Source organism: Conger conger, chromosome 11 (genome assembly GCF_963514075.1).
Source record: "Conger conger chromosome 11, fConCon1.1, whole genome shotgun sequence".
Lineage (NCBI taxonomy): Eukaryota > Metazoa > Chordata > Actinopteri > Anguilliformes > Congridae > Conger > Conger conger.
In genome coordinates, this window is record NC_083770.1 from 47496626 (window position 1) to 47568714 (window position 72089).

The window sequence follows — 72089 nt, forward strand, 5'->3', positions numbered from 1 at the left end:
TCACAATTATTTGTGTCCCAGAACTGAAGGCTTTCCCTCCTCCCTAACCCATTTGCTCGACAGCCCAAGTGGGTACTTCACAATGTTACAAAACCATCAGGCAAAGTGTATAATCGGTGATGGGATTGGTAGGGGCGAGTGGTTTGGAATTCTCCCGCGGACTATCGCGGTGAAGTGTAGCATTTACGGAACCCACCCACCTGGGTGATGCATGGCAGCCATTTTGTGTCAGTGCTCATCAGACATCAGGCGAGGCTGAGTGAGTGAGGAGGGATTATTAGCCAAATAAACTGGGGGATTATTGGACAGCCGTGCTGAGAAAGACAGGTTGTCTTTGCATGTGCCACCAGGTTCTTCAGTCTTAAAGAACCTTGATTTAATAAGCCATCGGAAAGATGGAGATTCCTACTTCACAATGTCCTCATCACTTCAAAAGTGTTTTTTTTTTGTAGTCTGGCTCACCAAGACTACTTCCAGCACCAACAACAGCCTGTAGCCTAGTGGCTAAGGTACATGACTGGGGCAGCCTGTAGACTAGTGGCTAAGGTACATGACTGGGGCAGCCTGTAGCCTAGTGTCTAAGGTACATGACTGGGGCAGCCTGTAGCCTAGTGGCTAAGGTACATGACTGGGGCAGCCTGTAGCCTAGTGGCTAAGGTACATGACTGGGACCTGTAGCCTAGTGGCTAAGGTACATGACTGGGGCAGCCTGTAGCCTAGTGGCTAAGGTACATGACTGGGGCAGCCTGTAGTCTAGTGGCTAAGGTACATGACTGGGGCAGACTGTAGCCTAGTGGCTAAGGTACATGACTGGGGCAGCCTGTAGCCTAGTGGCTAAGGTACATGACTGGGGCAGCCTGTAGCCTAGTGGCTAAGGTACATGACTGGGGCAGCCTGTAGCCTAGTGGCTAAGGTACATGACTGGGGCAGCCTGTAGCCTAGTGGTTAAGGTACATGACTGGGACCCAGGAGGTTGGCACATCCTTGAGCAAGGCCCCTAACCCCACGTTACTCCAGGGGGGATTGTCTAATCAGTCTAATCCACTGTAAATCGCTTCGGATAAAAATGTCAGCTAAATTATATTAGCTAGCTAGTATTATTACTAACTAAGCCCAACCATGTTTAACTCCAGGCATCTTGCAGTAGAAGCTCATAGTGTGGCATGGCTACTGCCGTATCACTGACCACTGCCCTGGCGGTAACCCCTAGCAACAAAAGGGCATTTTCCAATGGCCCATTTCATCAGCATCTGGAGAATGATGCTTCCAACGGGGCATCTTAGCGGACGTCTAATTTCCTGTTACTGTCCGTCTTCCCTCAGAGAGTGGATTAGACGGGATCAGGGGGAGAAGCGGGACTCGGCCCATAAAATGCACAAGGAAGGAAATCTTCTCGGGTGACAAATCCCGCAAGGGCACACGAAAAAAAAAAAGAAAGAAAAAAAGTGAGAGTCACCGGAGACTCCCGAGGAATGTGGCGTGGAGATTTTCGGAAAAACACTCGTCGTGTGATTAGTCTTCGGTTGTGTTCTCCTCCACGTCCACCGCTGATTTCTAAGTGCGGAGGCGACACGGTGAGCAAGGATATCCGAGTCCCGGAGGAGGCGCCGAGATTCCACCGCTATTTCCGTCGAGAGTCTCTTCACCTTAATTCAGTAAGCGAGTGGGCAGCATGCAATCAGCCCACAGCTCAAGTGTTGGGACACTATTTTTTCTTAGACTTGTGATTAGCAATCTTTTTTTTGTTTTTTTTTGTTTTGTCTGCCATGGTGTGCGCCGGAGAGACAATACCAGCGTTGTAAATACAGTAACGCCCACGACGCCCGCGTTCCCTCCGATTCAGCCCACTCTCAGATTACAGATCCAATGCTCAGCACGCCATTAATATGTCAGTATAACAGAAATATTGTCAGTAGCAGAGCGCTTTCTCTGCCCGAGGTGTGTTTACTCAGTATTACCAAGTTCCCTTGGTTACGTATACAAAACACGACACCAGAAATACATCTGAACAAGCAGTACTGTCTGGGAACATATTGCTTTTCATAAAACCCAGGGCTGGGCAGATAATATTGTCATTTTTTTGCTTTAAGCAGCTACATAGTGCCACAGTCCGTGTCGGCGTTAGGAGGGAATACCCTGCCATCCTGAGCAGACACGCTGGAACAATGACGGGGTTATCGGAATGGGGAGATCTCGTTCTGGTCTCCATTTCGAGCTCCGCGCTCGATGCTGGTCGTGACAGAGGGCCTTTTAGCGAAGCCAGTGTGCGCGTGCGATTCTGTGAAGCCCGGCTGGAAATCTAATCAGAAACCAGATGACAGACGCTATCCAAATGTATCACATCTCCATAGCCTGCAACCGAAATGAGTGACCTTTCAAAGAGTCATTACTGACTAACAGTAGCACCTTATCAATCCTCCACGATCATAATAACAGATAATAATAATAATAATAATAATAATAATGTTTTTTTTGTTTTCAGTGCAGGCCGTTGACCCCCCTGCTGGTCACCGTTACATTTTCAATCGGACCTGTGAAGCAGATGAATCACTTTGCCAGGGCGGAGATTGTACACTACTACACTTCAACCAGAGCCTCTGAATAGACAATAGAAATAACAATTGAAAATATAATCTAAAATTTTTTAAAATAAATCTAAAATGTTTAACTTGGGCATAGCTAGCTCTGCTAGTGGAAAGTCAAGCTTGCCTATTAGACTAGCCATCTTGCTCGTCTAATAGGCAAGCTTGAATATAGTTCCTAAATACAGTTCACCCTATTATTGTTCAGTACTCAGCAACAACAGTCAACATAATTCATTTGCACTCCCATGCACCTCCATATGAAACTTCGTGAATGTAGTGCATTTTATAACTGTGATCATAGCATAAATAATCCATAACTATCTTAGTGAAAAAGGGCTGTGCCTGTAATAATCCATAATACCAGTTTATCATTAAAATATTTAGTTTTGGCAGACCCAGATCAGTCTGAATGTATAATTACATTTTCTCATTTGAAGTTAATGGAGAGAGCCCAAAGCACTTTCCATGAATTCCATAATGCAACATAATCAGAGCAGGAAGTCTGCTGTTCAGATAAACATGTTCTTCCATTGTATGATTGCAAGCTCCGTAACGTCAGAAAAACAGAAAATTTAGATTTTATACATTTAAAACATAAGATAATCAAATTTTTCCATATTCTACTCTATATTACATTAACAGCCCTTGGAAATATTGGCTTACTTGGCTATACAAACAAACTGTAGAACTCCAACTCATTGCTAAAGTAAACAGTGGTTAACATGCAAGTTGTCATGCAAGTTGCCCATAAATTGTCATGGTCATAAAAAAATCATTAAAAAGTGACCTTTTTTATAACTTAAAATGCATTGATTTCAGCTATGCATGCCTGCAATGTATGTATAACACATGCAAAATAATTGTGGGCAAAAGACAGGCCCATTCAGAACATGGCTATGTTCTTGCTAGCTTCAGATATCTGAATTATCTCGAATGCAAATCTGGCCAAAGTGAAAGGGCACATTCTGTAGAGGTACATTTTCGTTCTTTATGAGTCAAATTTTCTAAATGCCCTGACAGTACAATAATGTACTATTTTGGCACTAACACGTACCGTTTACAAGGAATGAAGGTACAAATTATGTGTTGCTGGCTAGGGGTACATTCATGTACCAATAGACCACGCAAGTGACAAGTGTTTTAGGCACCTTTTCTTGTATCTTTTTTTAATGTAAGAGCATACAAACCCACCGTCCCCTGTCCTATGTACCGCCATCCTGCTCCGCGATTGAACGTCTGAGAGGTCCCAGCCCTGACATTTCTGCCCGCTTTGATTGTCGGTGTTCGGGCTCCGTCTCAAAGAGACAACCCAGGCCCTTAGAGCAAGTCCCGTCAACTGGCCTATCAGCGGGCCAGCCGGCTAACTGGCGTTCAGTCTCTGATATTTGTGACTGCCCGTGTGTGTAATTGCCTTCCCACCATCGTGACTGTGGTAGAGCAGCACCGCAACACCTCAGCAGCCGAAATAGCTAATATTTATCCTGTTGATTTGTTGAACTATGTTTTTGCGAGGCGCGGATTGGGCAAGAATACATTCTCCATCGACACAATGTCCTGACAATGAACTGCCACCTAATCTTCCGCCGATTCAATTGGCGAAAAACATTGTTCTTTCCCTCTCCGTCTCACCTTGGGTGCGTGGCGAGCGTTCTGGCACAAAATGGCCGCCGTTGCATCACCCGGGTGGGTGGCACACATTGGTGGTGGTTGAGGTGAGTTTACCCCCTCATCACTGTAAGCGCTTTGAGCGTCGAGAAAAGCGCTGTATAAATTTAATGATCTATATATCTATCTGCAGTGCACAAGAACGGTTCAACGGCTGATCCAGCCACCTTATGCCCATGTTCCAGCTATAATTAGCACCCGGATGACTCACGAGTGGGTAAACTCGCTGCAAGGCATGAAGTGGGAAACTTATACCCGGCTACACTGAACTCAACACCTAGTTACCTCCCACGCCGCAGCTGAGATCCGACGCCTTTCCGGAAAACTCGCGCAGGACGGAACTTTCACTCACAGCCGCCGTGACTCACTGCGACCGGCCGCGTACACGCCGCCAGTCTCCTAACGGTGACGACGCACGTAGGCCAGCGTTACTTAGCAGCGATATATATTTACCTGCCATCTCCCTACCCCGCGAGTGAGAGAGCATCACACACTCCCCCCCAGTCTGGCCACACGGAGAGCTGCACTGATGCCTGCAATTGAGGCCTTCACAAATCATATGGAGCGCCACCATTTTCACCTCTTCCACGGGAACACGGAAAATACAATTTCCCGGTCGAGTCTAAGTGTGAACTCACCTCCCTGCCCAAGCTTTCAGCATCCTGCCATTGAGGAGGGGGGTGTGTGGGGGGCCAGACAGGTATCTGAAGGCATGCAATTTCAGCGGGTCAATTTGATAACCTTTTCCAAAGGGGAACTGGGAACTGGGAACTGCCGTGGGAAATTGCCCATAAAATGTGCCTTCAGACTTAATCAAGCACAGCCAATACACGACCTTGATTGAAATTACTACCTTATTAAATACAGCGGGGGGGGGGGGGGGGGGGAGGGAGATAAGGGAGGTGGGGGTGGCGGGTGATCATTTCTAAAAGTCTATATTGCTGACAGGAGAGATGCCGAACCCTGTCTGGGCGGACATTTTAAGAAAGGTTGCTGGGAGGGATTCTATACCACAGTGGCTGCTTCTGTCAGATGAAGGGCTAGCAACCCAAGTAAGGTACAGACCGCCCGATTATTGCTTTGTTATAAAATGCCAGACCACGGGCTGGTCATCCGTCCATCTTTTATCTGCAGTGCAGCAAAGCCAAGGCCCTCGAAACAATGCAAAAAGATATCGGGAATTAATAATTCATTTTTCATCACTTCATCCGTTCCGTCATTTTCTGCAGTGTGAAATAAAATGGCAACAATTGACTAAGGTGAACTTGTACCTTGGGCAAATGGCAGCGCTGATGTGACAGATATGAGGCTGGGTTTCTTCTGAAATACTTAAAAGGTCAGGCACATTTCCTTTTTCACATTCTTCATTTAGCTAAAGAACTACCCCGCTGTAAAATCCAGCTGTGACCAGCTTGAAGTTTCCAGTTACGAGCGAGTTTCAAAACCTAGCTTTTTTTTTCCAGCAGGATATACATTTTAAAAATCTCCTTTTGATGTAAAGTATGTTGATAATGTCGCAACACAGGCACAACATGTCGATTCAGTATGGATAACCACCTACATTCCTGATTGGCAGCTCGCTAAACGTTTGCTCCACTGATTGGTTAAAATCTAAACACCATGTTCCAATAAACATGGTCACCAAAACTGGAAATGCAATCCACAGATGGTTCTGTCATAAATATATACAGTGCTTAATATGTGAGATGTAGACAGTGTTCAAAGGTGGTAGGCACTGGTGTCAGAGATGCCTATAAAAAGTGGTTCCCAAAGTAATTAACAAAAGCAACTGTGCAAATCGCACCTTGGCTCGTGAAACTAAAGGCAATTTGATATAAATGATGGGTTGATTTCTCCACATTTGCAGTGGGTGAATGCGGGTGCATAATTTCAGAGGCATTTAACAGACAATTTTACACAGAGCAACGTACAGAACTTCCATACCTGTCTGTGGGAACACAATGGTGTTGGGAATGTGTGTGTGTGTGTGTGTGTGTGTGTGGGGGGGGTGGGTGGGTGGGGGGGGGTAGAGAATTCAGGGGAGGCGTGGAAGAAGTGCTGTTTCTAATAAATACAGATAAATAAAAAGGTATTTCAAGCTACTGTAAGTACCTTGCCCAAGGATTGCCCAACAGTGACAGTGTCCTACCGGGGAATAAAACCCGCAACCCTTTAGCCCGGTTCCCCCACCGCGACACTACACCACACTGCCATTGTGGCATCTAAAAGGATTTCAGTCAAAACATCTCATTGCGTCTGCCGGCGGTGTGGAGGCAGGGCGAGCGCGCGGCGACAGACCTTGACCTCGGCGTATTTGCTGATGAAACAGATAAGCGCGATGGTGAGGCATGACTCACGTAATGGCGGAGAGGGGCAATCACAGACAGCCCCTGGACCCTGATCACGGACAGCCCCTCGACCCTGATCACGGACAGCCCCTGGACTCTGATACACACCGCTCTCTGGACCCCGTCCGGTCCGCGGGAAACACAACCCGCCGGGCGCGTTTATAACAATAATAATACATTTTATTTAAAGCGCCTTTCACGTCACCCAAGGACACTGTACAGTAGTGGCAAGTGGCGGTCATAAAGCAACATATAGGGACAGACACTGTACACTTAGTAAAAGACACTATACAAAAATGTAGACAATAAAATAGAGTATATAAACCAACAAACAACAATAGGATGGGACATGGCGACAGTGAGATGGAGGGGTCAGTTAGGAGCAGGGAGGAAAAGCAAGAGTGAAAAGGTGAGTTTTGAGCTTGGATTTGAAGGTGGACAGTGAGGTGATATTCCGTAGTGCAAGTGGGAGGGAGTTCCAGAGTTTGGGGACCAGCTACACCAAACGCCCTGTCACCCACAGAACGGAGATGTGCAGTGGGGGTGAGCAGGAGGTGGGTGTTTATGAATATCGCCTCTCGGCTGCGAGCACCTGCACTATGTCACGCCGCTCATTACCAAAGACCGACGCGCACGATCAGCCGCACCGTGGAAGTGGAAATCGGAGAGCGCGATGTTTTCGGGATTCGTGTGGAGCTGCAGCAGCAGCACGCCCGGGAGGCAGTTCAATTTCCGTCACAATTTCCTGTCGCCTAACAATTCAGGTAATTCATTATGAGTTCATGGTTTTTTTGGGTTTTTTTTCTCCCCGCCGTATTATCGCAAACGTGTGAACGGTGCCTGTTGGCAGCCGAGCCGCAGTTCAATCTTTTAAAGGGAACCACAGGCGGTTCACAGAAAGGAAAATTTCCAAGAAAAATCTAATTTGATACAATTCAAACGCAAGAGAGAGAAAGGATATTTGTTGAATGTATTCTGTAAGGAACCTCAGTTATCAGTACAGATTGATAAGCGACTCATGGCTTAAGTGTTCTTCCCCAAACCAACCAAATGTACATGTTCGCTGTTTCAGACTTTCAACTTATGACCTTAGAACTTCTATACACGCAGCCAGACCTGGGTCAAATACATAAGTGTTATGGCTTCAAATACTTTCCTACGCCTTAGTGAGCTTGTCTAGTGTAATTTGTCCTCATTCTTCTAGATCTCTCTGCTGCCTTCGACACTGTGGATCACTCCATCCTCCTGTCTGCCCTGTCAGCAACGGGCATCTGTGGCACAGCCCTGGACTGGATTGAGTCCTACCTCTCTGGTCGCTCCTTCCAGGTTGCCTGGGCTGGTTCGGTATCGACACCTCGGCCCCTCGCCACAGGAGTTCCCCAGGGCTCAGTCCTTGGCCCTCTTCTTTTTTCTCTTTACACTCGCTCCCTTGGCCCTGTGATCACTGCACATGGGCTATCCTACCACTGCTACGCGGACGATACCCAACTCTTCGTCTCGTTCCCGCCGTCTGATATGCAGGTTTCAGCCCGTATCTCTGCTTGCCTGAGGGACATCCAGAGCTGGATGGACAACCACCATCTAAAGCTCAACCCAGGTAAAACTGAAATGATATTCATCCCTGCTAATACCTCTCCCCATCTGGATCTCTCCATTTCCCTCGGGGATACCACACTCACGCCGTCACCCAGTGCAAGGAACCTCGGCGTGGTGATGGACAGCAGACTGTCCCTTTCCGAGAACATTGCGGCGGTGACCCGGTCTTGCAGGTTCTTCCTATACAACATACGGAGAATCCGCCCCTTTCTCACCCCCTACTCGACCCAGCTCCTGGTCCAAGCGATGGTTCTGTCCCGCCTGGACTACTGCAATTCCCTCTTGGCTGGCCTCCCAGCATCCGCCATCAGACCCCTCCAACTCATCCAGAATGCAGCAGCTCGTCTGGTCTTCAACCTTCCCAAATACTCACACGTCACCCCCCTGCTTACTTCCCTCCACTGGCTGCCTGTCATGGCTCGCATCAAATTCAAAACATTGGTGCTAGCCTTCCAAGCAGTTAAAGGGTCTTCCCCAGCTTATCTGCAAAAAATCATCAGACCCTACACCCCTGCCAGACCTCTTCGTTCAGCCTCCACAGGCCGCTTGGCACCTCCCCCTCTCAGAACCTCCACCTCACGCTCACGACTACTGTCTGTTCTGGCTCCACGGTGGTGGAACGAACTCCCCGTTGAGGTCAGAACTATAGAATCTCTCCCCACCTTCAAGCGCAAGCTGAAGACACACCTCTTCAAGCAGCACCTCTCCCCATCCCTCCCTACCTCCCTGTGAACCTTAATTGTTGTCTCTGTGACTTGCTTTGGTATTTTTAGTTGGCTAGGTAAGCAGTGTTTGGATAGTTTTGCTCTGTTTGTTTGTTTGTTCAAAAAAACTAAAAATAAATTTAAATAAAATAAATAAATAAATGGCCCTTGTCCTTATCTTTGTTGTACAGGTAGCAGTTGAAATTGTACTTCCCTCTAGGGTCTTTCAGCGAACTTATCCCTGGTTATGGGTATGCACTTTGTTGTACGTCGCTCTGGATAAGAGCGTCTGCCAAATGCCAATAATGTAATGTAATGTAATGTAATTTGGAACCCATGAAACACTCTCAAAAACCTTCTGGTCCTCTTGGTTGGCTCAATAGTACCAGGCAAGATCAATAGAGCACAGAAAAGCATTTGAATCCAGAACAATTACGTTTTTGATCCAGGTCTACACCCAGCAGATACTCAGTGCTGTATGTTTACACTGTGTATCTGTCTCATATGGTGAATGGTTGGCATTTATATAGCGCCTTTATCCGAAGCGCTGGACAATTGACGCTTCTCATTCACCCATTCATACACACACTCACACACCAACAGCGATTGGCTGCCATGCAAGGCACCAACCAGCTCGTCAGGGGCATTTGGGGGTTAGGCGTCTTGCTCAGGGACACTTCAACACACCCAGGGCGGGATCGAACCGGCAACCGTCCGCCTGAGCCAATGAGACGACTGCTCTTACCTCCTGAGCCAATGAGACGACTGCTCTTACCGCCTGAGCCAATGAGACGACTGCTCTTACCGCCTGAGCCAATGAGACGACTGCTCTCACCGCCTGAGCCAATGAGACGACCGCTCTCACCACCTGAGCCAATGAGACGACTGCTCTTACCACCTGAGCCAATGAGACGACTGCTCTTACCGGCGGAGCCAATGAGACGACCGCTCTTACCACCTGAGCCAATGAGACGACTGCTCTTACCACCTGAGCCAATGAGACGACTGCTCTTACCGCCTGAGCCAATGAGACGACTGCTCTCACCTCCTGAGCCAATGAGACGACTGCTCTTACCGCCTGAGCCAATGAGACGACTGCTCTTACCGCCTGAGCCAATGAGACGACTGCTCTCACCGCCTGAGCCAATGAGACGACCGCTCTTACCGCCTGAGCCAATGAGACGACCGCTCTTACCGCCTGAGCCAATGAGACGACTGCTCTCACCGCCTGAGCCAATGCCGGCGGCATGCACGGGCTTCCTACAATGGCAGCTGAAACGATCCCGAGGCATCTCAGGAATACTCCTGAAAGGTGTACGGACAGGGATGGCACCGTCTGGACGGCGTTCTGTGTGTTCTGCTGTGATATGGCGCCGGATGCCCACTGCCAACCTGGAGCCTCCCGTCGTCACGAAGCAGACAGGACAGCAGAGGCCCAGGAGCTTGCCGTCTGGGTTACACGACACCGTCTGTGATTTCACAAAATGCGTGGTGAAAACGTAGGAGGCTAAAATGTATTCCAAAACAGCTCAGAAATGACTATCTCGGTCTGCAGGCATTACTGCGGCCTCTCTTGTTAATCTCCGCAGCGACGGTGCGGGACAGTAGGTAGTGTTCATTTTACATTACATCACAAGGCAATTAGCAGATGCTCTTGTCCGTCGTACAATGAAGTGCAGATTGAACACAGGAACAAGTGTGAAGAGGACCCGAGAGGACAGTACGGTTCCGAGTCCTAGCGTGACCATACAGATACAATCGGAAACCCTTGAAGAGTACATCAACTTACAAACTAGCATACCACGGTTGGCAGCTAGAATACCCCGAGTACAACAATACAATAGCTAATACAAAACACAACAATATCTCTATATAACTACAAGTGCCATTATAGTCTATGGCATATACAAGGCCAATCATGGCGGTGAGGTGGGGAGGGGAAAGGTGCAGCCTGAAGAGATGAGGCGTTTGAAAGTTCATGCTCCGAACACGGCCAGCGACAGAAGCAACAGCAGAGGGAGACCTCCACGGGAAGCTGAGGAGCTCATTTCATTGGCGGAGAAAGGGTTTCCGGGGCCCCTCCCATTATGAGTCACAGCTTGTGGCGACGGCCTCTGAGGCCCCCCCCCCGTGCAGTGACCCCCCCTCCGGCTGTGACCCCTGACCTCCCTCAGCGGGGTCACTGACGCACGGCCCGAGAGGAGGCTTCCCGGGGGGGGCGACGCCGCGCGTTTCCCCCTCCGGCCAGCCCCGCCCCTCCCGAGTCGCTGGCGCATCCGAGCGGCCGTGTTGTCACAGGGACTCTGAGCCCCGTCACGCAACGCGGCTCCCACGCTCACACAGCGGGGCTCGACCGCCGCTTCACTCCGCATTCCCGGGGAGGCGCAGCGGTCCGTGACACCACCGCAGAGCCGCTCGACCGGAAGGAGAGCTCGCCACGCGAAGGGGTCTAACGCAGCGGTTCTGAACCTTATTGGAGGTACTGAACCCTGCAAGCTTCATCGGCGCATTCACCGAACCCTTCGTGATTGGAAAAATTAAATATGATTTCTTCAAAACGTAGGTATATATTTTGTGACCCCTGCCGAACCCCTGAGACTGTCTCAACGAACCCCTGGGGTTCGAGCTACCCAGGTTAAGAACCACTGGTCTAACGGGAGCTGAAGCTGGGGTAGACCCGTTTTTTTTTTTTTTTTGTGGTAATATTTGGTGAAATTCTCTTCACAACACAACATCTAGCAATAAACCAACTGCCCTTGGAAAAAGATTTGATATCTGTGAGTGTCCCAGGACAGATTTTCAGGGACTTCCGTTTTTCATCGCTCCGGGGAGCTAACAGCCAATGAGGGCAATTCTCAGCCAGGAGGCTGCCTTACCCGCCTATGAAGACTGCGGCACGCGAGAGGCTGACTGGAGAGGAGGAGGTAGGGCTTTTATACATTCCAAATCGTTCTTCTTTCTTCCGCCCAGATTCTGCTCACGCCCAAAGATCACCTACCCTAGCTTTAAGTCTCATGGGATTTATCTAAGATGACATATTAAACACAGGGATGATTCCTGGTAACGGATGTAATGAAATATTGGCAAATGTCTTTGCCATTAAATTGACATGAGATTGGGGCAGCCACCTAAAACGTAGACCATGTCCAGGGTACGTGTAGACTTTCATCCCCCCCAAAAATACTTTCATTTTAATACCTACGCAGACAAATGTACCATAGAAATGAAAGCTACAGATCACTTTCTGGTGAAAGATCTCTTGTTGCCCCGATAAGCTTTACAATATAGCCACACTATTGCTTTATATAGAAGGCCATCAATAATAGATAGCACACTGTTTTGTACCACACGGAAAAAAGCCCACTTCCAGTGCTCTGGTGAAACCTGGGCATAGCTGTCTTGTTTGTGTTGAAAAGGCCAAAGCATCAGTACTGCAATGGCACTGTGAGATGAATCTCAACAACGAAAGTGACACTACATCCCACAATAGGTTTGGTTACGTAAGGGTGCTTTCACTTTCCTCTCTGATCTGTAATTCACTTTTCCCGTGACTCCCCCCCCCACCCCCCCTCCCCAGGCAAGGGACTTAAACCTACACACCTTGACTGATGGCTTCACCTGCACTGCCTACACACAGCACAAACACTAAAAACTACTGCAGCCATATCGGAATACAAACAAGGATTGTAACATGGAGGGGACAATGGTTTTCCAGCATAAGCTATATTTTCCATAATAAGTATTTGCAAGCAGTTAAAATGTTGTACATGTACATACCAGAAACTGTGTCTGGCAAATGATATGGCTAGTCTGGAGGGAACCGCAGTGTTCAGCAGGCATAGTCCACGTTTAAAGAAATACACCACCTTTCAAACAGGTCATTAGTTAGCTAGCTATGTGTGAAATTGAATAGCGTAAGAGACATTAGAGTAATAAATTAGTGCACTAACATCAACAGAGTACAAATTGTGCCTCACGCTTCCTCATATTAGCTATCACTTGATCACTACTACACTGACGCTTTTATCAAAACTGATGTACAGTTGATTAGACTAAGCAGGGGACAATCCCCCCTGGAGCAATGTGCGGTTAGGGGTCTTGCTCAAGGGCCCAACGGCTGTGCTGATCTGCTACGGCACACCATTGAACCGCCAACCTTCCGGGTCCCAGTCATGTACCTTAGCCACTACGCTAAAGGTCACCCTGTCAGGTTGCGATCAGTATAGCATTGTGAGTGTGATCGGGAACTCAGAAATTAAAGCTGCATTAGGAAAATAACCAAACGTATTGGTTTTTGGTGATTCCAATAAATTCTCACCTCCTTACTGGATTGGTTAACTAGCCCACTTTTAGCTGAGAGAATGGGTATTTGACCTTTGACCTTTGAACACACGGAAACACAGACACCGCAGCGCTAAAGAGCTTCATTATTTCGCCCTTTAGTCGCCAAGGGAGGCCTAACACCAGGAGTCGAGCCTGGCTCATCACCTCAATACTCCTCTCTAGTTCCGGGGAGTTCAGGGTCAGTGGATAAGGAGCTCATGAATCAAATTAATGCCAAGTACTGGACCGGCTCCCACTCCCCCGGCAAACCTGCTAAATCTTGTGAGTTTTCAATACACTGTCTTGAGTTTTATGTCTGTATTTCTAAAGTGATAAGGAGAAGATCAATGAAAGCAAAAGGCATCATAACAGCAACAACATCAACAACAGTGATAAACGGCTGATGTCAAGTTATATCATAATTAATGACAGATGCCCCTCCAAAATTCCAAGGAGTGTTTTCACTGCAAGCTGTAAGTACTGTATAACATTTCATAAGCACCTGGGGCATGTATCGTGAAGCTGGATGACTGCAGTAAAACCCAGAAAATAGATGTTTTCTCAGGCCATGGGTTTTGATTTGGGAGGCTTCCGGGTTTTACTCAGCGCAGTGATCCAGCCAACTCCTGGGGGGTGTTCGCCAAAGCAGGGTTACTCAGAACCCCCCCCCCAACTAGAGAACACGGACTGAAGTCAAAACAGCTGCTCCGGGTTTTACTCAGCGCAGTTATCCAGCTAACTCGGTAATCCTGCTTCATGAAACAGGGCCCTGGTTTGTGATACAGGCCCGTGCTGTGGGAAGCTGAAAAAGTGCCATTTTGACTGTTCACACCACTAAAAAAACGACTGAAGGGCGAAGCCGACCTCCCAGGAGATCCGGAACTGGAGTGGGGCGCCGAATCACAAATCACAGGCGAATCTGTGTGTTTCTCCTTCGACTAAGCAGCTCGGGGGGGTTGTATCACAAAGCAGGATTACCGAGTTAGCCAGATAAATTCACAGAGTAAAACCCAGAACAGCTGTTTGTACATCAGCCTTGTGTTCCAGTCTGCGGAGGGTTCCGGGTTTACTCAGCGCAGTTATCCAGCCAACCTGCTTCCTGATTACATCACATTACATTAATGGCATTTGGCAGACACACTTATCCAGAGCAACATACAGTTGATTAGACTAAGCAGGAGACAATCCTCCCCTGGAGCAATGCAGGGTTAAGGGCCTTGCTCAAGGGCCTCAACGGCTGTGTGGATCTTATTGTGGTGACACTGGGGATTGAACCACCGACCTTGTGTGTCCCAGTCGTGCACCTTAACCACTACGCTACAGGCCGCCCTGATACCCCTCCCTCGGCTGAGGAACGCTGCTATGTATTCCGAAGACCACGCCATTAGACATTAATATTATTACACAGACGTCATGATTAATGCAAAAGTCACAGGAGGCCCCATTGCTACAGCAGCATGAGTCAGTTATGAGATGGAGGAGGAAAGACTAGGCTATTCGTGGATTTCCTGGGTCTCTGCGTAATGGCGTCTAATTATCCTTGAAGTGCGTTCAGTTTCTTAACCACTCTTGATATGTATTCATGATCGCTGGAGCTTGAAATGAGATTCACGCAGTTCCCCCTTTCCATCACTAACGACTTCTCCCGCTCTAATGTAGCTTCACACAATGATTCACAAATCAATAGCAAGGTTACAAATGGATGCTAAAACATCACTCGACGATACTAATGAGTATTCTTTCAAACAATCCTGAATGACAAAAATCTTCTGCACGCTGGCATTCAGCGCAGGTCTTATTAATGTAGCTAAGTCTTCGGTCAGCTGGCTGAATTATGACATGTACTCTGTTTAAAAGCTCTAGGTTCACGCCTTCCAAGAGCGGACAGGCTGACATAGTACACACATATTCACACGTGCACACACACAAGTCAGGGGTTGGAAATTTGCCTTTGCCGGTAAACCTCAAACCTTATTAAACCTAAACCCTAGAGGCAGTACGCCTGTTCCTGTTTTTTTTTTAATTAAAAAATTAAACTGTACTGCTCTAAATAGACAAATAAATAAAAATTAAATGCATACATAATTTCATAAGTTCCCCAGTTCATGTTCCCCAGTCAAATATAGACACATTTCCTTTGAACTGTTCAGAAGAATTTGGGCAACTCAATTTATTCTACTTCAAAAGTGACAGACCAAAAAACTTTATCTTTGAATTAATTTTTAAAAAAATCTTACCAGACAATATTTACGAGATCAGAATTGATCAGAAACCAGCCACTTCAGTGACAGATGAAAAAACAGTGCGGTCAAATGATTCATTAGGAGCTACTTGTTGCCTGAAACCTTATCCAGAACAAGCAGGCAGGCAAAAAAAAAAAAAAAAAAAACATTGATTGATAGAGCAAAGTAAATGAAAAGCAAGCTGTGGGCCTGCACGCTCCTATCAGCTCCCTATGCCTTTATGAGTGTGTCCGTCTGCCTGTGCAAATACAGGTGTGAGCACTGCTCAACCAAGCAGGAGTCATGGCAAACCAAAGAGTATTAAAGGATAACCGTGGGCTATTTTTAACTCAGGCCCATTTTAAAAACTGTTTCCACCATGCCGGTCAACAATGATAATCATTTTGCTAAGTTTTTTTTTAGTTTTTTTATGGAGCTTGGGTCACCTCAAACTCCACTCCACTGTGTTTGCAACACAGTCTAATGGGCCTACACGACATGATGTGAAATGCCCATACAATGACCGCCCGCAAATTAATAATAACTGCGTTGCCTGAAGGGGACATTAGGCCTAAGTTATGTCATTTTCCAACAGTCCGTTAAAAGGTATTTGCCGTTTCAGTTGAGGCTACTAGTGAGCAACTCTACCAACAGACCCCCCCCGTTCACATGAACAGTCTGCCACAGTGCAAGTAAGGTCGTGTTTATGCTGTGCAAAACAGTACAGAAATTGACATTACTATTAAACTTTGGAGCAATAACTGCTCACAGTTATCTATTAAACACATTTCTATATTCTAATTGGGCTTTTATTTAGTGGAAAGCCAGATTTAGAAGGCACGCGAAGGGTTGCATGGCCCCATTAGTCTGCACAGGAGCTGTGGAGTGCAGTGGGTCTCAGCTTGACCAGAGCTCCATGAATAAAGGGAAAAACATTTTATCATTACCGATCGGTGTGGTGGGATTAGTGTGTGGAAAAATAGGTCTAAGTAAAAAAAAAACAAAGTCAGCCTTGAAGACCCAAGGGCAGGGGGGGGGATATATAGGTTCCCCATCCATCTCACCCCCTTGACATAGGCTGTACTAGCACAGTAGCAATGTATTTGTTCAGGAATATTCACAGGCGGTTGCACTGCACTGCATTTGCATACACACCTCGGACCCTAAAGAGAACCGCACAGTCTTTTAATCAAGTGACGTGCCACAGTTGGGCACAGGGAACAAATTCACCGCTTGTTCAAGGCGAGTTTTCAACAAGCGTCCGACCAGCATGCAGAGGAGGCAGGCAAGCCAGTGACGGAGTGGCCATATCGGGCACTGAAGCCAAGCTAGACTGAGACATATACGTTTGTGACGCCTGAGAATATATTGGTTCCCTAATTATGAAGGCTGCTGGAAGGCGGGAAGGTTATTTAATCCTCTGAATTATAACAATAATTATTATCCAGAGAAAACGAGGAGGAATTCATTATATTCAAATGAGTGTGATTGCGTAGCTGGAGAAATGGCACGAGGGTGAGCCGTGCACTTTAGCCGAGCCAATTAAAAATCTTTCAATTAGATGTACCTTATGCATTACAGATGGTACATCGTGTCACCATAAGACATCATACCGCAAACACATTTCTAAATGTGGTCTTTGAAAAAAAACCCATTTAGTACCCTGACTCACTGGAGAAAAACTAGAGTAACCACAGTTTATCAGACTGAATCAGGTACAATTTGAGCTTACCAAATATCACACTCACACCCCCACACACACACACACACACACACACACACACCACCCGTATTTGCCTAATGTATATCTGTGGTTACCACAGATACATCTACGCCGTTTCCAAATGGTAAAAGTGTCTTTTGAATATTAGCTAAACGAGCCTGTTAGCCCTCAGCAGAGCCAGGAGGTCTTAAAAGTGTCTGTGGTCTCGGTCAGCGGTTGGTACACGATGTTCCGGGCACTACTGAGAGGGTTCGCGGTTAAAGGGGCACAATGGCGTCTTGTGGAAAAAGGCTCTTCGGCGATGGGCCTTCCTGATGACAATCACCACATTAACGTGACAAGATCTCAAGGGCCGTGTTGACAACAGGGGATCCCGATCACGCCTCAGCACAGCACGGACGCAAAAAAAAAAAAACCCAAAAAGGAGGATTGGCGATCTGCGGAGACGGTAGCCTTGAGCGAGGGCTCACGGTGGAAGTGGAAACAAGCGCCAGAAAGAGCGAGGACTACGTCCAGCTGCTTGGCAGCTGTGCACTGGCTTCTTCTTAATGACCTCGCCGGTTTCTGGTTCTTGGTTCTACGAGAGCATCTTCTGCCAAAAAAACAATTTGTGGTTTGTTAGGTGAACGTTGCCCTTATTGATTATAAACGGGCCTTTCTCGGCCTCCTGGGTGACATCGTACGTTTGTATTCCTGAGGCAAATGCTGATGTTTTCCGTCTGCGGAGTGATTTTAATGTGATGCAGCCTTGCTTAACCGCGGGCCCCCGTGATACCAGGAGCACGGCTGCCTTCAACAGACCTGCACAAATACATCCAGGAGCCCGTTTCTGGTCAATTATGGGCTCAAACATTTTATTGAACACTGCATGGAAAACAGACAATGGCATTGGGTTCATTATATCTTTTTTTTATCCTGTTCTTTTTGATTAAATAAGCCTTAGTGGTTCTCCATCCATCCTCACAATGCCATCACAAAATTGTATGGTCGAATCACACGATAACACGGCTTAAAAAGAAAAGAGCAACTCTTGGGGGGTTCTTCTTATATATTTTTTTATATATTGACTTCTGTTCCAGCCAGTGGCCTAAATTAGCAGTTACCCTAGTGGAAATGCTGGAGAGCAACTGAAGCGCATCATAGTATTGTTAAATGCAAACCTGCAGTGACTGTGGCACCTTTTACCAGTCCAACACCTCATTAAGAGATTGAGAAATGTGAGCTGTGCGGTAGGAATCTTGGAATATGGAGCTTGCAACCCATTTTCTAAGAGCCCCAACCCCCCCCCCAGAACTGAGGCACGGCTCAGCTGCCATCCCATCCCCGTCGTAGGAGATGTAATAGTACAATGATTGGTTAAATAAACACAAAAAAACAGCAGGAAATAGAAGGATGTGATTAACGTCATTAGCAACAATAAAATACGAGCCAGAAAGGACCACGTTACAGCATGATCTTGTATGTACAGCCTGCGAGCAGGTGCATTGACTTTTCAGCAGTTGGGGGCAGAAAACAAAAGCCTTTCACGGATTCTACATGCCCAAGGGGGAATTCGTCAAACACAACAGCTGTGGCTCAAGTGACGATAAAATATCGTCCGAGGCAATAGATATTTCTGCAACTAATCACAAGCGGGACTATATTTCAGAATTGTCGCCACAACTGTCAAAATAAAACGACACATTACCGACATCTTTCAGAAAACAAATGCAGATGGTTACACGAAGTGTTATCCATCTGGCAATCAAACAGACTACAGGAGGCTTCTACACAACATCTCAGAGTGTGGTAGTCCAACGTTTGCCTGGATTTGTTAACCATATTCGTCAGTGCCCAACCCCTTTTGCCACTAATCACAGCTATGCCATTTTTTAATCAGACATTTTTAATTAATTCTCCCGTACGTTAACAACTACAACTGGGAGGTGCAACAGAATCGCGTGCGCCACCATGGTCGCCCAAACTGAAAATAAAGCATCAATTCCTCCTGTTCATTGAATCCACGTAAATATTAAATTAGATAAATGCAAACAAGCCTTTTTATTTTTTTAAATGGCATACACTGGATACATCGCATTTTATGAAGGCTATAATCTAGGCTACGATTTTTTCATCCTCTTTCATCCTATATCAGACGCAGGTTATTCGCCAGAAATCGGTATGCTATTGCATTCGCAAAGGACATCTTCATCAAAAATATTGTTTTGATGAGCGCCTTGTTTCTTGTTGCCCAAACAGCAACGTCAAAGAACACACGTAGGCACAGAATCTCTCACTAATAAAGACGAGCTATGACTGTCCCCTGCATGAGGACAGACGACAACTCATCATTTATGCATCTAGTATACATAGCTAATAACCAGATACTGACTGCATAAAGAAATATGAAGGCCAAATCAATCAAACGAAACGTGACACGCCTTCTCCAGCATGTCGGAGGTAGGCTATCGTGTATCGTAGATTAGCTAGGTTTATAAGCCAACCAGCTAATGTTAGTTCCATAGGCTATTTGTTTTCGGACATTATTGTTCAGGCGGAAAAGCACCCACCTCCTTCTTGACGGTGCGCAGCAGTTTCTGACGTATCTCTGTTTCTAAAACATAACAAAAACAACAACATATCGCTGTGTTATTAGATAACGTTTTTACCGAATTTCCACTTTCACACGTATGCATTTTCTAAAGACTATTTTGTAAAAAAAAGGGGGGGATATTATTTTCCTCTCACCTGCCATTGCGGTTGCCATGGATTCTGGATCCGAGTACAGCTCCTCACGGCTACCACAGGCTGAAGATACTGTAGTCGCTACTGTTCTGCTGATACCGTGGCGCACGGTGCTCACCGCTCATTCCCCATTCAATACGCCCTTTAAAGCGCCACCGTGTTCTCCCTGTGCTGCAAATTAAACATATGAAGAACTCGTTTAACGTGTATACCTTGCAGTTTTTCCTACGGATCATAAGAAACAACACATGCATGTACACATATACATATCTTTTCTCTTTTTTTCCCTTTTACATTCAATAACTATGACCCGTCTTCAATTGAGTAATTGAGTAAAAATCTATGGACACCGCACATAGATAAATATGCTATGGCACGTGGTATTGGATAACCTATCCTCAAAATCGTCCGTATACATAATGTATTTTCGCTCCTGTTGTAACCTTGAAATAAATAGTTTATCTATCCAAAAGAAGAAAAAATATAAATAAATAAGAAAGATTTTATGATCCGTGCTTTTAACGACTACTACTACAGTTCACCGGGGTTTGGCATTTCATTCAAAGTGGCATGTCAAACAGCAATGAATATAATTATATCTTATGTTCCTAATCTGTAGCATATGTACCCTACATTGTCTATCGTATTCTTCAAATGAATTGAAGCGCGTGCATAGCATGATCAGTCGAAGTGTACTGGCCTACTGTACAAAATACGCGGGGCAACAGGTAGGCTAGCTAAGATGAAAAACAAAACATGATTTTTTTGGTTGCAAACTCAATATCTAATGTAAACAAAAGTCCGTAAAAAAGTAGGCTCTACACATTTCATACATCAAAGGGTAATGTATTATGTTACAAATATCGGATATTGTGGAGTAAAAGAAAAAATACTGGTGTAGGTTTTGCTGGATTCACCTTAGTCCTTATTCCTATCCTACCACAATCACATGCTGAGCTCGGTCTAGAGGAAATTTGGTCGTAAACACTCAAAACCATTTCCTCACCAAGAAGATGTGTTGCTAAGCAACCATCTGAGGCCTATTAGTTTAGCTAATTGGGCAGAACCAGTAGATGCGGATTTTGGAGTCCTCTTACCATCACTGGGTGTTAAAATGGTCAGAGCAAACAAGTGTATTAAGCAGAACCGCTTTAGGAGAAATGTAATTTAGAGTACTGTATTGGTTGCAAACAGAGTATTTTGTCAGACAGCCTTTTTTAAGGAACAGCATTACATGGGACATAGGAATATCTACACGTATTTTAAAGCCATTTATAGTCTGTAGTTTTAAACAGTATGGTGGCATTCTGCTATTAAAACCAGGAAACAGAATTTGTTTAAGATCAACTCAAAAGTTATGAAACCAAAAACAAGACATGACACTTCAAGAAAATATTCTTAATAGTAGTGACATTTGTTTCAAGTTAATTCAGCATGTATATTTTTATTAATGTCAGATGATATTGCTGTGAAATCCAATATTATAATTTAACTGGCCTTGGAAAACATTAACACCCACATTTAGTTCTCACTTTACGGAATAATTATAGCCTTGCTATCCTGATAGCTATCTGTAAGGAAATAGAAATGACAATCATTTCATACTTTTAGCTGAACCCAGAGCTGATCACATTTGGCACAGGTATATTCCGCCATCTTGTGGCCAAAATGAAAACTGAACAGTTAAACAACAGAACCCCAGCAAAAGTAGTTGTTTTTGGCATGCACTGTCATGCTACTATTGTATGCTAAATCACGCAATTCGGCTGGACGCTCCCTCGATCCTCTCTCGATTTAGCCTCGATCATTTCATACCTAAAATGTATACTTGTATATCTACCAGTCAATTTGAGTTTGAAGTGCCGTTCCTAGTGATCTTGTGAAATTAAAAGTTTTTGATAATTTTTGTATTTGTTATTAATCCACAGAATGTTTAGTAAAATGATTCTGCTGCAGATCAGTGCTTAAATAAATAATCCTTGCAGAATATCTTTCATCAATAGGTGGCACTGTTTGCTTACCCATCATTAGGCCTTTTGACTGCTATTGCCTCTGGAGAAGCGTAAAAGGCCGAATACAAGTATTCCCTCAAAATAGTCTCACTGCAGTTCATTGCATTCACTCCAAGCTTGAAAAACTAATCTCTGTAACCGGCTGATATTATATGACATACTGCATCTCCTGGTGCTGGCGAGCTGCATATCTCTTTCATTTCAGCAACTGATTCAGACCCAAGAAACCAGGTGAGGTGAGTTAACTGAGAAATCAACTGCTGAAATTGATCAATTCAGTGCAGAGTAACAACGAAAGCCAGCACACCCTGCACCTCTCCAGGACAGTCCAAGTTAACCCCATTGGTCTGTACAGTCATGTGTAAAAAAAGACTAAACTTGATAAAAGGCTAAACCAGGGGTTGGCAACCCTGGTCCTGGAGAGCCGCAGGGTGTGCTGGCTTTCGTTGTTGCTTGGCATTAATTGATCAATGAAAGCCGTTGATTACACACCTCACCTGGTTTCTTGGGGCTGAATCGGTTGCTTATTTTAAGGTGGAGACGAAAGCCAGCACACCCTGCGGCTCTCCAGGACCAGGGTTGCCGACCCCTGGGCTAAACAAATAGAGCAGGGGCGCACAACTCCGATCCTGGAGGTTCGGTCTGCGAGCTGGGTTTTTTTTTTTTTTCAACCAATTACCTTAATTTACTTTTTCTGACTTTTTCTAGAAATGATGTTGGTTCACCCCTGTACTTGAACACAGTACAATCTTTAGGACACACTTGCAGTCTGCAGCTGTAGCTGGTGAAAATACAAATGTCTGATCAATATATTTATTTAGCGAATTAATTTATATCGCAGAATTTGGCAAAATCCTGTAGCGTATCGGCCCTTGCTGTGCACTCCTGAAATGGAGGGAAGCTTTCTTTAAACTAGAGCAGTGGTCTCCAACCCTGGTCCTGGAGAGCTACAGGATCTGCTGGGTTTTTGTTGTTACTCTGCACTTAACGGTAATCAACTGCTCTAATTGATGAACTGAACTAGAGGATTGTGGGAACGGAACCAGATTAGAGTTTATGGAGAGGCATAGTGGCATGAGACTTGCTGGATTGCCTGGATGGTGATGCTCTTTAAAGGCATCAAAGATACAGCTACACTGAACAGCAATCATGAGTGGGGAATGAATGTTAGTATTACAAATATTGCGATTAAATGTAGGTTATGAGATAGTCACAGACACGGTTAAATACAATGGATCGGGACAACTGCAATATTTAGTTGATCAGAAAAGGCAGAGCTAACAGAAGAACAGGAGATCTCCAGAACATTTAAATGGTGGGAATTTGCAGGTACTGCCCCTTTGAGTTGAGTCCTGGATCTTATTTTAGAAATTATATTTATGAAAAAAGGTTTCCTCCCACAGCCCAAAGACATATGTATCAGGGACTGATGTGTTTATATGTGTGGGTCCTGTGATGCCTTGGCAACCTGCCCAGGGTGTATTCCTCTACCTAATGCATGAAATAAAAATAAAAATAAAAATAAATATTTACAATCCATCATGATGCTGAAGCGGGGTATGTGAAGTATTATTAAAGTGCAAAATATAAAATATAAAGTCTATGGGGGGCGGGATAAGAGTCTGTGACAATGGGGGGTCCCGGGCCTAGTTGACATTAATCATAGGGAGATGTAACGTGTCTGTAACGGTTGTAACGGTCCTGTGACAGTGGGGGGGTCCCCCGGGCCTTGTTGTTAATGGAGGTCAATGTATAAAATGGCAACAAAATAAAATATGCCCTACAACAGCATTAAATCCGTTGACTTGTGTTCATCAACCAATAGGACACAGAAAGCAGGATATCACTAGCGCCTGTGACATGACTACACCACTAGGGGGCAGTGAGAGAAAGAGATGGGGAAAGTGGATGGAAAGGAAAAAGGAAAGATCTCTCAGGTGACCAAAAAATGTTATCAGAGAGTGTGTGCAGGAGGCTGACGTTTTGTGGTAAAACTCCCATTAATCTACATTAATGCTTAGCATGTTTCCATAAAGTCTAGCTTTTAGTCTGTAATGTCAATGTCACTAAAAGGGACTGATGTACAACCATACGAGGAGCTCAGTGGTTCCGGAGCTCCAGCCCAAGACCAGCCGTACAACTCCCTCTGCCACTGCTGATTCAGCTGCAGCACCAAGCCTGTGCCCTTGCCTGACAGTGCCACCCATAGCCGTCCCTCTACCTCATCTCTGCTTCGACTATTTAATTAGACATTTATGTGCTTTTATTAATCTGCTTTCTTTCTACAAACCAGCGGCAGATGGGTTCCCCTACCAAGTCAGGTTCTGCTCAAGGTTTCTTCCTGTTTCCAGGGAGTTTTTCCTTGCCACTGCCCTCTGCGTACTCTTGGGGACCGGTTTCTCTGTAAAGCTGCTTTGTGACAAAGGCCCTTTGTAAAAAGCACTATACAAATAAAAATTGATTGAAGAGGAGAATTTGAAGAATAATTTTCACCTGACGTTTTAACAGCAGCATGATAATTGATTGTTTGCCAGTTAGTGGGATTTACTGTTGGTTTTTGTCACGCGGTTGTGCCAATACTGTATGTCTGTGTCTATGGCTGTGCGCAAACATGCATGAACATGGGCTTACAGTCTACACCCCAGGATTATTGCTTCCAGAATAACTCCACCCAGAATTCAACATTTCAACCCACAGTGGGTCTTTGTCAGGACAAAAGTGCATTTTGCTCATTAAAACAGGACAGTGCGGACAATTTAAACCGTGCACACTGGTTGGACAATTGGTCAACGGGCTGTGGGTCAAAGGTCAGAGATTTTTGTTTCTGTAGCACGGTATCACTGGTGCAGTTGATTGGAGAGTTTGCCCCCCTCCCCCCCCCCCCAGGGGTTTGGGGGGTAGTGGGGGGGAGTGAAGCCGCCCCGGGCTCGGACCTGTCAGGTGGATGAGCAGGCAGAAGAAGGGGAGATGATCGTGGATGACAGTGCTTGAGGGGGTCCTGCCCAGTGCCTATGCACCACTCTGCACCACCATTCTGCTCAGTGAGTAATAGATCTTGAAGAGGTTGCTCTTGTTTCAGATGTTTTCAGAACCGCACTTTACACTTTACACGACTCCACTGCGAGCCGCAGCTCGTGTTATCGAGTGAGTGGCAGCGTGTTCCTTTTGACACCACACAGCCGACAGCGGCCAGGTGTGGAAAGTGCTCTGAATCGACTCCAGCCAGCCGCGACGTTTTATTTCAGCGTTTGCCTGAGGGAGTCTTCTTCTTCCTTCATGTTTCGATCCTACCTGTGCATGCAGAGCAGGGGAAGAGAACCAGTACTGGATCAGCTAGAAACTGGCCAGAACTACAGTGTCTACTTTCACAAAATCCAGTACGGCTTCCTTCCCAGCTGCTGTGCAGAATAGTAGTAGTAGTAGTAGTAATTTATTTAGGTTCTTATTAACAATTATTCCAGAATGAATGCACAAACAAGTAAACGATATTGACCGAAAAGGTGTAGGCTGAAGCCTTAGCTTATTATACCTACCCTTTTTACATATTCAACCCTTTCACTACTAGGTTTAGGCTACACAAAAACCAAACGAAACAGAAACAAAAGCTCAAAACGTTTCATACACAAAACAGTGCCTTGCATGGGCAGCCAATCACCGTTGGTGTGTGAGTGCGTGTAAGAATAGGTGAATGAGTAGCATCAATTGTACAGCGCTTTGGATAAAGGCACTATATAAATGCCAACCATTTACCCTTTAATAATAATACCTCAGCTTTATATTTGTTTAACACCATATTTTTAAACATTTTTTGCAAAGTGTACAACACATTTTTAATTCCTCAAAGTCACAAATATTCCACAAGTTAACCCCTTTGACAGATATACATCTATTCTGTACATTTGGGTCCTGGAAGGTTGGAGGTTCAAGCCCCGGTGTAGCCACGATAAGATCTGCACAGCTTGAGCAAGGCCCTTGCTCCAGTGGGGATTGTCCCCTGCTTAGACTAATCAGTTGAAAGTCACTTTGGATACAAGTGTCATCTAAATAACAAATTATTATTATAAAAACTAAAAGTCTAAGTGAGGCTGGTGTGGGGTTTATATGAAGGGTATCCTGTGGGGTTTCCCTTAGGGAGTATCATAAGTATCATATCTTTCACTTGTTTGAATTGTATTTTTGTGGTTGGAGCCTAAAATTTATATTGTGTTTACAAGGAAAAGTTATGTATTTGAGAATGAGCTTCAAAGCAACTATTCATTATAATATACAGTATACATGGCCAACCACACTCTTTTGCTCTTACTGAGTTGCCATATGCTCATGTTTGTCTTATTAGCATTGATTGCGGTCCACAAGGGAAAGCTACTAAATCAAGTGTGGGCAATTCCTGGAGCACCAGTGTGTATGCACGTCTTCGTTTCCACCAAATTAGATCACGATAAAACATTTCATAAAGGTACAGAAGAACAATCCTCAGCTGCTATTGAACGTGCTCATGAAGAGATGCAGCTACAATGTCAGATGGCTTTAAATTCTAGGGCTAATTATATAATTAAGGCCAGAAGTTGAAGTTGAAAACCAGAAACAGATAGGCCATGGCCCTCGTTGTCCATCTCTGTGCTAGATAATCTGTGGATGGTGCAAATTACAAACCCGACTCCAGTCAGAGTTCACCTTGTGATTTATGGCTCCGTGAAACTCAGAGGAAGTTCTGGCATAGAGGCTTTCTTCTTCTTCTCTTTTTTTCTAGAAAATTAGCGAAAAGTGAAATCGTGTTGTGTATGGTTTTCTTTATCAATCTCCTCTTCCTGACAGCTCACATGTGGTAATCAGCTAAGCCTTCCTATCTATGTACATGTCAAATGAATCATGCGCAAACAGGAAGCGTTAATGTATAGAGTATATCGGCGTGTCGAATCAGCGATAGGTCAGTCCGTTCCGGTCTGATTTTGAGGAATGACGTTTGTTTTCAGTGCCGTTTGGTGTGAGGATGCGTCCGCTAGTTTAACCAAAACCGTCCGTTATTTCAGTTATTTTGAAACTGCTCTGCGTGTCATTCCGAGTGTCAATGTGAGTGTGATTTTATGAAAATATGGGAATCAAATGCCTTCCTGTGTTTTTGCTTTAAGTACAGTAGAACCTCACTTAAAAAATTCCTTTTTTTTTAAAGGGAGTTACTGTACAGTTAACCTTAAACGCATTATTCGCCGTGGGAACGGTGTAAAGTGAACAGTCCTTGGTGTCATAATTGTTCAAGATGCCATTTACTGAAATTTACTCACCAATTCAGAACATTTTATTGAAAGTTTTGGTCAGTGATAGGTTTTGGTGAAAATTGTAAGGGATCTGCAGGTGCATTTAAAATTTTATCAGCATCTAAAATAATTTCGATGTCTATTTGGAGTGCTTTGCCTGTGGCTGTAAAAAGCTATTGGCTCGACCTTATTTCAGGGGTGCACAGCAAGTGCCAAACCATTTCAGGATTTTGTGGCAACTGCTCTTAATTATTTAATTGGCTCGGTCACACTGCGTCTTGGTCATTTGTATCAGCAGCAGCTACAGTCAGAGACTGCAGGCGTGTCTAAAGACTTCACTGTGATCCAGTGCAGGAGTGAACCAATGTTCTTTAGAGTGGTCAGAAAACAAAAAAATTACTGGTTGGAACAAAAACCAGTACGCAGAACGGCCCTCCAGGACTGGTGTTGAGCACCCCTGCCTTATTTAGTTATTTTCCTTATTTCAGTTTATTAAATGGTTAAATGGTAAATGGTTGGCATTTATATAGTGCCTTTATCCAAAGCTCGTCAGGAGCATTTGGGGGTTAAGTGTCTTGCTCAGGGACACTTCGTCACAGCCCGGACGGGGGAATCGAACCGGCAACGCTCCGATTAACAGACGATTGCTCTTACTGCCTGAGCCATGTTGCCCATGTATATTAACCTCATTAAAGCTGTATAACACCTGTATCAACAGTTGGCAATTCAGCCGATTCGGATATAGCCAAGGTGTGAATTAATGTACTAAAATCATTGCTGATATTCAAGACTTAATGCATTGGAAACCACATCATCAGAGAATGTGAGTTTACAGTGACACTTTCAAAGTCATATGGAACCGAAAGAAATGGGACACATTCCCCCAGAAACAGCTCTCGGAATATTTTATTTATTTATTTTTTTGGCCGGTCCATATGTTCGCCATGAATAATTCAGTCGTCCCAGGAGATGCCCGTCCAGAAATAGTCTCACCTTCACTTGTTGCCATTCTAGGATTTCCGCCAGCGGGCTCATCACAGTCATCTGGTTGCTCATTGACGGCAGACCAGATACGCTGCCTCTCAGCTCGCCTCTCTCTCTCTCTCAGAGCCCACGGTGAACTCTTCACCTCTCCAACTCATGGGTGTTAATGGCCTTGCTGTCCAAGACCTGACCAGAGACCATTCATCACACCATTCAATGGATACGACAGTCTTTGTGTGTACTACTTCGTCATACGGGGTTCTGATGCTGTAAAATGGAAAGATAGAAGATAGAAAGAGAGGCTTTGAGAGAAGCCACACAATGCTAAACAAAAACAACTCCTTCCTGAACCTTCTGCGCCCCATATCTGAAAAAAAGCCAGTCAACCTGCATGAAAACAAATTAGTCAAATCATGATTTTACTCAATGCAGAGGCCTCCAACAAAGGTCAAACATACATAAAAACACCACAAAAAGCACAGATATCTCAAGCTAAATCCAGGACCTTAACGTTTAAATAAACGGACAGCAACAGAAAGCAATACAAAATATTTATTTTTGCAAAAATGTATACGGCCATTTTGATTTGACAGGGAAGGGCCTGTGGCTGCTGGCCGAGGCCCTGCTGCTCACAGTGGAGTGTGATCGGACTCGACAGGGTCTAATGGGACTTCTGTTCACCTGACGGAGGTCTGTCAGTCCGATGTTCTTTTGCCTGCGGTCTCCGCCGCAGATCGACAAGACCGCAGATCTCCGCAGCGTGAACTGCACTGGGAGAGTTGCCGGTACCGCGTGGCACGGACCCGATCTCCGCCTGGCCTTGAGGGCCCCCGACACCAGCCAGAAGCAGTTTCGTTCCCGCTTCACTGGCCGAGCCACTCACCTGTCGCTGATTTCGGTTCGAACCCCGGCTGTGGTTTGGAGTCCCGCTGCTTCGACGTTCACCTTTTCCGGCTATTGTCCCCTCGAGGGAAATTCTGTGTGCCAAATGTATGAAATGTACCAGCATGCATAACCCATACATATACACAGGAATCACAGCATAAAAGCAACCCATGGACAATACCTCTGCTGTCAGGGGAATACCCTCCACTGCACAAATATAGCATGAGTAGTGGTTAACATCATCATCACACCTCATCATCATCATCATCATCATCAAGGTATCATCATATCAACCGTCGATCACTGTCACGATCACAATTACTGTCCCCACCACCATCGATACACTGTCATCTCATTGGTCTACATCACCAGTGTCATCATCGTATACTGTGTCCTCAGCTGTCCTTGGTCAAGCAGGAACAGGTCGAAATCACAGGTTCACTCCATCTCCGTGAATTCAGCCACGGAGCTCTCTTCCTCAGTTAAAAAAGAAGTTTCATCACCAACCTCAGGGCAAGCATGTGAGATAAATGTAATCCCTTCGCACACTCCAATAGTATGTCTTGAAATGAAATGTATTTCAGTAAGTGTGGCTGAACTGAACTCTCCAGATTGGCTCGTGGGGGTGACATTATTCCGTGCCCTGCGCTGTGGCAGCCAGTGACTGTTGGATTTCAGGCAGTGTCCCACAGGATGTCAGATTTAAGGGAGTGTCACTCAGCTCTGAAGTGACAAGCTCACGTCTGCCCTGGATGGCCTTCGTCACTCTGTTGTCATATCCACTTTCATCCATAATCCGGTTTCCTCCGCTCTCTGCCCGTCGACCTGTTGGATTTCTGCAGTTCCTGTGTGTCCAGCTAGAGACTTTCGGCCAGTCTGTGCTAAAACGGGGGGATTCAATTACCAACTCATTTTATTTAATTTCCTAATGAGTACAATTAGACCTGAGTATTGCTATTCTCTGCTCCCCTCTCACAAATAGCATTACTCAGGGTTCTGGAAGCCAAGGGCTCTCAAAACGTCTCTCAAACTTCGACAACAGAAACAGGACTGGCACCGAGTTCACAGAGTTTAAAAAATGGCCTCTACCACGTGCGTACACAGAATTTCTTGAAAACAAGAATCAGTTCCTGTTACATGTTAATTTAATTTTTTAATTATGCTTTAATTTCCACATCACATTAAAAAAACATCTCAACCAGGTTCCATTGCACAATCCCCAGTCCCAAACCTCCATTACAATCCTTGTGGGGTGACATTGGCTCAGGTGGCAAGAGCAGTCGTCTAGTCAGAGGGTTGCCGGTTTGATTCTACCCTGGGTAAGTCGAAGTGTCCCTGAGCAAGACACCTAACCGCCAAATGCTCCTGACGAGCTGGTTGGTGCCTTGCCTGGCAGCCAACTGCCATCGGTGTGCGAGTGAATGCGTGTGTGTGTGAATGGGTGAATGAGAAACATCAATTCTACAGCGCTTTGGATAAAGGCGCTATATAAATGCAGACCATTTTTCCATAGGAGTGTTGTATGGACTGAAAAAGTGTCCTAAGTAGGACGGGAGCAAGAGGCTTGTCATCGTGACCATGACAGAGCTCAGCTCCTCTCTGTTACAGTACTGCACCCACGACAACAAACAACAGGCTTCTGAAGGTACAGTACAGTCGGGGCCAAAGGTCTGAGAACACCAGTGAAAATGCTTCTATTTTGCATTCTTTTCTAATGTAATACAAACATTTTAATTACATGATCCATGTTGTTCCAGCATTATTAGACAATGTTCCAAAGATCTTGTGATGTTACTGAATGCTTGGCTTTTGTCAGTCTTCAAGTGCCCCCATAAATATGCAATGGGGTCGAGGTCAGGTGATTGTGGATTGTGCAGTACGTTGTTTTTGTTTTTTCGTCAAAATCCTAAGACATTCTGTTTATTTTCATGATTATATGAAAAAAGGCCCAGATTCTCAGACTTTTGGACCCCACTTTTCTGAGTGTGTTTCATTTTTTAGTTTTCTCTGCGGTTTGTGGGATTGAAGACGACGTTTCATCATCAGACTCCCCCACTCTATGCTTCCCCCTCCAGCACCTGCTGAGCCTCGAAGGTTTACAGGACACCCCTGAATTTTGGGATGCCAGTGAGATGCCTTTTGAGAATTCACAAATTCATGCTTGATTTCTCTTGATTTCTCTTCCTGAAATTTGATTCTTATTACATTTATTCCATTGTTTTAAAATGTATACAGTGGTCAAAAGTGGACCCAATAACCAATTATGAAAATGGCACTCAGTGTCTTTGGGTCTTTACCTCTTGCAACTTCTGTTGAACAAGTCAGGAGGGGAGTGAAATCATGGGATATTTCTTAAAAATAGATGCATTTTTGGCTTGGTTTGCAGCGGAGCCACAGAGGCACTAGTCATTTAGGCTGTTTTCCTCCGTATCAAATTGTGCGACCTTTGCCACTTGATCAGCAGTTAAAATAGATTTAAATTAAATATGGATATGGATTTAAATGAGGATATCAGGACGTTTTCCAACGGAACGTTGGAAGACACTGCATAAACTTCGTACAGTGAACACATACAGCTCACACCGTTACGTGAACGTACAGTAACGTTTATCACATCCAAGTAGTTTCGCAGCAACCGCCTTGTAAGTATTTGGTGCATTCAAGTTTTTCATAAAAACCGTTTGCATAGGCTACTTCTGCATACCTTTTTGAAACATGACTTCCCCCGTTCATACAAAACATGTCTTTTATGGATATGGTGGTGTTTAAAACTGTCAATTTTGAAACTGTAAACGCAATCTGTCGATGTATATTCAGTACATTGCTTATTATTGAATACATTAATGTATTCGTTAATTACTAACTATTTTCATAACAAACAGAGTTTGCCTAAGACCAAACTTGCCTATTTGTATTTGCATTAAAAAACAAACAGTTGAGTAGCAAGTCAAAAGATGTTTGTTTCAATCCAAGCCAGACTTTTGGTCCTGCATTTGTGATTTGCTACATATAAACACATTTGACCATCTACCTATAAAGTGCGCAATGGCGCTTAGCTCTAGCCTTTTGGATGCCATCGAACTTCAGTCAACTCCAATAAGGCACAATCTCTGTGATCAGGAAAGCCATTTTAAACGGAGAAACGATAAGATTCACGAAAAATCACGACTGTTCGCTTGTAGCATCGGTCAGTTCGCAGCGTCGCCTACTGTAGTTGATGCTTGCAGAGTGAGAGGTTGATCTACTTTGTTCTGACAGGCTCGTTAAGAAGTGGCCGATACTGTTTCTCCTCCTACTCGACCTGTCATCGCCCATAATAAGAAAATACTTTCCACCTCCAAACCACCACCCCGTCAATTTCTTCAAACTCACTCACTTTCCATCGACGGGGGACTCACTTTTTAATAGTGAGCCAACCATGTCCCACCAAGACCAATCGGCTCCCGCGGGGAGCCTCGCCGCCCAAGGCCCCTCTAACCCCGGTTACAACACCACTCCTGCACCTGTCGTCACTCAGACGGAATCCAGAGACAAATGGAGCAAAAAGATAGATTTTCTCTTATCTGTCATTGGCTTTGCAGTGGACCTTGGAAATGTCTGGAGATTCCCATATATTTGCTACCAAAACGGAGGCGGTAAGTATTAATTCCGAAAGACAGATGGTTTGTTTGACTTGTAGAGATATTAATTTGCGATGTTTTTTTAACGTCATACTGCGCAGCATCTATGTGTTGTTTGTTGGCTAACCGTTAAGCTGTCATCGATGCTTATATAGATACTTATAGTTTACTATCGCAACTTGCTTTCATTCTTAGACCTTATTTACTTTATCACACGCAGAGCTGTCCATGGTAATGAATTAAACCTGGCGCGCAACAAGCTCAACGCATAACCACCGAAAATCGGTTAATAATGTTGATTATTGTTACCTCCATATGCAAAATATTCCGAGTTCCAAATGTTCACTTTATTTTACACTAGAAGCACTTCTTTAAAATCAAGGATTAGGCTGCTTGTCCAGTGAAATGTTGCTGAAATATAGTTACAAAACAAAAACAGCGATTTAAAAAAAAGATTTGTAATTAGAAAAAAATTACGATAAAACTTATTTGTATACTACATTTCTGTAATTAAAATATATCCAATAAAGCTATTGATTCAACTGAATATTTCGCCAAAACATGCATTACCATGGAGTACCATAGTGTATTTAATATGTGGAAAAAAAGAGTAATCGGCAAAAATCAAGGCAAACATATTATTATTATTACCATAATTATTGTAACAAATATTGTTGTTCTTATTATTAGTAGTACGTTGGTTGTTCAGTTATATTTTATCGGTCCGTATTTTCGGTCAAACAGTTTCCACAGATTTTACGCATTTAAGGATTCCAGGTAGTCGCCTCAGGATTTTGGAATTGGTTGTAATTGTGTCAACATGGTTTCCATTCCTGTGCGCATAAAACGTTTCACATAACCGAAAACAAAAGGAGTGAAAATGACAAATCTGAACACCTACGACATGGTGTGATGTTGAGTAAATCCACAATAACCTTCATAAATGTTCGAGGAAACTGAGATTTTATGTGATATATAAATTAATTCACTTACAAAATTCTATAAATACATTAAAAATATGTGGGCAATCGATCTCATTCAGAAAAGGAAAGATACATTGAAAACTATTAGAAAGCTGATTTATTAATGTATCTTTTTAATCTCCTTGACATTATTTATGTAAAAGAAATGCCTGCCCGTTCCTCATCTCCATCATTGTGTACTTTAGCCTCTGGAAGGGAGGGAAGACATCTGGGAAGGTATGGCTCTGGTCCAAAACTTCCCCGATAAGAGCATGGCTCCATGTCTGATATCTGGAGTGAGCCACCTGTTAATCACCGTGGTAATGCTTCTGTATATAACCATGTAAATATAGGCAAAGTAGAAGTGTAATTGTGTTACTTTACTAAACTCCTCTATTCCTTAGCATATTAAAACAACAAACAATATAATCTAACTGAAGCAAATAAAAAAACATGTTCCTGGGCAACATGGATTAATGGATAAATTGATTAAAATGCAATAAATACATTTAATAACGTGAGAAATTGAGCACAATCAGAAGAGTAAAGATACTTACAAAATTATTAGGAACGAGATGTATACATGTACCTTTAACCCCCTTCTTCAACAACTGAGGTCATCCACATGAGCCTTTTGCAGATGTTTTTTGTCTAGTTCTGTTTTACGCAGGTTGCAAGATTGGCCAAACCTTGTCAGAATTAATGTGATTCACGAGACGAAAATGAACGTGAAGTACATTGGCTTGAACTGAAATATGAAACAACTGGAACCTTTCTCAATTAATAAGCTGTTCCATTTGAACGGAAACTGCGTATAATGCACCCATTTACAAAATAAACAGTGTCAAAATAATTTGTTAAATAGACAAGTAATATATTTATCCTCTCTTTTACAAAGAGCTTTCATATGTCACTCGTTAAGATGTCAGGCCAGGTTGAAGAATGACTATAACAAAAACATGCATTTTTATATGTTAGATAATTATAAAATATTACTGATGTTACTGTGGGAAATTGGCAAAGTAACCCGCATCTCTACTTGAAAGCAACTGTGTATTCATATTTCTTAAAATCCAGAGTGCCAAAGTAAGGAACATTTCTTTTTTCGGATCAGGAACATGATAGATGTATACTGTGCTGTGTTTATGAAAATATGGCCATTAGTCCACATCCTCCACATGTGTATACGTATGTCACTTTGCTTTTGGGTCTGACATCATCCCGAAGTATAAACACTCAGCAACGTGCCCACGACTTCCTGCACAAACCCTGACTGTCGAAAAAAAAAAACACAAACGATCTGCCAGATACTGAAAGCCTTCTCTCATGGCTTTTACAGTGCATGCAGTCATTGTTTCCAGCTCTGAACTACTCATTAAGTGATGATGTAAGAGAAACAGCGCACGTGCATCCCTCGCGGATGCCTGCGACCCCTGTCAGAGCTTGCAGGAGTAATGGGTGAAGCAGCGATGCCGTGTAAGTCGGTGCGGTGTGTGATCACGCCCGCTCCTGGCCACGGCCGTCCCTTTGAAAGTTCCACAGAAGGTCAGATGGTCAATTCGAACCTGCCGGTACCTGCAGTTCCCCTCAGAGCGGTGGTGTTTCTGCCCGTCTCTCTCCGCAGGGGCGTTTCTCATCCCGTACATTTTGATGGCCATCTTCGGCGGCGTGCCACTCTTCTACATGGAGCTGGCGCTGGGGCAGTTCCACAGGACTGGGGCCATCTCCATCTGGAAGCACATCTGCCCCATCTTCAAAGGTACGCCCCCAGTAACTGCAGGCGACGTCTGTGCTCAGCGCCTGCCCCCACTCACCCATTGGAGTCGCCTGGCTGCGTGTTCTGACCCCCCCGCAACCCACAACCCACAACCCCAAGCCCCCCACCCCCCACCACCACGCCCCACCCGCACACTCCAAACTCAAGGTGAGGAGGTCCACACAACCAGCCCTCAAAGGCCGTCTGTTTGCTTTTTCTGTGATTTCCTCCAGGGATAGGGTTCGCCATCTGCATCACGGCCCTGTACGTGTCCTTCTACTACAACACCATCATCGCCTGGGCCCTGTACTACTTCTACTCCTCGTTCACCACGACGCTGCCCTGGACCAACTGCGACAACCCGTGGAACACGCTCAACTGCACCAACTACTTCGGCAAGAACAACGTCACCTGGACCAACTACTCCAGGTCCCCGGCCGAAGAGTTTTACACGTAAGTGCACGTAAGTGGCGGACGGGGTTCTGGGGGATATGACGACCCGAGATAATGCCTCGTGTGTCTGTCTGCAGGCGACCTGGGCGGGAGCCGTTGCTCCATGGCTAAACACCCGCAGAAACAGTGCCTTTACCCCTTTGTTTTTCCCTCTCGACACAGCCACTCATTGAAAAGTTTTGCAAGCTGCCTCACTTCAGTTCATATACCTCTTCCATAAATGCATCCACCTTCGCCGGTCTCCTTTCCAGTGGTTGCCTGTGCTTGGTCCAAAGAGAAATGGCATTAGAAGACCTATTGTACCTAATGCTCAGGCGGTAAGAGCAGTCGTCTGACAGTCGGAGGGTTGCCGGTTCGATCCCGCCCAGGGTGTGTCGAAGTGTCCCTGAGCAAGACGCCTAACTCCCAAATGCTCTTGACGAGCTGGTTGGTGCCTTGCATGGCAGCCAATCGGCATTGGTGTGTGAGTGTGAGTGTGTGTGTGTATGAACGGGCGAATGAGAAGCATCAATTGTACAGTGCTTTGGATAAAGGCGCTATATAAATGCTGGCCATTTACCATTTAATGGCACTGTGTGGAAAGTAATGCCTCTATTAAAAAAAAGCATCTACCGTCTCTCCACACCAGGAGGAATGTCCTGGAGATTCACAAGTCCTCCGGGCTCGGTAATGTCGGAGGCGTTCGATGGCAGCTGATGCTTTGCCTCTTCCTCATCTTCACCGTCGTGTACTTTAGCCTCTGGAAGGGAGTGAAGACATCTGGGAAGGTATGGCTCTGATCCAAAACGCTCCTAACAAGAAAATGGCTCAATTTCTGATATCTGGAGTGAGATGCCTATTGATCACTCTTAATACTGTCACTTTAGATAAGCGTATAAATACAGGAAAAGTGGAAGTGAAAATCTTTTTGAGCTGCTAAATTGCTCTAATCGTTTGCATATTAGGCCTATAAGTGATTTAATATAACTGCCAAGAGATCTTAGAGATCTTATTTCACGCTGAAGCAAATGAAAAAGAAAATGTGTTCACAGGAAGAACCTCCCCTCCGAGGAATCGCCACCTTAACGTGGTGGAGGGGTTTGTGTGTCCCGGTGATCCTGGGAGCTAGGTTGTCGGGGGCACTGTTAGCCCCCAGTAGGGTCTCCCAAGGCAAATTGGTCCCGGGGGAGGGGCCGGACTAAGAGCGATTCAAAGACTCCCATGACACGGCCACACAAAGACCCAGTTACCTCGCCCGGAAAAGGGAAACCGGGGCCCCCTGCTGGAGCCAGACCCGGGAGGGGAGCTCGTCGGCGAGCGTCTGGTGGCCGGGCCTTATCCCATGGGGCCCGGCCGGGCACAGCCCGAACTGGTCACGTGGGGTCGCCGCCCTGTGGGCTCACCACCTGCAGGGGTCGGCATCGGAGTCGGGTGCTTTGCCCAACGGGCAGTAGGCAAAGGCGGGGATCCGGGCGTGCTGATCCTCGGCATCGCAGACTGGTTCTGGGGACGTGGAACGTCACCTCTCTGGTGGGGAAGGAACCGGAGCTAGTGCGGGAGGCAGAGCGGTACCAACTAGATATAGTTGGGCTCACCTCCACGCACAGTACTGGTTCCGGAACCAAACTCCTGGAGAGGGGCTGGACTCTGTTCTTTTCTGGAGTTGCTCAAGGTGAGAGGCGCCGGGCGGGTGTGGGGATACTCACAAGCCACCGGCTGAGCGCCACTGTGTTGGAGTTCCACCCGGGGAACGAGAGGGTCGCTTCTCTGCGACTACGTGTCGCTGGGGGGAAGGCTCTGACTGTCATTTGTGCGTATGCACCAAATGGCAGTTCAGAGTATCCGGCCTTCTTGGAGTCACTGGGTGGCATCCTGGAAAGGGTGCCACCCGGAGACTCCATAGTTCTGCTGGGCGACTTCAACGCTCACGTGGGCAATGACGGAGAAACCTGGAGGGGGGTGATTGGGAGGAACGGTCTGCCTGATCTGAACCCAAGCGGTGTTTTGTTATTGGACTTCTGTGCTGGCCATGGATTGTCGATAACAAACACCATGTTCAAGCATAGGGTAGCTCATAAGTGTACTTGGTACCAGAGCACCTTAGGCCAAAGATCGATGATCGACTTTGTGGTCGTATCATCAGACCTGCGGCCGTATGTCTTGGACACTCGGGTGAAGAGAGGAGCAGAGCTGTCAACTGATCACCACCTGGTGGTGAGTTGGATCAAGTGGCCGGGGAGGCTGCCTGACAGACCCGGTAAACCCAAACGTGTAGTGAGGGTGAACTGGGAACGTCTGGCGGAGGCCCCTGTTCGCGAGGTCTTCAACTCACACCTCCGGAAGAACTTCTCACGCATCCCGGGGGAAGCTGGGGACATGGAGTCCGAGTGGGCCATGTTCAAAGCCTCCATTGCAGAGGCGGCAAGCAGGAGCTGTGGCCAGAGGGTCATTGGTGCCTGTCGGGGCGGCAACCCAAGAACCCGCTGGTGGACACCAGCGGTGAGGGAGGCCGTCAAGCTGAAGAAGGAGGCCTTTCGGGCTTGGCTGGCCCGGGGGTCCCCTGAAGCAGCAGACAGGTACCGGGTGGCCAGAAGGGCTGCAGCTTCGGCAGTCGCTGAAGCAAAAACCCGGGTATGGGAGGAGTTCGGGGAGGCTATGGAGAAGGACTTTCGGTTGGCCTCGAGGAAGTTCTGGCAAACCATCCGACGACTCAGAAAGGGAAAGCAGGGCTTGTCTCAGGCTGTTTTCAGCAGGGGAGGAGAACTGCTGACCCGGACTGGGGATATTGTCGGGCGGTGGAAAGAGCACTTCGAGGAGCTCCTGAACCCGAACAACACGTCCTCTGTGGAAGAGGCAGAGCCTGAAGACTCGGGGGAATCTGCACCTATATCCCTGGCGGAAGTTGCTGAGGTAGTCAAAAAGCTCCTCAGTGGCAAGTCGCCGGGTGTAGATGAGATTTGCCCTGAGATGCTGAAGGCTCTGGACATTGTTGGGCTGTCTTGGCTGACACGCCTCTTCAGTGTCGCGTGGAGATCGGGGACAGTACCTGTAGAGTGGCAGACCGGGGTGGTGGTCCCCATTTTCAAGAAGGGGGACCGGAGGGTGTGCTCCAATTACCGGGGTATCACACTCCTCAGCCTCCCTGGGAAAGCTTACTCTAGGGTACTGGAAAGGAGGCTCCGACCGACGGTCGAACCTCGGATTCAGGAGGAGCAATGTGGCTTCCGTCCTGGCCGTGGAACAGTGGACCAGCTCTTTACCTTGGCAGGGTTGCTGGCGGGGTCATGGGAGTTTGCCCATCCAGTCCACATGTGCTTTGTGGACTTGGAGAAGGCTTTCGACCGTGTCCCCCGGGGAACCCTGTGGGGTGTACTGCGGGAGTATGGGGTACCAGGGCCGTTGTTACGAGCCATCAGGTCCCTGTATAACCAAAGTGAGAGCTGTGTCCGCATTCTCGGCACAAAGTCAAGCACGTTTCCGGTGGGTGTTGGACTCCGCCAAGGTTGCCCCTTGTCACCGGTCCTGTTTGTGGTATTCATGGACAGGATCTCAAGGCGCAGCCGAGGTGAGGAGAGTGTCCGGTTTGGTGACCTCAGAATCGCATCTCTGCTTTTTGCGGATGATGTGGTTCTGCTGGCTTCATCGGACCATGACCTTCAGCACGCACTGGAGCGGTTTGCAGCCGAGTGTGAAGCGGCCGGGATGAGAGTCAGCACCTCCAAGTCCGAGGCCATGGTTCTCTGCCGGAAAACGGTGGATTGCTCCCTCCGGGTTGGGAACGAGTCTTTGCCCCAAGTGAAGGAGTTCAAGTATCTCGGGGTCTTGTTCACGAGTGAGGGTAGAAGGGAGCGTGAGATCGACAGGCGGATCGGTGCAGCGTCAGCAGTAATGCGGGCGTTGCACCGGACCGTTGTGGTGAAGAAGGAGCTGAGCCGGAAGGCGAAGCTCTCGATTTACTGGTCGATCTACGTCCCAACCCTCACCTATGGTCACGAGCTTTGGGTAGTGACCGAAAGAACGAGATCGCGTATACAAGCGGCCGAAATGAGCTTCCTCCGTAGGGTGGCCGGGCTCAGCCTTAGAGATAGGGTGAGGAGCTCGGACATCCGGAGGGAGCTCGGAGTAGAGCCGCTGCTCCTTCGCATCGAAAGGAGCCAATTGAGGTGGTTCGGGCATCTCATCAGGATGCCTCCCGGGCGCCTCCCTTTGGAGGTTTTCCGGGCTCGTCCAACTGGGCGGAGACCCCGAGGGAGACCCAGAGCCCGCTGGAGAGATTATATATCTCTCCTGGCCAGGGAACGCCTCGGGATCCCCCAGGAGGAGCTAGAATGCGTTGCTGGGGAGAGGGACGCCTGGAATACCCGGCTTTGCCTACTGCCCCCGCGACCCGACTCCGGATAAGCGGGTGACGATGGATGGATGGATGGAGGAAGAAAAAAAAGCTATTTTTATTGGAGCCAGACCACCTTGCAGTTCTATTGATTCAGCCTGCCAGAGTGCTTACATTTTCACCTCTTGTAAATATCCTGAAAGCTTTGTGCAAATTCCTGCGCCTGATACAACTCTATACAACAACATGTTACATCAGCCCCTTTGGCATTCATGCAGTCTGTTTAACCAGCCTATTTAGATAATCATGTCTTTCTTTTATTTGACTGAATGCCAGTCAAATAAAATTAGGCTGTTGTCCATTTCATACAGAGAGCTACTGTAGTGCACAATGACGAAAATAGTGTCAAATAAATATGCAATAAATATTATCAGTTAAAAATGAACAATTTTATTGAAATAGATGCCACTCCCTGGCAAAAAGTAGGTTAAAGGTACAATAGGCAATATTTTGGTGTTAAAACATTGTTACAAAAACATTGTAAATCCCTTCCTATCATTGAAAAAGGCTCACTGACATGTTGACTCACCCCCTGCCTGTGTTTATAGTCCTTTAATTCTGGTTTCAAAATATGCAGTTGACAGCCCGACACTCTGTACCAAAACATTGTATAGCTGTACAATAATTCAAGCTCATTGGTTGAAAATTGGTTCTAATTGCCACAGCCAATGGCGTTTCAACATCAGCGCGTTCACAGAGAAGGGGGAGGGATAAACAGTGTTGTGTTTGAGCGTGTTTGTTGCTGCTATTTCTCTCTTGACCATTAGAAGTCCGAGATGACCTATTGTACCATTAATGGTGATGTTTTGCCTTCATGAGAAGGCAACGTATGGGACTAATGTCAGATATCTGCCCTTGTTCGTGTAAGTGACTAGAGGGAGTGCCCAGCGAGGGAAAGCCATTATCTATACCTAGGCTGAGAGACATTATTACATAAATTGACTAGGTTATATAGCTCAGGTGTTACCTGGATGGATATAGCCTGGCTAAGTCCTAGTCGGCCGGGTTTTCACCTGAATGCCTTGTCGGTAGGGGCGGCCTGTAGCGTAGTGGTTAAGGTGCATGACTGGGACCCGCAAGGTCGGTGGTTCAATCGTGTAGCCACAATAAGATCCGCACAGCCATTGGGCCCTTGAGCAAGGCTCAAGGGGAGGATTGTCTCCTGCTTAGTCTAATCAACTGTACATCGCTCTGGATAAGAGTGTCTGCCAAATGCCAATAATGTAAAAATGTTGGTGACACCTCCACTGAATGTGGTGACTGCAGTCTCACCCACACATGTAATGCAGTTGGATCTAGTCATTTTCCAGTCCTGGGAAGCTGCCCAGGTGCTTCAAAAGACAGAAAAAGAGTGGTAGAAACACCTGATAGAGACAGAAAAAAGGGGTTACTGAACCTCGACCTTTGAGTGGAACTGGTTAAGATGGCTTGAATGGGACTTGTCCTTCTTTGGGGGATCAGTCAGGATTGACCAGTTCTCAATGTAAGCATTCAGTAGCAGGGTGGGAGTTGTAGAATTATGGTTCGGGAACTGGTATATAAAGGTTGTAGCCTCGATTCTGCCTTTGCATCAAAGTGCTTAACCCAAATAGTTCCAGTGTGTATCCAGCTGTATCAATTGATGTGATATAAAATACAAAAAGTTGTAGTGAGTTGCACTGGATAAGACTGCCTGCTAAATTCGGGTGAATAACATGTTTTTCCACCCCGGTCAGGTGGTGTGGGTTACCGCCACGCTTCCGTACGTGGTCCTCTTCATCCTGCTGATCCGCGGGGCCACCCTCCCGGGGGCGTGGCGGGGCGTGGCCTTCTACCTGAAGCCAAAATGGGAGAAGCTCCTGGAGACCAGTGTGAGTGACACCTGGAATCCGATCAAAAATCACCCCGTTACACCCCCACACACACACCACCCTGTTACACCCCCACACACACACCACCCTGTTACACCCCCACATAAACATCACCCTGTTACACCCCCACACACACACCACCCCGTTACACCCTCACACACACATCACACCCCCACATACATATCACACCCCCACACACACATCACCCCGTTACACCCCCACACACACACCACCCTGTTACACCCCCACACACACACCACCCTGTTACACCCCCACACACACACCACCCTGTTACACCCCCACATAAACATCACCCTGTTACACCCCCACACACACACCACCCCGTTACACCCTCACACACACATCACACCCCCACATACACATCACACCCCCACACACACATCACCCCGTTACACCCCCACACACACACCACCCTGTTACACCCCCACACACACATCACCCCGTTACACTCCCACACACACACCACCCTGTTACACCCCCACATAAACATCACCCTGTTACACCCCCACACACACACCACCCTGTTACACCCTCACACACACATCACACCCCCACATACACATCACACCCCCACACACACATCACCCCGTTACACCCCCACACACACACCACCCTGTTACACCCCCACACACACACCACCCTGTTACACCCCCACATAAACATCACCCTGTTACACCCCCACACACACACCACCCCGTTACACCCTCACACACACATCACACCCCCACATACACACCACACCCCCACACACACATCACCCCGTTACACCCCCACATACACACCACACCCCCACACACACATCACCCCGTTACACCCCCACACACACATCACACCCCCACATACACATCACCCTGTTACACCCCCACACACACATCACACCCCCACACACACATCACACCCCCACATACACATCACCCTGTTACACCCCCACATACACACCACCCTGTTACACCCCCACATACACACCACCCCGTTACACCCCCACACACACACCACCCTGTTACACCCCCACACACACATCACACCCCCACATACACATCACCCTGTTACACCCCCACATACACACCACCCCGTTACACCCCCACATACACACCACCCTGTTACACCCCCACATACACACCACCCTGTTACACCTCCACATACACACCACCCTGTTACACCCCCACACACACACCACCCTGTTACACCTCCACACACACATCACACCCCCACATACACACCACCCCGTTACACCCCCACACACACACCACCCTGTTACACCCCCACACACACATCACACCCCCACATACACACCACCCCGTTACACCCCCACATACACACCACCCTGTTACACCCCCACATACACACCACCCTGTTACACCTCCACATACACACCACCCTGTTACACCCCCACATACACACCACCCTGTTACACCTCCACATACACACCACCCTGTTACACCCCCACACACACATCACACCCCCACATACACATCACCCTGTTACACCCCCACACACACACCACCCCGTTACACCCCCACACACACACCACCCTGTTACACCTCCACATACACACCACCCTGTTACACCCCCACATACACACCACCCTGTTACACCTCCACATACACACCACCCTGTTACACCTCCACATACACACCACCCTGTTACACCTCCACACACACATCACCCTGTTACACCTCCACATACACACCACCCTGTTACACCCCCACATACACACCACCCTGTTACACCCCCACATACACACCACCCTGTTACACCTCCACATACACACCACCCTGTTACACCCCCACATACACACCACCCTGTTACACCCCCACATACACACCACCCTGTTACACCTCCACATACACACCACCCTGTTACACCCCCACACACACATCACACCCCCACACACACACCACCCTGTTACACCCCCACACACACATCACACCCCCACACACACACCACCCTGTTACACCCCCACATACACACCACCCTGTTACACCCCCACATACACACCACCCTGTTACACCCCCACATACACACCACCCTGTTACACCCCCACATACACACCTACATTTAAGACCAGCGGGAGTTCTGTCTGTGGGCAAACACGCTAAGATGTATCTGCTTCCAAACTACCAGTAAATAACTGTATGTAAAAACTGCAATCAAAATAGTGGAGGAGTGGGTTACTATGCAGGTGACACAGAGATGGTGTATGAACCACACAAAATAAGAGGTGCCAAATTTTTGTATGAAATACAAAAAAAATGCTCATTCATATTTACTCATAAATACAAAAAAGCATATGCATCCGAACACTTTGTTTGCTTGGCACGTGGGAAACACAAACATGCAGTGAGAGATGAGGGGCTTTTGTTTGGTCAAGGCCGGCTGATATAATTTGGCCCTCGTTGCAGTATTTAAAAGAGGGGAGTTTAAAAATGGATTCGGTTGTTTACCTGCTGACTGCGGATGTTTCCTCCATCAACACCCCAGAAAGGCTGGTGGACCGGTCGACAAGCTGGAGCCCGCAGCCGTAGAGAGGAAGAGATGCGTAAATAAAGCCCTGGCTGCTAATGAGATGCTTAATTTGGTTAGAAATTTCCACAAACAAAAGCGCCCGCCGTCTCTCTTTCGCTCCGTTATGGAATAATCAGCACATCCCTCTTCAGATCTCAGCCACAGTACAGCACCGTGAGAGCTCTTGGATTTCATTTTCAGAGAGAAAGACCACCCCCCCCCCCCCTTATTTGGTTAATTAATCATCATAGCAGCTGCTGTTACCACAACACTGTATTTTATTTTTCCTTTCCAAAATAAGTTTGTTCAGTGGCAAAAACAGAAAAGCTTTTTTTTTTTTTTTCTTCTTCTTTCTGGTTCTACGGTAACAACAAAAGTGGCCCCTAGAATAAAGACACGAGATGAGTGCATAGTTGCAAACGAGGAACCCGTTTACAGCTCGCTGCCATAGATACGGGTACCACCGAGAACAGAACTCTGTGCAATTACAGACCGTTCCTCAGCATATTTCTGACAGTTGTACGACGCACTCGAGTGTCCCTTTGCCTCGGTGGGAAGAGCGGCCGGTGGCCATTAGCGGCGCGTGTCATTAAAAGGGGACGGGGGTGACCCCGCTGACCTTTGACCTTTGACCTTTTTTCAGGTGTGGGTGGACGCTGCCGCTCAGATCTTCTTCTCGCTGGGCCCCGGGTTCGGCGTGCTCCTCGCCCTCGCCAGCTACAACCCCTTCACCAACAACTGCTACCGGTCAGCGCTGCGCTCCCACTGCAAACACCAGGCAATGAGTCAGTCTCACAAGTGTCTTAGTCTTATATTCAGACTTAAATATCTTATTTCCATTACTTTCTGCTAAATAAGATTTAAAAAAGACTGTCAATGAGGTGAGACAGTTTGATTCATTTCAAGATTTGCCGTTGGGGGTAAGACAAGGTCATAGTTTCTACTTGAGTTAAGAAAAAAAAGAATTTTTTTCAAGTCTCATTATAAGACAAAGACACTTACAAAGAGTGGCTTTTCTTGCAGTGCTGGGATCCAACCGTCTTCACCTACCCATTCTCTTTTGACCACAGGTGCCTCACTCTAATCACGTCTCAGGAAAGACCCATTTCTCAGGACTTCTCTCTGATCTGTAGTGAGCCTTGTGGTGTGACCAGAGAAGGCAGAAACGCCATTAAAATGGCAGTAGTTGGCATGGATGGTGGATGAACTGCAGCAAAAAAAGTTTTATCAATTTGGAAAATCAATTTTAAACTTGAGCAAGGTGCCAGTCTAGTGGGAAACAAATGTACAGCAGGATCTTCGGTGGGATAAATTGAATTGTAAGCCCCTGTAAGATTATGTGTGTGTGTGTGTGTGTATGTGTGTGTACCCACGTCTGTCGTTAATCTAATTGCCGCGGGGTCAGTACTCATGGAGAAGCTTATCAAACGGCAAAGGCGAAGGAAGAAGCTAAAGAATTAGCCCCCACCAGGAACACTCGATAATGTCTTCATCCAGTCGAACCTCTCGAGTACTTTGAGACCCCAGGCTTCATCTACGGCGACAGTGGAAGTGACAGCTCACAAGGAGCATAGGGAATTCCTATCAACGGTTCCAACGGTCGCTTTGACCCAAATATGTGATTAAAATGTTCTCAGCTGAACACTCCAATTCTGATTAGAATCACTACTGGCGATTGACAGTAATGGAGTTCTAAGACAATGACTTTGAATTTTGAAGAAAACAAAAAATCATTCCAAAAACCCTACTCTTCACAGGGTTAAAAAAAATGATCTCCACATTGTCAGAAATACAAACGCTGCGATGAGGACGTGCCGTGTGTAATCGACAGGTCGCGTGGCCGTTCACGATAAATGACCGTATCTGCGTTTCTCCGTGTCTGCGTGACAGCGATGCCATCGTGACCAGTCTGGTGAACTGCCTGACCAGCTTTGTGTCCGGATTCGTCATCTTCACCGTGCTGGGATACATGGCTGAGAAGAGGAACGTGGACGTAGAGGATGTGGCCAGGGACAAAGGTGCCTGTCTTTTTAATCTGTGTTCTCCCCCGAATGCGCTACTGTCTCTGCCAAAAATGTCAAGATGGCAAACGCTAGTTGATGTAAAAGACACGAATGTGCTCATCAATAACTTGTTTGCAAAAGGGAGCTTATTCTAGGCATGAATGTCCAGACATGAGTCAGATTTTTGTCTCAATTCTCATTCAATAGCAAATTCATTTCACTAGATATTAGACAGAATGATCTCTAAATAATTGATTTTTCTGGTGTAGCAACGGGTGATTGTACCGGCAGTATGGCATTTTTCCCAGAATCCATTTCTCCTTCAATGTGAACGTAGTGTGTAAAATATCCGCTTGGCATTGCTGGTCTGTGCTCATTCAACATCTACTGCTGCTTCCAGGACCCAGTCTGCTTTTCATCACCTACCCAGAAGCCATTGCAAACATGGTGGGCTCCACCTTTTTCGCCATCATCTTCTTCGTGATGATGATCACACTCGGCCTGGACAGCACGGTGAGCAAGAGGGGTTGTGACCCCGGCGGTTTGTCCGACTCTCCACTCGCCTCCCCGTTTTTTTCGTATTTTTCCCTTTTTCTCCCAATTTGGTAGCCAATTGTACCCCATCTAATCCAATTAGAGTTAGTGTTAGATACACCACTCACACCCCTCGGTGGCCCTAAGGAGAGCAACACGCCTTCTTCAAGCCGTCTCATCTCATGCTCGTGACCGTGATTCCAAGGTGCCCAAGGTGCCCAAGGTGCTTTATTGTGCGGCGATCCTCTAACCCTGCCAAGTCCCTCCCTCTGGAGCAGCGAGCCAATTATGCCGCTCCACGAGAGCCGGCCAAACTTGGCTTTTGTTTTTTTTTTTTTAAGTTTGCTGACAGCTCTATAAATGACTCTGGTTCAAGCCTGTACTTGAGCACAGTAAAATCATTAGGATACACTTGCAGTCACACTACTCACACACACGTCAGATAAGATATTATTGAATCAATTAAATAATGAAGACCAGAAGTTGGCACAAAATCCCGAAAACGGATCGGCCCTGGTCGTGCAACCCCTGCTGTACACTGTGTTGTCCTGTTGTGACTGTGGCATTGTGGGAAGGTCAGTGACTCCCTGTACCTGCAGTTCGGAGGTCTGGAGGCCATCATCACTGCTGTGATGGATGAGTACCCGGATTACCTGTCCCAGCGCAGGGAGCTCTTCGTTCTGGGCCTGGTCTCCGTCTGCTTCCTGGGTTCCCTCAGCACCCTCACAAACGTGAGTTATTAGACTATTTCACTGATGCATGGGTTTGATAGCCCTGCTGTAAAATTGAGCTGGCTAAGCAGGTCATGAAGCTGGTCTAGCTGGGTATGAGCTGGTCAACCAGCATGGCCAAGCTGGTCATGAAGCTGGCTTAGCTGGGTAAGAGCTGGTCAGCAAGCATGGCCAAGCTGATCATGAAGCTGGCCTAGCTGGGTATGAGCTGGTCAACCAGCTAGTGCCACAGGTAGCTTGTCTGGTCAACCAGCTACCAGCTGTTTCAAAACATAGCTTGAGCTGCTGTCAAACCATGTCAAGGAGGGAGCTGGTCTGCACTGGTCAACCAATCTAGCTTGAGCTGTTTTTTCAGCAAGGAGTATTGTTGACGGGCTGAAAACCTTGCAGTTGGGTGGAGCTGTAAATTATACTGATACAGTATGGAACACATTTGTTGGCTAAATGGCATTAAGTCATCAAGGGTCCAAAACCATCATGCTGCTGTCGGATATGCAGTAGATACTATAAGAATTGTTTCTCCTGCCAAATTTTCCTGTTGGAAATATTCAGGATAAACAATTCTTGTAGTATCTAGCACAGCAGCACAGTGGTTTGGGGCTCATTTGATACCTAGGACCCTAAACCATTTACCCAAACAAATCTGTTCCATATAGTATCAGCATAATTTACAGCTGAATCGAGTCCCACCCACCAATTCCCATAGAGATCCATTCAAATGCAAAGAGTTATAGCATCACTTGTAGGACAACCTGAAAATAATATATCCAGACTCTGATGTTGATGGGTCACATACGTCAGGAAGTCATGGCATGCAAAGGATATACAACCAAATACAAAACATGTCTCTTTTATTTGACATTATGTTAATTTGTCTCAAACATTGAAACGGGATATGTGCAAACTGCAGACAGAAAGTTCTGTAATTACTATATGGTGAAACCAAAATGTATAAAAAATAAACTTTGATAAAAGCTCTTTCATCAAAGTGTATTAATTTTTTTGATTACAAACAGAGAAAATAAAATATGAAATCAGAAAACACAGAAAAAGAAACTTCTCAATGGTAGTGTACGAGACTGTGGAAAGATTAAAAATCAGCGACTAATTCCTTCCTTTTCAGGGAGGAGCCTATGTGGTCAAACTCTTGGAAGAATTTGGCGTGAGCTGTTCCATCATTGCGGTTGGCTTGCTGGAGGCCATTGCCGTTTCCTGGTTCTACGGTATTTCCACCTCAATGCATGAGACGTGCGATCGGTATTAACCGCAGGATCACGCTCTCATAAACAAGGGACCTTTGGCTGGTCTCATTTACATTTACATTCGAGTCATTTGGCAGACGCTTTTAATCCAAAGTGACTTACAAGTGCTTCTTCCACAAGTCAAAGCATCACATCCGTAACTAGGAAAATACACATGGAATGCTGTTCTAAACATATAGTCATCATAAGTGCAATCTCTTTTTTTTTTTGGGGGGGGTTAGACAAGAGGGATAGGGATATCAGAAAGGGGGGCGGGGGAAATCAGGAGGGAGGACTATAGTTGAGTTTGAAAAGGTGTGTTTTTAGTCTGTGTCAAAATAGGGGGAGGGATTCTGCTGTCCTGACAGTGGTAGGCAAGTCATTCCACCACTGAGGAACCAGAACGGAAAACAGGCGTGAACGTACAGCTCCACCGCCAGGTGCTCGTAGAGAGGGAACCGTAAGGCGACCAGAGCTGGCAGACCGGAGTGGTCTAGCTGGGGAGCAGGGAGTGATCAAGGATTGTATGTAAGGTGGGGCAGTCCCCTTTGTCTCCACAGACAAACCCTTTTTATCTCTTTATGGAACCCTCTATTATAGGTGTGAAGTGTGAAAGCTCCCAGACAGATAATTATTTTGGCCAACAAATAATCTTTTAACGAGATATAGTTCTTCTAAGGAATTCCAAGGTTCCTTTTGGAAAATAATTGTTTTTCTGATAGTGTACTCTGGAGTTATTGGTCTGTTTCCTAAACATTCTGTGATGCGATGGTTTGATAGAATTGTTGACTGAGAATCTGAACTGTCAGGGCTGGTATTTCTGCTCACTATCTTTCACTTGTTTCTTTCTCAGGCATCAACAGATTCTCCAATGATATCAAATCCATGCTGGGCTACACTCCTGGAATCTTCTGGAAAGTGTGCTGGGTGGCCATCAGCCCTGCATTTCTAGCTGTAAGTGAGGAGATAGTTCACTACTTTTTTATTCATTATTTAATGCAACACAGTAGTCTCTTTATATCAAATCAACCCTGGTGTAAAATCCAGCTATGACCAGCTTGAAGTTGCCAGCTACCAGCTGTTTCAAAACCATGGTCAAACCATGTTGAGTATGGAGCTGGTGTGAACTGGTCAACCAGCTACCAACCTTTCTTTTATTTTTTTAAAACCTTTTTTTTTTTGCAGGGAACACAACTGATGTTGCCAATCCATCCCATATGTGAAAAGGGCGGGTAGCAGGATACAATTTTATTTAGCAGTGTTAACCATCTGTTGGGACTTAGGTATCACCCCAAATTCTGCACAGCACGTCAGAGGGTATTACTGAAAGGCGTCCCCCTCCTGTCCCTAAGTGTAGAGTTGAGTAAATCCCCCACCTTGCCGTCTGATTAACTGTGGATCAATGGACCCATTGCGGACCAGATTAATTGATATGGGTTGATTAACACGGATCAGTTGAACATGCACTTTCGTTTAATTGCTAGGGTGGCAGAGTGCACGTCTCATGTGGCTCTGTCACCGCAGGCTTTGTGTTCACTAAGTACCATAACCCCTCTAACACTGCAAAAAAAAAAAAAGAGTCTGTCTAAACGCACGTGAACCTTTTTTACTCTGAAGTAGAAAATAGTTTCAAGCTACTTGACAAGTGAAATTATTTCACCCCACAGAAACATCGGGAAATTAGTGAAACTGTCTCACCTCATTTGTAATATTTTTGCAAGTCTTTTTTGCCAAAAAAGTATTCACTAACACTAAATAACACTAAAATGTGTGTTAGGATTGACTTTTTTGCAGTGTATGTGGAATTGTCAGTGTATATGTAATGACTGCTGAGGTAAACCTTGCCTTCATATGGTATTGTTATACAAATAGAGGAATGATGCTCACCTGTGATAACATAATATTGTAATGCAATGCCAATGTATAATTCAAGTCAACTTCGCTCATTGCTCTGAACTCATTTTGATAGAGGTGGGATCCCACCCAAAGGCTGCTGGACCTGGTGTTTTTAGTCATTGTTAGACATAACTGAAGCCACTGCATGGACAGGATGTTGTTGCTGGTGTAGAAAACGAGACACTGGAAGCTTTCTTATACCTTGCGATTGAATACACCTGACTGGAAGCAGCTGAGACGCCAACTGTCAAATTACATTTAGTCCCCTAAAATGGGGCGGGGGGTGGACCATATATAAAAAGGGATGTGATTCCTACATGCATCAATCAATATCGATGTAAATACCCTCAAATTAAAGAGGACTGTCAGCACTTTAGCCTCACATCATTTCATGTAAAGTCCAATGTGCTGGACTCCATAGCCAAAAGAACAGAAATTGTACCAACTGTACCAAGTAAGTAGCCAGTTAGTAACATTAGTAACGTCTATTGAGGACAACAGACCCCCCCCCCCCTTGTAACCCTGGTTATAGATACACAAGTCTACAGCCAACCCCCCCCCCCCCCCCCTAATTGCCCTCATTTCGGATCTCCACCCCATAAATCCACTCCGCAAATGTCAATTCCATTCACCTGCATAACTTAATACCGCTGCCTCTACTCCTCTGCATACATCTGCCCTAATCTCGCCGATCTCTCCCACCTCAAAGCGCTGACATTTACCAATCTCCCGCTCACCCTCGTACTTATAGCTTTCACTCGTTTTTCTTTCCTCCACAGAGATAGACCGTCGCCGTTCTCATCCCCCCCCTAGGTCACGTAAAAAAGTGGACATCAGGGGGAAAATAGTCGTCATTGCACTACAAAGTCTTTTGAATCCGTGCAATTTTGAAAGAGAATCCTTCTCAGATATGTACTGTGTCTCGGGGAAGAGAACAAAATTGAATTCTCCTGTACTTTCTCCAAAGAGGGAGCTGTGTTTATCGAAATAGCCATACTGGAAGAGCACTGGGAAGGATGGTTACTCACCTCATTGTGGGTCACCCGGGCTTCCCTGTGAGGTCATGGATAATTTGATCAATCTGTCATCCTAACACGAGAGTGCAGATAATCTCCCCCGCCACCTGCTTGTATTAAAGGGCTTTCTGGCCAGCAAAGGTCCACAGTTGGACTTGGAATGTTGTTTGTTTTCAGAATAATAAGTCAGTGTTCAATTAAGACTAACATTCTAATCACATATTTCTGATCTTGCCTTAAAGCAGGGCGGCCCAACCCTGTTCCTGGAGATCCTTCCTGAAGGTTTTCATTTCAAACCTAATTTGACACACCTGATTCTACCAATTAGCAGCTCGGCGAGATCTCTAGCTGTTGAATGAGCCATGGTTTGCTAGGTTTGGAGTGAAACCATAGAGGATAGTAGATCTCTGGGAACAGGGTTGGGCAGCCCTGCTTTAAAAAGTTTTTAAAAAAGCATGCGTTCCTCTAAAAACTCTAGTCCTGGTAGGCTGCAGTGTCTGCTGGTATTTGTAGTTTTCTTTCAATTAGCAGCCAATTAAGGCCTTGAGAACAAGGTGTGTGGACTCTTTAGCCAATGAAAGACTTAGAAATGTAGCTCTCGTGCTGAAACACACCAAAAACCAGTGGACACTGCGGCCCTCCAAGACTGGAGTTTGCTCTAAAACGGTAATCATCAAATCTGGACCTCGAATCCAAATGTGGGCCTGGTTTTCTTTTCTCCCAGATAATTAGCTGAACAATTAGTGCTAATGACTGGCCAGACTGTCTTCACACCTGACTCCCAGGTAAAGGGAGTGTGGAAAACCAGCAGTTCTCAACCCTCAAGGACCATGATTTTCTCTAAACTGTCCATGTCTCTCCCCAGTACATCATAGCGAGCTCTCTGCTGAACCAGGCTCCCCTCACGCTGTTTGACTACAAGTACCCAGACTGGACCATCATTGTGGGATACTTCATTGGTGCCTCTTCCTTCATGTGGATTCCCATATATATGGTGTACAAGCTGGTCTGGACCCCTGGATCCCTCAAGCAGGTCAGTTATTCCAACACAAATATACCATTTTAGAATTGCGCTACAAGGACTACACCCTTGCGTGTGTGCATTTGAATCACCAGTTTAATGTATTTGTACAACTGTTAAGCCTATGTGGGAGCATCTTTTCCATTACATTACATTAATGGCATTTGGCAAGATTGAGCAGCAGACAATCCTCCCCTGGAGCAATGCAGGGATAAGGGCCTTGCTCAAGGGCCCAACGGCTGTGCGGATCTTATTGTGAGGATTCGAACCACCAACCGGGCGGGTCCCAGTCATGTACCTTAACCACTACGCTACAGGCCGCCCTCTTTCAGTGCTTATACGTTGCTGACCTAAATCTGACCTCATATGTTGCTGACCTTTGCACCTGGGAACATTTGCACAAATGGTTCTAGAGTTTACGTCCTCAAGGGAATTTAACCGTATACATCTGGCATCACAGACACGACCCTCGGGTACTACAGTGTGATATTACAGTATCACACCACCCCAAAACTAAAAGAGAAACACATATTAGTACACAGTGAATACAATGTTCTATTAATGCCCATTTCAATAACCGATTAATAAAAAGTTATTATCCTATGTTCTACTACTTTTTTGAGGGCCCTAGTCAGATGCTCTTGGAATCACCCCCCCCCCCCCCCCCCCCCCATAAGGTGCCAGTCAGTCCCAGCCTTGGTCCTATGTCAGTGCATCCCATCTATCCATCTATACTGCTCTATCACTCCATTGTGTTTTGGTCTAACGTTCCGCCCCCCCCTCGCCCCTGTCCTTCGCAGCGTCTGGCCGTGTCTCTGCGGCCTGAGAGGACCATGCCGGACCACCAGACGGACTCCCTCAGCATGACCCCCGTGCCCTAGAGAGGCCAGGGAAGCGGGACCGAAACAGGGCCACGCACGCGTGCTCGCCCACGGGGAAACCCCTCGACCGACGATCGAACCACCCGAAAACAAAACAAAACAAAGCAAAACAAAAAACAAAACAAAACAAAACAAAAAAACATTCTTTTTTTTTCCACAGACTTGAGACAGAAGTTTTCCATTTAAAATACAAAAGGAAACTACAAATCCAGCATTTTTTTTCTTTTTAACCAACAAGAGAGACGTGCTGTGTTGAAGCTCTCTCCCCGCGGTTCTGGGCCTGGTTGAAGGTGAAGGTAGGAGGGAGGGGGAGACTAATATTGAGACGAATAAACGGCCCTTCAGTAACAGGGAACCTCAGAGGGGCTGTGGAAATATACGTGATATATGGTGTGTGTGTGTGTGTGTGTGTGTGTGTGTGTGTGTGTGTGTGTGTGTGTGTGTGTGAAATTACAATAAAACTGTTCCAAAGTGTTTCAACTAGGGGATGCTGTGCGTGTGTATGACCACCCAACATCCATGTCCTACTGTAGCTGGTGAGGCTGTTGGCATGAGAGTCAGGATGTGTTGTGCTGTAAAGATAGCAGGTCACTGCCATGCCTCTTTACTAAGCTCTAGCCAAACAAAACGGGTCTGAAGAGAATACTTGTTAAGAAAACTAAAGCTCTGCTGATTTGCTTCATTTGCGTACACCTCTCAGAGGAGTAACTGCGTAGCATGACCATCAACACAGGGTCACAGTTGATTAACTTGCTGGAATCACTCATATACCTGACTCTCGTGTCACTCCTTTGGGAAGAAGATAAACTTAGAAAAGCTCTGCTTTGCTACCATTTGGAACGCACGTGCTTTCAGATTCCTTATTGAAGTTTGTGCCATTGGTTTGAGGAGACAGAATACACCGTGTGTTTATTTATTTTGTTTGCTTATTGCTACGGTACCTGTCCTGCAAGTCTGAGAGGGGGTTGGGATTTGGGGAATGCTTAAGACTAACGTGAACTCACATATAGAATTTAAGAGGGGATGTTAGCAAAACTGTAAAGCTGGCATGAAAATGTTGATATATAGGATATAATATCTAATGTTTATATGTATGAATTAATTGATTCTTCAGTATTCTTCATTAATCCCGCCCACACCAGAATTAAGATCCCCCTCGGCAAGGGTTGCCTTTTATTCTGCGATGACTGACATTAGCTGTGACCAATTAGCTGTCACTCACATTCCATAACTTCCTTTTTTCTGCCACGTCACAAACTACCCCTCCCTGGGACCAAAGAATGTGAGTAATGACAATTGAGGTGTCCCAAACCAGGCAACACACTGCTATAATTTCCATAATAAACAAACCCATAAATCATGGTGACAGAAGCAAAGATAAAGCAAAGCAAAGATCTGTCACATCGCTGATAAGCGTTCGATTTTAAACCAAGCTTTTCTTCTTCTTCTTTTTTTTTACAGGCAACAATGAATATAGGCAACGTTTAATTGAAACCTTGTGTTTACACAATCTCTCCGAGTGGAATAGATGGAGAAAGGATATGTAAGGAGGCTTGAGCATGCCTAGCTAAACACATAAATAACCCATCATGTGTTGAAAAAGTATGTCCAGTGTGAAATTAATGTTCAGAATAATAATAATAGTATTAATGCACATTTAAAAAAAGACTAAATTCCATATATAACTGTAAGATCGTGGTTGATGTAATATGTTAGAGGTAAGCTCGTTTGACGTGTGGTTGCTGAATGGTGGATGTGTTCAAAACATATTTTGTGACTATGAAAAAAGAAAATACCTTTCGACCAACATGCAAGTCGTTAAGATTACCTCACTGACGAAGTTAGCAGATGAGAGACCAAATATGCTGCTAAAGATTATTTATTTTTTCTTCAAAATGGTAGCCTTTGCCATGTAGATCAAAGATCTCCATTGTTTTCTGCCTTAACTTCAGACTTGGTAGCCACGTCAAACATTTGTGGTCTCTGTAACAATTGTGTCTGTGCAACTGAAAAACAAAGCAGTTTTTTTGTAAAAAAAAAAAATTATTATAATAATAGTAAACAAATAAATAGGCCTACAATTATAAGAATTTATACATACAAATAATCCAAACAACTGATATGTGAAAGAGCGAATAGAATTCCTTTGGTTATTGTGTAAAACAACAACTGCCATTCTCCCACGTGCGGCAAATCCCAAATCTTGTTTGTGAATTAATTTCCCATTGGATCATGGCCTTCACAACAATGGGATTAAATAGGAGTCAGAACATAAAGATATTTGAAAAGAAATGCCCTGTGAGTCATCCTCTCAGTGTGTGGGAAACCCAGGGCTTGGTTAAATACAATGTGACAGCAAATCTCTCTATTACATATTATAAATTATAATACAAAAATGAATAAACATGTCTTGAATCAATGTGTGTCAATGCTTGGTTTGTCTTCCAAAAACAGGGCATATGCCTGATAATGTACAATAATGGTCCTATTTGAGACCCTGCTAATGTTGTGGGCTGTATAATTGTCTCAGGTGTAGACGTTTCTGCAGCACAATAACAGAGTCTAGGCTAGGGAATGCACACGCTTCCTAATCTTGAGGTTCCTCTTGTTGTAATTATATATTATAAAAAATCGAATTCAAGAGTAAGAAAATATCCGCCTCAAAATAATTGTATCAGAATCTCCATCTAATCGTCCCCTAATTTAGCCTACTCGCTATTGATGGCGCCCGTTGCTGCAGGTTGTCATTGGATACTTTCATGAAAGCTTTTAATTAACATGTTGATTTGCATCGAGCTGCAGCATTCAGACACCACGGACATTAAAAGGGGGACCGCCGAGCTTCAAATGGTTTTAATTAAATGTTTTATTAAAGAGTGCCCCTGAAATCACAGACGCAAGCTAGCCCCTGGTAGCACGAGCTTACGCAAAGAACGGCGCGAGGGTCAGCACAAATAAAGAGGAATATCATTATTCCCCATTCAGGCACCTCTGCAGGGAGAAAGAAAAAAAAAACCCCAGATCAAAGCCGTTTTGTACATGGTGTTATGGCACAGGTTTATGGAAAGTGAACCAACACAAGGGGGGAATGAAAGGCTCAATATACGCTGCATAATTGCGTACAGCAGATGAATGGCAGACGATGCCAAACAGCAGAAAGCAGGAACAGCGACCGACCTCGAGTTCTCGAGCAGCGACCGACCTCGAAAATTACGGTTATTCCAAAAGACTGAGCATTGCGACCTGGTCCAAAGAAAAAAGAAAACGAGACGGAAGATGCACCGAGAATGGCAGATAGGCAATCCAACCTCCTGATCTACTGCCCCCTTAACTACGCGCAAGGTCCACTTATAGAAAAGTAATTGCATTAATGACGGAACCACCGCTGGAAATTGATTGTATCCATTGCACGGATCAGATTACAGTGATTGTTTTTAGTCCGTATTATTGTTTGCGCGGGGACTCGTCGCTGGTCCAAGCTGTTAATGGGTCTTACAACCTGTTGGTTGAATAGCTACTGCAAAAACGTTTGGGCTCCCAAAAACTCTCTAAACAGCAGATCACTCGCAGTGATTTTCGTATACATCTGAGATTAGCGTGCGCAATAAACAGGGATAGATCGATGGATAGGGAGATTAGAGAGAGAGAGAGAGAAAGAAAGGTGCATAAAGGGACTCTGTGCCATAAGTCAGCGAGGACGGGAGAGCCATGGTGCTCCAATCGCATTATGTACTAGCTCCTTGCTGGAGTGATTTACGGGTACAGGAAGACTCCTCAACCCATTGAGAGAATCTCATTTCCAATCTTGAGAGACACACTCCAGACTCACGGCGCTCCCTGCACTCACATGCTATCATTAGAAAGACCAGAAAAACGATAGTCGTTAAAGTGCATTGTTTACTTCTAAGAAAACGAACGGTACGTTATATCATCAGCCCATATAAATGAATGTCTCCCACAGACTATTTACTGACTGTCGTCATGATGCCCGGCGGACATGCTATATTGGTTTGATGATGCATAAAATCCTATAGATGTAGCCAAAACCACAAGATCCTGTTCTGAGGCCACTCAGTGAACACTTTATCAGGTAGAACTGTACACCCGCATGTTAATGCAAAGATCTAATTAGTCAATAATGTGGCAGCAAATAAATGCATAAAAACATCCAGTGAGCTGCAGTTCTGCAAGGATAAACGTCATTTTAACGAGAGAGGTCAGAGGGGAAGGGCCAGAATGGTTGAAGCTGACAGGAAGGTGAGTGGTATGCAGAAGGGCATCTCTGAATGACGCAACGCCTGTAAGTGGATGGGCTACAGCAGCAGAAGACCAAAAAGTCTAGTTGGATATACCAAGCATACGGCAAGTTACCTGAGCAATTCCTCAGTATTGTTTTCTCCATACAGCTTTACAGGTGTGTTTCAGAACATATGATGTTTGGCCTATAATACTTATGCATGCGTTTTTATTGTTAGGTTCAGCTGCGGGGAATAAATGAGCAGCGATCGGAAGCGACCAGCTTCCTCATATGAGAAGTAATGAATGCGTCCCCTCCCACCGTCTGTCTCCGGGACGGGCACACAATGAAACGCCCGTTTCCCAGGGACCGCGGCTCCAGAGATGATATCACGGAGTGATACTCAGAATATGACACTGCCACAGATATCCTGGCAGCAATTTCTTTTTGTGTTTCCTGAAAACTGATTAACAGGAAATCAAAAGTGGCTACCCACGCATTATGCTTATCAGACGGCATGAAGCCAAGACCTTAGTGTTCAACAAACACTTTGGAACCGAAAATCATTTTGGATGCTTTTTATTGGCCTTCTGAATCAAGGCTTTAATGTTTTTTTTTTTCATACATTACTCGTTTGACAACAAAATGTGTTGGCAATATAAATAAACATTTTGTACATGGACAGGGTCACAAATTGGGCATTTTTCATGTTTTATTGATGTACACTCAGTGAGCACTTTATTTTGATTTATTGGACTTATTTTTTAGACTTAGGTTTTCTACTGCTGTAGCCTATCCACTTAGAGGTTTGACATGTTGTGTGTTCGGAGATGCTCTTCTGCAAACCACTGTTGTGGTTATTTGCGTTACTGTCACCTTCCTGTCAGCTTCGACCAGTCTGGCCCTTCCCCTCTGACCTCTCTCATTAGCAATGTTCCTGTATATTTGCATTGAATAGGTGAAATGTTTCTTCAGTATCAAAGTGCAAACTAGGTTTATAGTAAATTACTATAACACACAATACTCACATCATGATCACACAAACTCATATCTCCCCTTCTTCAATCCATAAAACGACTTTTAATCAACAAATAATCAACAAACAAGCACAATTTGTTTTTGGACGACACATTCTCTTCCCATGAATACATAGGGGCTGCACTGTGGTGACACAATGGAGGTGGAGATCCTTAAGGAAGTCCCTCAGGGGTCAGTATATGGATCGATTGCTTTTTGAAATCCACGTGGGTCCAAAAGTCCGAGGCCACTAGTGAAAATGTTTTGCTTTCTTTTCTAATTTAATAATTTTTAAAAAAAAAATTACAAATTATATTATCAGCATAACAATTTCAGAGAAAAGCTGAATCTGTGAAAAAGGAAAACAAATTTCAGAATTTCTTAGTATTTGCTATGTCCACCTTTTGCTTTAATGGCAACGTGCACTCAAGCTGTCTTGGATAATGTTCCAAAGGGCATCTTGTGGTGTTACTGAATGCTTGTCAGTCTTCAAGTGCCCCCATAAATATTCAGTGGGGTTGAGGTCAGGTGATCGGGGATTGTGCAGCACTCCTTGCTCTTCTTTGGTCTTTGAGTTGTTCTTGCAAAGCTTTGAATTTGTTGTGAATATTTCAAAAACCTAAAACTTCCTTAATACTTGTAATTTATTTCCACAATTACATGAAAAAAAACTTTTAGACTCCACTGTATGTCCATGTAAATATAGCCTGACCAAACTTCCCTCCTTCATTCATTCAAAGAAATAATTCAGTCAAAGAAACTCAGGTACATTAAAAAAGGATCCAAGATCCAGATTTCCATCCCCCCAAATAAAGTAATATGAACTTTTTAATTCTCATTTTTATTGTAAACCTGGTAGTGCTGGGATATATGACCCAAATCCAATCAAAAGGAAATTAAAGCATGAGAACAACTCTCTCTATCTTAAAATATAAAATGATCTGGTTCATAGTTACATGTTTCATGCCTAGTGAGTCTTTATTAAACCCCAAATCACAAGGACGACAACAACAACTTCTTTTTTGTCCACATTTGGAATAAGTGTCCATAGACCACAATAACTCAGACATCAGTAGACAGCGTCAAGCCGAAAATGATATTTCTGGACACATTTCTGCACGTTGCTCTAACTTGGAGGCTTTAGGACCCAGCGAGGTACCAATACGGAGCTTATCTCCGCTTCTTTCGCCCATGCCCCATCGCCACCAGGAACCAAGCAATGTTTACAGTCATGCGTTGCAGTCACTCTTGTTTTATTCTGCACTTAATGCTACTTTGTTCGTTTGCTAACGGACAATATGAATCCGCGTGGAGCGACAGGTCGTTTGTGGTCCTGCAAACCCAGAACTTAGGTAAGAATATGTGTTTTTGCATCGAAAAGAGCATTCGAGGAGGCCCGACCGTCTAACCAGGGCACCCGAGTTGGTATGCCATAATATCGGCATTGTTAAATGCTGGACATCTTTTACAAAGGAGTAGTCCAAGAAAATAAATGCATATTTTCATTACAGAGGTGTAATGTCAACATGTTGACGTGTCTCCGTATCTCCGTATCTTTGTGTCAACGAGAATCGACATTGATTATGGCAAGATAGCGGATTTGTCACAGACTCAGTGACGATTCGCGAGAATTGACAGGGCATTAACGATTATGACTGACACAAACGAACGTTTACGCCATTTGTACTTGCGTAATGACCAAATGTCCCGTTTCTCTCTTTCAGCCATGCTACTGAGCGTGCTCTTTGTGCTTTTGTTCGTGATGATCGTCTTGGCTGTCTTTGTCTACAAACCTTTGCGCCATCGGTGAACTATGCGGCGACACCGGTTCAGTGAGCGGTCATGGAATCCTGTCAACCCAGTGTCGAGGACTTCAGAGACAGAGACGTCTTCTGCGAACATCATTTCCGACAGCCAAGATATCATCTCCCTGGATTTCAGGAAACCACGAACACCCCTTGACACCCCACGTGACCAATTTCTACGAAAAGTTAAATAGCCCCCTCTATTTGAATACATCGACGTGTAGGCCTATGCCATTAGTCCTTTAATTGCGTTACGATTTATATTTATGACCCTTGTTGCAGGTCCTTGCTTCAGCCTATAGAACGATGAGGGGAATTACAACGAACTACGTTAATACTTGGAGCACAATGTTACAGTTGTTAAAAGGCGAGATCATGCCAATAGCCTCGTCGTAAGTGATCGGGCCTATGCCATGGTTCAGAAACGCTCGTTTTCCACCCTCCCTTTACCTGGGAGTAGGGCTAATTAGTAATTGTGGATAAGAGCATCTGCAAAAAATATAATGCAGTGAGACTGCCCGGATTGTGGTTGTACGCAAAGCGGTTGTGCGAGGACCATCTGTCGCCTAATTATGTTAACATTTTATTTTCTGTTACTGATCTTCTGTCCTACTGGTGTTTGATTGTAAAGTGGGTATGGACCCTTTTTCTTAACTGGATCAAAAGCTGCTGTTTGCCTGACACTCCTAATGCACTTTATTATTATTTTTATATGGTATTTATTTTCAATATTCTATTTAATTAACATTTAGGGGATCAGTTGAAGTATTTATTTTAACAATCAGGTATATTATTTATTGATTATATTTCTTTGGATGTCCTACTGTACCATCTATTTAAGGGAGTTTCCTTGCCACTGTTGAGCTTGGCTTGTTCTTGTCGGGGTTTAGGCGTTTTCTGTGAGGCGTGTTTGTGAAATGCGCTTTACAAATAAATGATTTGATTTGAAAATAAACAAAATGAAATAAAATATCAGTGTAAATTGTGGATTTCTGTGGTCTGATTTGTGTTCATTTTGTTACTTAGTAGTAAGAAGCCATTTTCATAATCTTTGTACTTTTAATTTAACTCCAGTGGAGTTCATATGAATCCGCGAGGGTTCAAATGCTCTATATCAGACTCTAAACATTTCACAGTCCCCTAAACCGATTGTAATGTATAATTTGTTATTTAGGTGATGCTTTTATCCAAAGTAACTTACAGTTGATTAGACTGAGCAAGGAACAGTCCCCCCCTGGAGCAATGTGGGGTTAAGGGCCTTGCTCAAGGGCCCAACAGCTGTGTGGATTTTATTGTGGCTACACCGGGATTAGAACCACCGACCTCCCGGGTCCCATTCATGTACCATGGCCACTTAGACTACAAGACTAGGGGCAGCCTGTAGCATAGTGGTTAAGGTAAATGACTGTGACACGCAAGGTCGGTGGCTCTAATCTCAGTGTAGCCACAATAAGATCTGCACAGCCATTGGGCCCTTGAGCAAGGCCCTTAAACCTGCATTGCTCCAAGGGAGGATTGTCTCCTGCTTAGTCTAATCAACTGCATGTCACTCTGGATAAGAGCATCTGCCAAATGCCAATAATGTAATGTAATGTAAAAGACTACACTGGGCTGCCCCACTACAGGACCAGGACCAGGGCTCCTGCAAATGGGCTACAACAAAGGATTATGATGTTGCAGTTCTATGTTGGGTTCTCAAGTGTTGTTCACAAAGCTGTAAATAGCAGGCTACTGATTATAACGTGTGAAAATGCAAATGTAAATATGTATAGTCTTGGGGGGGGCTATTGAATGTGTCCGTACATAATTAGCGAGAAAGCTTGCACGCCTCATTCATGACTGCGGTACCTGGGACTGGAACAAGAGGCAGGCGCGGGAGTGCGCTTGCCGTCGATGGCCTCGAGCTTTCAGCGCGCTCCCTCGGCGCGTATTACGCGGGCATTAGCGGCGTCCTTTAGCGCACCTCGTCGAGCGCAGCCTCTGCTCCATTCATTAGGGGAAAAACAAAACGATGAAGGAGGAGAGAGGGCATCGCGCAGAGCCATGGAAACAGAGTGCTCTGCCTGGTCCCTTCCCCTCCTTCATGTTCTCATGAAAAAAACAAAAAACACAAAACAATCCTGGACCACCTTTCCAGATGACCAGTTTATTTACTTACCTGTCTGAAAAAATCTACTTACACTCTCCCTGTTCTCCCATTATGATGTTGTTTATGTGGCCTGTACACAGCAGTCTGTGTACTGGAAAACTAGGCCAGTATGAAAGAATAAAAATTATAAAGAGATTTTGACCTATATTAACCATCATGCAATATTTACTACAATTACCTTTGGGGATTCCTTGCGATTGTTTTGTTCCTGATATTATTACACAACCTCCAAGTGGATAGGCCTTTTTATTCTTGCAATTTTTTTAAATGCAAAAACATTTTCATGCACATTGAATAGTAAGATAAAGAATATGAAACATTTAAATGAACCAAGTTTGCAGCTTTTCATCACCGTCTATATTAGATAATTAGCAGATGAAAATATAGATTAAAAAAAAGTATATATATTTTTAATTACATTGCCCCTGAGACATTCTAGAAAAAATATATTCTATTGTTATCGTTTGTGCACCATCACCTTTCAAAACATTCAGTTGAACACAACTGGAAGAGCTTCACAAGAGACAGAACGCTCAAAGTCCCCAGTCCTCTTCAGGGTTGTACACATTTAAAATGAGCAAGGTGTCCCTCTGAGCACAAACATCTCTGTCCAATTTTAATTTTGTCACATGAAGAGCAGTTACGGAGACCGGATTCCTTTCACTTTAAAAGGCCATTTTAAGTATTAAAGGTGGGATTGGGGCCGCAGCATCCCTCAAACGCTCCCTAAATCAGGAAATGAGACTCCCAAGACTTCAAAGACCCTTACAAATGGCACTCAAATGTCTGTCAAGATTAGCAACTGTCAATAAACTCCAAGGTTACCCCAGGTTTGACCATTACCATTTAAATTTAAACTACAATTTGCATAAATCCAAGAATGTTAGGGCCTAAAATATTGTAAGGAAAAAATGAGTATTAAGGGGGGGAAGGGAATTAGATCATATGATTGCGTGTGGTTTTATTTGCTGCGGTTTAATCTTCTGCAGCGTGTTGCGTATGTGCCGTGCATCACCAGACGCATATGTCTGGTTGCTCAGGATGACTAAGGCCACCCCGGATGCCAGGTCCAAACCCCTGTCCCACTCTGGTCTGGGTCACAGCAGTATCAGACCGGTCCTGGGCCTCGAAGGAATCTCAGGGGCATTGGGACGTGATACACAATACAGCTTTTTTAAAATCCTAAACCCTGAACTGGGCGCATTCAGAGGTCTCTTCTTTGTTGCTGTACCTACATCTGCACTCAAGAGGCACCTGCCTGTAGTGGTGCTTTGTATTGGCAGACTTAAATCTACTTGAAGGAGTTCAGGGGCCTTATGAACTCTCCCCGGCTGGTGTTCGTCCCTGGGACTCGAGGGTTTGAGACATGCACTGAGCCCAGAGACAGGTACAGAGTTCTGGGACCCAGATCCTCCGTCAAACCCACATGTCAGTACCAGGAGCGACCTGTAGCGTAGTGGTTAAGGTAAATGACTGGGACACGCAAGGTCGGAGGTTCTAATCCCGGTGGAGCCACAATAAGATCCGCAAAGCCCTTGAGCAAGGCCCTAAACCATGCATTGCTCCTGGGGAGGATTGTCTCCTGCTTAGTCTAATCAACTGTACGTCGCTGTGGATAAGAGCGTCTGCCAAATGCCAATAATGTAATGTAATGTAATGTACCTAAGTCTGTAGAACCAGGGCCCTGTCCCTCCTTACACATCGGTTGCTGCAGGGCCATGCGCTTGGAGAAGATCAGACCTATTATGGAGCAGTGGGCAGGAGGCAAAGACATTAGATCTTGGAGGAGACCTCCTTAGCAATATTAAAAAATCCCAACATTTACTGAGCTGAAGATTGTTAATGATTACGGTTCTGGGATATCGCTCATTCACAATACTAAGGAATCGCATATGCACAGTACTCGAGCCACACACATAATGTCAACATTCTGAGAGAAACTCATACCAGAAAGGACCGTTGCTGCCAGGAGTTTCTCCCCGAATGCAATACTGGCCTTCCCTTGAATCCAACCCCCCCCAAATTCCACAGTACACTCTAGTCATGCACTGGGACACCCCTCTTCCCAGAGACCAAATACATTCCTGCCGTTTGTTCGCTATCTGGGAAATAATGCGGAGGGTGTGAGAAGTGGCAACAGCTGAGACTTTACGCGCCCTCGCGATCGCATCTGCTGATCTTACACACACTCCCTCCCACATTCATCCGGACGGAGCCCCTGGGTGAGTAATCTCAGGGCTAAAGTGTACTGGCGTACACTTGCTGTGAATACGTGCCTCCTACCCTATGGTGCCACAGATGCATATATACTCTTAGGAAAAAAAACGATATTTAGTATATAGTACATGTACATGTATCAACAGTCCACAATGTCCTTTTATAAACTTATGACATTTTGTGTAGTCTTTCCATCCTTCCATGCGGTGGCCGTTCTCCCAGGTCCAGGCTTGGACGCCAGCACGTATAAGTGGCTGTCCCACAGTTGTCCCTTTTGACTGGAGAGCCCACTACACAAGTTTCAAAAATAGCCTCAGACACTTTCTTGCACATTGCTTCCTGTCCAATTGGAAAGCCTTTCAAGGCTTTTTATTCCCCAATAAAAGTCCCCCCTGCCTGGCTGGTAGGCTGGAGTCCAGTTGCCAGGCAGCATGGAACTCTATGCGGGTGTATTTGTCCTTATAATATCAAATGGCATTTAACACATTTCACAACATGCCATATTACATTACATGTTATTTAGCTGAGTCTTTTATCCAAAGGGACTTACAGTTGATTAGACTAAGCAGGGGACAATCCCCCCTGGAGCAATGCAGGGTTAAGGGCCTTGCCCAAGGGCCCAACAGCTGTGCAGATCTTATTGTGACTACACCGGGGATCGAACCACCGACTTTGCGTGTCCCAGTCACATGCCTTAACCACCACTGCATAATAATGTTTGCAGAGTGGGGAAATTAGACTTTAATGCAAATATTTATTGAATTTGTTGAATTCAGAACCGCACGTTGTGCATTTCTACAATGATATCATAAGACATATGTTGTTCAGTTTGGACTATGAATAATCACTCTCTGTTTTGTCAGTGAGTCTGTTGCATGGAAGGGTAATCTTTTGCAATTGAATTTACCATAGCAGTTACAGAGAAAACTCCTCCTACACAACATGGAGAAGCCAGTGTACATCCACAGTAATATTCTTATGGAAGCAAAGTTAATTAACGTAAACAGTTCAGATCCTGTAATTGCGGAGTATAGTACAAACAGCACAATGAAAGTCAATGAATGTAGGTGGTAGCTATTTTTAACAAATGAAACCAAACTAAACAGATCCATTCATGCTATCCCGGGTCTGACGGATAAACTAAAAATAAACTACAAACTACAAATAAAGTTTATTATTATTAAAAATGAGTATTTTCAACAACAAACTGATAAGGACCAAGTTTATTAGACAAATGAAACAAAGACAATCCTTTTTGGTCTGTCAGGAAGGGCACCGAGAAACTACAATAAAATATCAAAGAACACTGCCATCACCTGTTTGACTTGGGAAGTGTCACTTTTTTCCAAAAAGGAACTCAAGCGAACAGCAAATTGCAAGTATCATGATACTATTCTCAGTTTTTACAACTCTTAATACAATTAGCTCTCTTAAAATCTCACTGGAAATAAAGTGCTTTTATTTTTTATTTTTTTAAAAGACAAAAACAAACATTTTAAAAACTGACACCACAGTTTACAAATGTCTTTAAGAAGCAATTTTTTCAACATGTTAAGAGCTCTCCAGCAAAATTAATACAGCATACAAAGTCTCTTCCCCCTTCAAAACCAATATTATTTCTGCAAAATTATTTTGGATGATAGAGATCTCTTGTCTGGGTATATGATCCTCTTAGGTTTAGAGTACCAGCCATCAGGAAACATTAAGTAACGGGTTGTAAATACTTTATATGCACTATCAGTCCGCAGTGTTGTTTAAATGCAACAATTAATTATTTTGAGCAATTAAAGTATAAAATCTCAAATTCCCCTCCATCTGAGCCTGTTGCTACACACCTCCAACAATTTCTTCCCTTTTTTTAAATCAGTTTGGTCTTGAATTAAATTGCATTGCAGGCTGCTGGAAAAGGCTAGCAGGGCTAACAGCAGCGCTACCAGGCCTCTCTCCACAGGCAGAGAGACACCAACGCAGTCAGGAATGCTACATTCAGCAGGTGTCCGCATTCACATACGGAGTGGATAACATTCCAGGAATTCACCTGCCGACCTGCGCTGCGGTCGTTGTGCTGCCTTTATTAAGGGGGGGGGGGCGGTTGAGCCCTTTTAATACTTGCATTGCTGCTCTGGCACATTACTGCTTTGTGAGCCAACTCTATAAACATTTATAAACAGAAACTTATCATTAAAAGCCCACACAGCAGACCTGAACGTTAGACTCGCAGTCCGCTGTGCTGGACGTCACGGGAGACTGACATCACGTGTGGCCAGTTATGAGCCGTGTGCCCTTTCTGCAGGCACACTGGCATCGCTATTGCTTCGACAGTTTCTCTCACCTGTTCGTCGGAAGGTGCCGGCTGTCGCTAACGTGGTGTGCAGTTACTGACCTTTGTTTGACCCGGACATGAAAACGTGAAAGCTTGGCAATTGGCCTGGATTTAAGCGATTTGTGAACGTGCCACAGTCCGGCCTCCACCGTCGTCCGACCGGACTGCCATACCACTCAACGCGTACACTCTGTCTTACGTCTGCACCCATCTTATAAAAAGGACAGAGGAACTAGGGAACCCTGAGATATCTTTTTTTTTTTTTTTACTGGAACACTAAAGCCTTTCTAAAACCCTACAAACTCTCTGCTACATTATCCACACCTCTGGCTCTCACCGGCACGTCGCCGGTCGTATTCTACACGCGATCGGATCTGTCGGCTGCGACACCCTCGCCTTCACAGTGGAATTCTCAAACCGCCCGAAACATTGCAGTCCATAGGCCAGACGCCTTTTCCGCTCCCGTCTCTCTTAAGGTAGTGTTAAAACCCAACCGACCGACCGACACACACACACACACACGGAACTTGCCACAGAGGTGCTGTACAAGAAACGAGTGCGCGTACAAAATTATGAAGGGATACAAATATATAATATATATAAATGTTTATGCATATAAAATAGTAAGAAATAATGTGTCTCACACATTAACAAAAGTTGCTTGTGGTGGATGGGCCCACCTGCTGTTAGACTGACACCTAACAGTTTTCCTATGTAGCAGGTGACAAAATGGCCGAGTTAGAAAGTTAGCGTAGTTATGGCAAAGGTCGACTCGCTCCCTTTAAAGGAAAAAAATAACGATTGTTTTGCTCCCCTCTCGCCCTTATTTCTCAGTGAGCGAGAGCTTCAAAATCCGCTCCAGTTCCTCCTCTTCCTCCCTCCGTCTCTGCTCTTCCTCCTCCTGCGCCCGGGCGGAGAGGGAAATGGCGAGCTGGAGGTCCGAGTCGGGGCTGACGGTGGATGGGGAGCGGACTGAGCTAACCGAGTTTCCCAGGTCCACCAGCACCCCCTCTGGGACTGATCTGGAATTGCACCCATAGAAACCTCAGAACATGGCAGCATCCGGAGGAGATGCGTAAGAGAGATTAGGCAGAAGCAATTTTGTTCCCATCACCACCCCCCCCCCCCAAAGCCCAATTTCAATTTACCTTTCACCGGGGCTGTTGGGCGTCGATTCGCCGACCCTCCCATTGCTCTCAACCCAAGATGTCTCCTTGTAAAACAAAATCAATATGCAGATCAGTGAGGAGATAAAAGTAATTAATTCAAGCAAATAAAAACAAAAATTATTTCGCTCATGGCTACTAAATCAACCTTATGAGTAAAATGCAAAGTCTCAGGAAACACAAAGCACATCTGACAGCGCTGACCAGTGCACACCAGCCAACACACCGGTCTGTCCAACAGTCTGTTAACGGGGAACACACACCTTACGGAACATGAGGAAATGGATCTATGACAGGTTTAAGCTGAAAATAACATGCAAACGAAAATGAACACAAAACAACCATCTACAGACAGGGAGGACAGACGCAGGCCGCTATGCTAATGGTCACAGTGTAAATTTAAGTAACGAATTTCATGTGTGTTAGCAGCTATGCTAACAGTCACAATGCAAGAATATAATGTGATGTGATGCGTGTTAGCGGCTATGCTAAAAGTCGCAGAGTGACCGGAAGTATAAGATGTGACGTGTGTTAGCGGCTACGCTAACGGTCGCAGTGTAAACGGAAGTATAGAATGTGACGTGTGTTAGCGGCTACGCTAACGGTCGCAGTGTAAACGGAAGTATAGAATGTGACGTGTGTTAGCGGCTACGCTAACGGTCGCAGTGTAAACGGAAGTATAGAATGTGATGTAATGTGACGTGTGCTAGCGGCTACGCTAACGGACGCAGTGTAACTGAATACTGGCTCTCACCCGCAAGCCTCCGTTGGCCTCCAGTAAACTCTGGTGGATGGCGTACTGCAGCAGCTCCTCGTCGTGATTGGACACGGGCGCGACCCTGCTTCCCCCGCCGCGGTGGCGGTATCGCGCGGGGATCTCGAACACCGTCGGGCACACCTGGAACGGAGCGAGGGCTGGGGGGGGGGGAGTGGGGGGGTGGAGGAATGAGCAAGCTGCCATCAAACGTGACGCAAGTTTGGAAGACAAGTTTTTGTTGACGATGAGCATCTGGATTGTTGTAAAGAGAAAACTTTATTGCATAGCGACCTTTAGCCTAATGGACCATGGTGCCTCTGACTGATGTTCTCAAAGGAACAGTTACCAAATGTCCCAGTCATTTAATGACTGAACTGATAAGTACGACGCCAACGTTGTATTAATGTAACTTTACGTATTAAATAATGCATGACTTTAAATTGTGCATACCAGTAGAATATGTGATCGACTTGTGGTACTGATGAATCATGTGTATTGTGTACAGTGCACTGTTACAAGCGCTTTCCAGAAGGCTGACAGAGCCCTGGAGGGCGCTGGAAGAGATGGAAACAAAATGGCGGCCCTACCCACAGCCTCCTCCTCGGCGGGTGTCGTGGGCGTGGTGGGCGTGGCGGCTGCAGCTGGCGAGTCTGAGTCCGGAGGCTCTCCCGTGCTGCACTTGTTGACGTTCCCGAACGTGATCCGAGCATTCAGCACGTGGAACAGTGGGATCTCTGAAAGAGACACACACAAAGGGTACAGGTCTGCTTGTGGGGCTCAGAATACACTGGCCAACACACCCTGTCTGTCTGTCTGTCTGTCTGTCTGTCACAATCTGCACATTGAGACAGAACAGCACTTACACACTGGCCAACACACCCTGTCTGTCTGTCTGTCTGTCTGTCTGTCTGTCACAATCTGCACATTGAGATAGAACAGGACTTACACACTGGCCAACACACCCTGTCTCTGTCTGTGTCTGTGTCTCTGTCTGAAACATGGGGTATACAGCAGAAAGACAGACACACAAAGCTAATTTTGCCATAAGGAGGCAGCACAGGACTGCCTCCTTAAGCCTCCTGTGCTGTCCTATAAATTTGATCAGGCCAGTAATTTAAACCCAAATCATACCTACCCACAACAGTAAAAATCTTGACAATCATAAACACAAGTCTTTTATTTCCCTCAAAACACTATTGAATGGCTGGCACTTCTAATGAAAAAAGCATAAAATCGACAGAAGACAAAGACAAAAAGCGTCCACCTCAATGTAATTGAGTCATATTTCTCTATTATGTGTCAGCAGCTTACCGCATCGTGTGAAAGCTCCTTTATCTAGCTTCATTTTTATCATCAACAGACGATCAGAGGAGGATTGAGGTTTTATTCAATTTCCGGTATTATTAAGCCCACCGTATACATTAAAGTGAAATATTTTCATATCCTATGAATTCTATATCAAAATTGAATACTTACATTTCGGCATTAATGTTGCACCAATAATGACTCAATAAAACTGTCATTGTCACCCAACGAAAGGCCAGCAGCTAATGTGCATTTTAAACTGGTACAAATCCACGGAAACTTTTAATTAGACTAGAATTCTAAAGCAGCGTTTAATGTCTGATTTAATGTCTCTTTATACTTTCATTGTAATTTTCTTTCGCCATTCAGCCCCTAATTAATTAATTTTTTTCACCGTGGAATCTTCAAATCACTATGGTAACAGGATATACCACGTGAAAGTCTTAAAACTCACGGTCGTATCTGTATAAACTATTTTAAGATGCCATTGCTTTAGCGACAACAGTTCCTTGTTTTGTAACGTGTGGGTGGCAAAACAAGCCTTGGGGGACTGATGTGCTTCGGCAAAAACAGTTCTTGAGATTTTATGGCCGAAAAGTTTGACGTTTTGTAACAAAAAAAATATATATTGTGATGCCCACGTCTGAATAGAGGACCTCCTTTGGAGGACTTCCAAGAAATCTTTCATCTCTCTAGCCCCTGGAGTATTTGTGGTGAAGAGAGACCGTGAAAACACCTTTGGCTGCAATATAGAGGCCATTTTCATTGACGTGACCCCATTTTAGATCAGTGAGCATCTAAATATATTCTCAAAATATTTTTAAGGAACAAGCCTGCTTTTGAATAATAAATAGCAGGTGTGCCAAATTATGGTTAGAACGAAAGCCTACAGGATGTAGGAAACAGGGTCAGGTGGCCCTGTTCTAGATGGTCTATGATGGTCACAGGACGGGTCCAAAACAATCCGGGCTAATTATCAGCATCGCAGGACCGTACCGATCTTGACCGGGAATCCTGGAGGAAACTGGAGCGCGACAAAGTCCCTCAGCCGGGCGAAGTGAGTGCTCGTCCGGGCCATGAGGTCGATGATGGGGGTCACCTGCTCCACCAGGGAGAGGGGGTGCTCCTCGCTCATCCACAGGGTGCCCTTGAACCTGCACAGAGCGCACAGTGAAGCCCCAAAGAAAACATAAGTGCAACTTGCCACCTTACACCAGGGCAGACGTAT

General features: G+C 45.3%; 3 protein-coding genes and 1 long non-coding RNA gene across 5 annotated transcripts in view; 2 read left to right on the plus strand and 2 right to left on the minus strand.

Annotated features, from left to right (window-relative positions):
- Positions 1-22016, minus strand: part of sgsm1a (small G protein signaling modulator 1a) — a 65495-nt gene extending 43479 nt beyond the window's left edge. Inside the window, exons 1-3 of the mRNA XM_061259482.1 lie at positions 21912-22016; positions 19894-20061; positions 19716-19759 (exon numbers count right to left, since the gene is read on the minus strand). Of these exons, the coding sequence (XP_061115466.1) occupies positions 19716-19759; positions 19894-19912 (63 nt within the window). The 5' untranslated portion in view covers positions 19913-20061; positions 21912-22016. The remainder of the gene's footprint in view (positions 1-19715; positions 19760-19893; positions 20062-21911) is intronic.
- A 10428-nt stretch (positions 22017-32444) lies between these two features.
- On the plus strand, positions 32445-53965 carry slc6a4b (solute carrier family 6 member 4b). Its single transcript, XM_061261168.1, has 13 exons — positions 32445-32661; positions 35233-35367; positions 35598-35817; positions 36446-36584; positions 41902-42036; positions 45206-45309; positions 46453-46580; positions 46966-47078; positions 47699-47830; positions 48954-49053; positions 49925-50025; positions 52849-53016; positions 53805-53965. Exons 1-13 carry the CDS (start codon positions 32445-32447, stop codon positions 53883-53885), a joined length of 1773 nt encoding a protein of 590 aa, XP_061117152.1. The 3' UTR covers positions 53886-53965.
- Positions 53966-60255: 6290 nt separating this feature from the next.
- Positions 60256-61931, plus strand: LOC133141054 (uncharacterized). The gene is made up of 2 exons (XR_009710047.1): positions 60256-60491; positions 60864-61931. It is a non-coding gene; the product is annotated as an uncharacterized LOC133141054 (long non-coding RNA).
- Positions 61932-66518: 4587 nt separating this feature from the next.
- ankrd13a (ankyrin repeat domain 13A) overlaps positions 66519-72089 on the minus strand; it is a 13013-nt gene continuing 7442 nt past the window's right edge. Inside the window, exons 11-15 of one of the 2 annotated variants that reach the window (XM_061260201.1) lie at positions 71858-72015; positions 70144-70290; positions 69554-69714; positions 68782-68846; positions 66519-68655 (exon numbers count right to left, since the gene is read on the minus strand). In XM_061260201.1, the coding sequence (XP_061116185.1) occupies positions 68457-68655; positions 68782-68846; positions 69554-69714; positions 70144-70290; positions 71858-72015 (730 nt within the window). In that variant the 3' untranslated portion in view covers positions 66519-68456. Of the gene's footprint in view, positions 68656-68781; positions 68847-69062; positions 69715-70143; positions 70291-71857; positions 72016-72089 lie in introns of those variants that run through there. The other variant, XR_009710005.1, reaches the window with a different exon arrangement.

Coding starts and splice junctions, on each gene's coding strand:
- slc6a4b (XM_061261168.1), top strand. CDS start 32,445: ATGTCCCACCAAGACCAATCGGCTCCCGCGGGGAGCCTCGCCGCCCAA. Junction 32,662..35,232: donor TTGCTACCAAAACGGAGGCG/GTAAGTATTAAT, acceptor CTCTCTCCGCAG/GGGCGTTTCTCATCCCGTAC. Junction 47,831..48,953: donor CCCTCAGCACCCTCACAAAC/GTGAGTTATTAG, acceptor CTTCCTTTTCAG/GGAGGAGCCTATGTGGTCAA.